Raw genomic sequence first — 72,089 nt, 5'->3', positions numbered from 1 at the left:
AATAATTTTATTTACACTTTTCATTATTGTTACTATGCCCCTATGGTTGTTATGACTAAGCATATGCATGCCTGGATTAAGCTGTTCGGACTTTTCATATGAAAATGTTAATTACTAAAGTACGAATGAACAAAGTTTGCTATTTTAGTGATATCACTCAAGAATGGAAGAAGGAATATTCAAATTTTTCTTTCGGTATCGCAACCTTTCCTTGTCTTTCATATTCCATTAAAAAGCAAATGAGTTTCATATTATAGTAAATTACTACTCAGGATAATACTCCAAGACATGAAGTTTTTGTCGCGAATGGAATACGCGCTCTTAAGGACTGTTTGGGACAGTTGGAGTTGGGGCAGTAAAGTCCTCGAATGGCGACCACGTAACGGAAGACGCAGTATTGGTAGGCCCCCCACAAGATTGACCAACTGGATCTGGTCAAGATATTTGAAAGAAATATTGATCTAGGATTAAAAACCAAACCATATTCCAATAAAAAGCAAATGAGTTTAGAATTATAGTAATTTAATCAATGATGAACTAGTGTTGATATATCAGCTAATTCTCATAACATATTAGTTTTTCTAAAATTGTGACAAAGAGCCCCTCGCACTTTTACTTCTATCAAACAAAAATTCTAAGATCTCCTCGAATTCCTAAGCGTCGAGATAACCTTCAGATATTAAATATCTAATAAAATAAGTTATATTTCAAGATTTATGGAAACGCAAATAAAAACTTAAGCTATAACAGTTCGCGACTGAAAAATATTTTAATGGCTCCACTAGTATAAACATTATATCTAATAGGATTAGCAATAAATGTAGATATGACTTGTTGATTCAAGAGCTAAAGGTTCATTTATAATATTATCTTAAGAAATGTGTTTCTCCTTTTATTATATTACTATTGAAAATAATTTATAATAGTAAAAGTTAAGCAATTTCAAGTTTTAATTTTACTAAATTTTATTAGTATATTTTGTGCAGGGTAGAAGCTCAGTATAGGGGTCGGTTAGGGGTTAAACGTGTCCTGCCTCTTAAATCTGTTACCGCTGAATTCTACTAAACGGCCGGGTTACGGGGGTGACACGGAAAGATTTTGGAACTGGTCACCTGTAAACAATTTAGTAAAAAAATTTGCTTATGTTTTAAAAATGGAAACCTTTGCCCATATTATACTGTACGTATATTAATCATCAGTCTTTAGTTAGGAAGATTTGGCTCCAAATTCAAAATTGTCTATGTCACTTCAGCCCTTAACGATGAAGCTCTCGCACCACTGTTATGGACTGGTTTATTTATTTTTATCCTATTATAACCTTTAACCTAAGTTTTTATCATTGGAATGACAATCTAACCTTGTCATAGTAAGCAATTTAATTTTAACTTAATAAACTAAGGGGAAGACAGATTCCCCAGGTGAGCATACCTATCAGCAGATTCGGACAAGCTTTGGCATCGGTATGATATATAAACCCTCCATGGACATTTAGCAGTCAGGATGCTTTGTGTGAATGTGATATCGCATAATTTTGACCGAGGCCCATAATCATCATAATCATGATCGTGTTGATTGACGCAATCAAATAGTTGAAAGATGTAACGTAGGAGACTCAAATCGAGTGCTGGAGATACGAGTAAAGAAAATTAGATTTTATTTTATGATCCCGAAACTAAGACAGCCAGTTCAGATGTTTTCTTGCGAAGAGTTGCCAACTAAAGTGAAAAGAGGTCAAAGCTATATAAAGCTCTGTGAACGGCTGGATCACTTGGCGTTGCGTAGAGACGTCGCTTCATTGTGTGTCTTCTACCGCATTTATCACGGGGAGTGTTCCGAAGAGCTGTTTAACCTGATTCCTGCCGCCGAATTTCACCTTCGCACGATACGCTGCAAGTTAGCATATCATCCCCACCATCTGGACGTGTGGCGGTCCTCCACAGTGCGGTTTTCAAGAAGCTTTCTCCCTCGTACTACAAAGCTGTGGAATGAGCTTCCTTGTGCGGTGTTTCCGGGACGATACGACATGGGCACCTTCAAAAAAAGCGCGTACACCTTCCTTAAAGGCCGGCAACGCTCTTGTGATTCCTCTGGTGTTGCAAGAGAATGTGGGCGGCGGTGTTCACTTAACTCCAGGTGACCCGTACGCTCGTTTGTCCTCCTATTCCATAAAAAAAAAGCGCGGGGAAAAAAAAGTAGCCTCGTTCTTCGAAAGGACAAGTCATTGCGTGACAATCGTTTTAGAAGATTGTCAAACAGTTAGTGGTACCTGAACAGTTATTTGCCATTTGTATTGGAAAAATTTCGGGCGAAACGCAGTAGGACACATCTTTACCACGGCAATATCTCGTCACACACCGCCAGGACAACGATCGGCTATTTGGCGACGTCACACGTGGAACTACTGGGCTATCCGTCTTACAGCCCCGACCTCGAACGTTGCTATTGCTATGTATTTTCGAAAATAAAATAGAAACTTCGAGGAAAACGTTTTATGACGTCGAGGCACAGGTTTTATGACGACTGAGCAAAATGCTTTTCTTAGTGGATTCATCAGATGCAGCGATGTATTGACGTGAATTGACATTATTTTGAAATTATATAACAAAACTAATAACCGGCTAGTTTAATCAGTTCTTGATTTTCTATGAACTTTCAGTTTGACCCGCGTAGTTGTTTACGTGAAACCTTGCTGAAGCCTCGCCTCTACACGAGGCAAAGCATTCTCAGGAATTGTTGAATCACCCAACGCTGGAACAAAAGTCAAAAAACTTAACAGTAAAGGTTACTATTTCGTCATCTATATATATGTAAAATATTTCCACGTATATATTCACTCATCACGATATCTCTTTAACCATTAGAGCTAAAGACTTGAAATTTGGTAAGAATTTTTTTTCACCGAGTAGAGGTCAGCTAAAAAAGGAAGGATTTTCCAAAATTCCATCCGCAAGTTTTTTTTATTATGAACAGAACAACGTCTGTCGGTCAGCTAGTTTTAAATAATTTCAATTAACTAAGAGATGGATTAGTGATCAAAACAGACTTTAATGAGTATGATTTAAAAATATTTATACTGCTACAAACAGCTCATGAAATCATTTGGAAGTTCCGAATCTATTTATACATTAAAGCGGCAGTAAAATTTTATTTGGCTATAAAATACGTAGCAGAATTAAACAGGGGCAACAATTCAACTAATTTCAATGTTATTTATTCATTGGTTTAATGAATTAATAATTTTGAAATTGATGTCTCGATAATTTATTTTGTACTATAAATATAATGGACTTTGTACTATAAATACAAATGATAGACTGCTTGAACAGGAGTTTTAAAGAGAGAGGTTTGAAAGTAAATTCAAGAAAGACGAAAGTGATGGTATTTGAGAAGGATGAAAGGTTGACTGAGTGTACTATCACGATTGAAGATGAAAGGATAGAACAAGTTACAGAATTCGTATATTTGGGTAGCATGTTCACAAGAGACGGAAGATATGAAGGTGATATTGAAAGGAGAGTGACTGCGGGAAATTGCGTGAATGGAGCGCTGCATGCTTTTGTGTGCCAGACTGTGCCAATAGAAGCGCGAATGGCTGTAAATAATGGAGTACTTGTCGCCACGTTAATGTATGGAAGTGAGAGTTGGGTATGGCAGAAGAAGCATAAAAGCAGAATTAACGCAGTTGAGATGCGATCACTGCGTAGTATGTGTGGGGAAAGACTGGCTGATAGAGTTCCGAATGCGGTAATACGAGCGCGCTGTGGTTTGCAAGAGGATGTTGTGACAAGGACTGAAAAAGGAATGCTGAAATGGTTTGGACACGTGGAGCAAATAAGTGAAGAAAGAATGACGCATCAAATATGTAAGGCAAGTGTGTATGGGCAAGTCGGTCGCGGGAGACCTCGTAGGACATTCGTCGACCAAATTGGGGACGTTTTGAGAAAGGAGAGGTTCGAAGCACCCGCAACCGGCGAGCATGTATGAAAAGAGTAATGAATGTAGAGGAAACGCCTAAGGTTTGTAAGGATAGAAGCAAATGGCATTCTTTTGTCTCTGCCTACCCCGACGGGAACAAGGCGTGAGTGTGTGTGTGTGTATATGTATGTATAAATATAATATCTTAATACATATATAAATTACGTGTCACATTGTTTGTCCGCGATGGACTCCTAAACTAATGATCGGATTTTAATGGGGATTACTTCATGGCGTGCAGTTGAGTCCAACTTGAGAGATAGGATAGTATTTATTTCGATTTGGGACCCATATTTTTTTTTATTTTCAATATTTGTTTTGTATGGACAAATTTTCTATGAGAGAATTTAGTGACGCACGGTTTGACAATCCCACTGTGAAACAATTTCATTATAACAACAGGGAGCAAAATTGAGAAGATATTTTTTACGAAATATCTCTTGATGTATTGAAATATTATCGGCAAATTCCTATAAAACAGTATTTTTTTATTCTCTACAGAACAACGTCTGTTGGGTCAGCTACTAATATATAATAAATTGACACACATTTACACAAATTATCTTTTTTTATTGAAGTAGGCGTTATTTTTTTATTTTGCGGAAATCCATAATTATATATTAGCGGGATTAACACTCAAGAAAACTCAAAACATTTGGACTAATTATCTTGCCGCGAAGTAGGCATAGCCTGTACTATGGGTGTAAAACAACGATATACTTAATACAATATACGTACTTAAACATACATATAAACATACATGATACGGAAACAAAAATCCATATTCATCATATATATTTGCACCTATCGTAATTCGAACCCAGGACTTCTAGCTCAGTAGGCAGGGTCACTAACCACTGGGCTACATGGGTCGTCGGATAAGAAGTCATAAGAATATACATTTAACAACTGAGATGTAGAATACGAACTCATAGGATAAATTATATATTTATGACTCCGGTTGTCGGGTGCAGTGTGATTTGTGTGGGGTTGTATCATGGTATGTTATAGGTAGGTCATAGGCCCTTATATGTTTGAAGCGTTTATGACGCGTTACAACTGGGATGAAGTTATTATTACGTATGTATGTATATAAACATTACTATTATGTGATACCGATAATGCCGTTTTATATCAAAACCCTTCTATTTAACTATATTTTATTTTTTTAATTCTGAAGTATATAAAGAAAAATTTATTAAAGATAAAAACAAATAATAACATGAGTTAGGAATTACATAAAACTGCTACAAGAATTGGAATACAGACAAAAAGAACCTTTGAAATGACATACATTTATTTACACAAAACAAATCTTATTACTATATTTACAATACTATGACTAATATATATAATCTCAACGACACCTACTAGGCTGTCGTTGCTATTATCGTTTCAAGTTGTATAGATATATTTGCCATACAATATACATACTTAATAAACATTATTAAAATAATAATATTCTACAGGATTTTTTTACTACCAAGTAATTTCAGTCATTTTGTTGATGAAGAAATTTGCTTTACTTTCTACGCATAAGCCATGCGTAGAAAGTAAAGCAAATGGCCGCCTGAGAAATAGGAAGTCGACGAGAAGGGTTGAGTTACTTTTTTTTACATTTTATTATCCGCAAGTCTTGTATTATTTATTCAATTTTAAATGGTCATATTATATTCATTACATATTTTGAATGAACATTTGTTAGAGTAGGGTATTGTCGTATCGTTCCGAATATATCGTTGTCGATTTTGCGAGTAGACCTCTTGATCCGTTGACCGAAATAGCTGACAATGCTTTGGTTTCCAGTAGCCTTATTGAGGCGCGAAGATAGTATTTTGAATATTCTCCGCGCCTCTGGGTCCCACGGGCCATGTGTCTCTCGACATTATAATAATGACATATCGAATAAACTTTATAATATCTTAAAAGGTATAATGTATTATCTATCTATATCTATCTCCGGATAAAACTAATATTGAACATTTTATAGGTACCAACTAACTTAATGAGTTTGAGTTATAAGAAAGTTTTTAATTATAATGAACCGTTAAGTCGCTTTTCTTTTTTGTTACCTTGAAAATATTATCTTATAACAACCTTATTTTGTTTGTAATTTTTTACCGTATTTATTACATAACAATATTAAAACTTAGTTATAAAATTATAATTTTTGCGTTATTTTAGATTATTGATACATGTGTAAGTTATCAAATTAATATAACGTCTTCGAGTTCCTGGCAAAGTAACATTGAAACATTTAAAATCAAATTCAACCAAACTTGATTTAATTAGGCGTACACTAAGTCCTTTTGATCGTCACTATAAATAACCGAAACTAGCATAATATATTCGGAAAAAGTAGAGCTAGCGAGAAGAACATATATGAAACTCAACGGCCTCTCTTTTATATCATTTAGGTACACAATGGCTGTTTTATGTATAAAATTAATTAGTTTATAAAAGAATGAATTAAATTTAAAATAATGTTCTTATTCAAAGTATTAAAAGCTGCAATAAAAAAAAAGTTTTAAAAATTTAAAATAATATTTTTACCAAGAAACCTTCTTTGCGCAGGATGTGGTGGTGGGTACTACAACAGTGACATTTACCGCCGTGAAGCAGTAATGTGCAAGCATTATTGTAATTTGGTCTAAAGCGCACATGTAACTAGTGGACTAATGAGAAGTAACATATTTAACTGAATATTATGACGAGTGCAATTGCTTTGTCGGTCAGAATTTTGGGGTCAATCATGAATCCACTTAGTATTAGGAGAATTTCTTGTTCATCACGTCACTTTTTATCATGTACTTAAATATTAGATGTCGACGATATAGTAGACAACTTTTGTTCAATATGCATAAAGTAAGTTGAAGTGTTTATTCGTAAATGCTATTAAATACAACTCATACATAACATAACATACTATTTGAAAGGACGATCCACTTTTTCAAATCTTATTATTTGTAGCGACTATCTGGCTGTCCATATGTCAGAACCTTCACAAGTTGATTTCATATATACAGACTACAGTAAATGTTTCGATAGAATTGACCACTTACTATTATTACGTAAGTTGCAGTCTGTAGGTATACGTGGTAACCTGTGCCGATGGTTTACATCATATGTACAGAACAGGTGCCAGACCGTCGTATTACAAGGCTACGCATCGTCAACAATGCTGATCTCATCAAGAGTTCCCCAAGGATCACTTCGAGATCCCCTTCTCTTTAATATATTTATAAAAGATATTTCTTCATGCTTTCTTAATTCAAAAATATTATTATATGCTGACGATATGAAGATAATCTCTCCTATCAGATCACTTAAATGTGCACAACACCTTTAGGACGTTCTCGATACATTTTAACATTAATGCTTAGAAAACAAATTTAAATGTTATATAACTTCATGAACTAGAAAATCTATTCCCATTTCATTCAATTCGCGACCTAGGAATTGTATTTGTTACTAAATTAATATTTGACGATCAAATTAACTCTATCATAAATAAGGCATCGAAATCCTTAAGTTTCATCTTGCGTATGTCTTAAGAATTTAATTCCATTAAAGCCATAAAAAATACTATAGGTACTATGCATATGTTAGAAGTCACTTAGAGTACGCCTCATAAATGTGTATACGTAAACATACCGTCTACAATATATAAATAAGACGTATTGAATTGTTACAAAAACGGTATCCGTGTCATCTTCAATTTAAAATAAAAGCATATCTTCCGAACTACAATAAGCGCTTTCAATAATTCCATATTCTGCCATTGGAAGAGAGGAGACGTATAGCCGATCTCGTTAATGAATATAGCGAGGGGTTCGGTCGACTGTCCTGACTGGCTGGCGCACATTGGTCTTCATGTTCCGTTTGCCTCACTCCGGAGACGATGCTGCCTGCATGTTCCATAGCTAGAACTAATTATAGACAAAATAGTTATCTACTGCTGGCTGGTCGGTATTTCAACGACGTGTCTAGCTGAGACTTTTTCAATCAGGGGTAATTGTAAATTTTTGGTCTTTTGTTATTTTTTTTTCTTTATCATTTTATAATTTTCGTTTTTTAACCGAATTCATAAAGGAGGTTCTCAATTCGATCGGTATTTTTTTATGTATTTAAAAGGATTACGCTGACATTTAACATCCAATTAACGTAACTCTTCTTTAAATCGATGTGGAATGGATGCCATTTTGTCCTATTAAAATTTTTCATAGTTTGGCCCTGTAGTTTATGTATTTAGTAATTTTATGAAAATTTTTATTTACATGGATGAAATTTGTTTTTTGTGTACAATTTTTCTATTTGAGTTTTCGTTCGGGTTGATTTTATATTATTATTAAAACTGACACCAAAAGTAAAAAATAATAAAAAACTACGTTTACAAGAACTGACTTCAAAAACTGAAAAGTAACTTATTAAAATTTAATTTAATACAAACCTTTACCTTTAATATTAATCATTTAAATTGAACTCGGTCGTCCAAACCTATCTGTAGTATTAGAATTTTTGGTATTCTTAAATTAAATACAATATAAAATTATTATTCTGTGTAAATAACTATTGATGAAACGCACTCTCTTAGTCTATCCAAGCCGTCTTTCATGGCCAAGTGTGATAGATTAATCTCAATCAAATCCCACAAAATGTAGTGCTCAGCGGACCTAAATAAGTTTTCATTTCAACAATTCAAACTTCTAAATTATCCTTATCAAAGAATAATATTAGCATACAACCATATTATGCCCATTTGGGCAAGGAAAGGAAAATATCGAGTATCGTTATATTTTGTTGTTCGTTACAAGTTTGTTGGAGTGCGAATGGAACTTTTAACGCCTACAATAATATTGATGGCAAAGTTCCGTAATACATCAATTAATTTCACGTCTTTTTCGTATTTCATCATAAAATACAATATTATAGTCTACAAATAAATTTCTTCTACCGCATTTATGACGGGAAGGGCCCTGTGGAGCTTTTTCACATGATTCCTGCCGGCGAATTCCACCTTCACACGACAATCACATATAAGGATACCAACCCCATCATCTGGATGTGGCGGTCCTCCACAGTGCGGTTATCAAAGGAGCTTTCTTCCACGTACTACAAAGCTGTGGAATGAGCTTCCTTGTGCGGTGTTTCCAGGAGGATACGACATGGGTACCTTCAAAAAAAGCGCCAACGCTCCTGTGATTCCTATGGTGTTGCAAGAGAATGTGGGCGGCGATATTCACTAAACGTTTGTCTTTCATTTTCTTAAAAAAAATAGGTTTTATAGAAAAATGACCATGGTCTTAACTTTAGTTTGTGTTAACCCTAGCAGTGTCAGGGGAACTCCACAGTGCTTCTCCATTCCGATAGGTTCTGTTCTTCCTTAGATTCAATTCAAGAGAGATACTCAGAAAGATCGAAGAAGAAAGACGGCTTTCTTTTGTCTCTATGCGAGTCTGCCACCAGGATTACTTACTTGCATTTTCTTCGGAGCAATTTGTGTTTGTTAGCTAGCAGTTACTTATATCAAAACACACAGTTTAACTAATATAATAGGTCTTTACCTATAAAATTGCCGTTCTGCAGTACTGACCATTCCAAATCAAAATAATTTTTGTTTGGCCACGAATTCTAATTTCAAATTTATTTTATTTTATAAACATGGAGTTCTTTTTCCAAAAGTAGTCATTTGTTTATTGATTAGTGTTACATTTTCATCGCATTTCAATCTTTTTCCTCATCATGGAAGCGTTAAAAATTCGAGTAATTATCGAATATGAGTTACGTCGTGTCAGCAACGCGGCACAAGCGGCACGCAATATCAACGACGTTTACGGAGCTAACACTACAAACCAACGCACCACCTGTTATTGGTTTGCTCGCTTCCGTTCTGGAAATTTCGACCTGTAAAATTAACCTCGCGGTTGCCCGAAGACTTTGGTCGACAATGACGAATTAAAGGCGATTGTGGAAGCTGATGATACACAATCTACGGCTGAATTTGCAGCACCTTTTGACGTTAGCGTCAAACAATATTGGTCCATTTACGTCAAATTGGCAAGGTAAAAAAGCTTAACAAATGTGTGTCCCACGAACTCAATGATCGCCAGCGCGAAGTACGCGTCAAGAGGTGCCTTGCACTGCTCAACAGACACACAAATGAAGAAATTTGGAACCGCATCGTTACCTGCGATGAAAAATGGATTCTGTTTGATAACCGCAAGCACTCAGAAAGTTGGTTGGATCCTGATTCAGCACGTAAACAATGCCGTTAGCGAAAAATTCCCCTAGAAAAGTGATGGTCACTGTTTGGTGGTCTAGCGCCGGTGTGATTCATCACAGCTTCTTACTAAACGGGGCGAGCATTACTGCAGATGAAGAACTAAACACAATGATGGAGAAGCTGGCACATCTCCAACCAACATTAGTCAATCGCTCGTCTCCGCTGCTCCTGCACCACAACGCGCGACCTCAATCTGCACAGCAGACAATCTCCATGATGCAAGAACTGGGGTTGGAAGCTCTCCGTCATCCGCCCTACTCACCAGACCTTGCGACTACAGACTACTACTTTTTCCAGAATTTGGATAACTTCTTGGCGGGAAAAAAATTCAATACCCGAAAGGCAGTACAAAATGCCTTTGAAGAATTTGTTGCCTCCCGTCCAGCTGATTTCTTTAAGAAGCCCTTCTTCAATAAACTGCCACTGTGTTGGCAAAGATGCATTGATGGCATGGGTATTACTTCGATTAATATAAATGAAAAATACATAAAAAAATCGTTTAAATTTTTTCATACAAAACGGCAAATTCAGGTAAAAACCTAATATTATCAAGATTTAAATATTATGAAAGAATTTATTGACGCATGGATTGACAGTTCTGCTGTGAAACAATTTCAATACAACAACAGGGAGCATATTTTACGAAATAATTCTTGATGTTATGAAATATTATTGACAAATTCATAAAACACAGTATTCTATTTATTATGTACTGAACTACGTCTGTTGCGGTCAGTTAGTATATAATATATCTTGGGTATCATTAGTTATTGATGTTAGTAAAACTAATATGAAAATTTATTGAAGTAGGCGTTCCTTTGCGAAAATCCATAATTATCCAAATGATTTGAGTTTTCTTTAGTGTTAATTCCGCCAATATTTGTCTTTAAACAATTCGATACGTGTTTTGCCTTCTCACGAGATCTCGTGCCAGATTTTGGCGACTCAACATGTCCTGAGGATGCCTCGTGTAGAGGCGAAACACGTGTCGAATTGTTTTGGCGGTATTAACACTAAAGAAAACTCAAATAATTTGGAAAACTAATATGTACCAAATAATAACATAATGTAAATTTAAAATAAATAACAATTCCAATTTACGTTTAATAAATTTACAACATTAATTTATAAATATTTTAAGCCCAACTACACCAATGTCCAAGTTTGATATTTTATGAGTAATTATTAAATTTAAAATTTATTAGTTATCATTAATATTACGAACTCATTAAATTCTTTTGACATTCGCTCGATTGGAGAATTTTTACCCAGGTTTGTATTAACTTTCATTAGTGCAAAAGATGGACGTTGCCTTCGAGGCTAACATCAACAACAACATGAAAGTTTTGCCAGCAAGCCTGGGTTTTCAATTTTACGACATCAGTAACAGTGACGCAGTTATTAGTATTTTATGACAGTAAGGGACGAGAAGAGCAGGACGTTCAGTTGATGGTAACTGATACGCTCTGCCCATTACAATGCAGTGCTGCTCGGGAATTTTGAAAAAACCAAAAATTCTGAGCCGCACTACAATTGCGCTTATCACCTTGAGACATAGGTTGTTAAATGTCATTTGCCCAGTAATTTCACTTGCTACGGCGCCATGCAGACCGAAACACAGTAATGCTTACATACATGCTTCACGGCAGAAATAGGCACCGTTGTGATACCCATAATCTAGCCGGCATCCACTGCAAAGGAGCCTCCCACTGGCATTGCTCATCAGTTAAATCATGAGGTATTCATCAAGTGCAAAGCTACCAAGACTCCAGGTCTAGATCATAAAGGCCTGGCTCATACTGTCATAGCTCAAACCTAGCACAGTATAAATTTGCTGACACTTAATTTTTATCAGTTGCAGCCAGATGTCGTATGATATCTATATTAGTTTTTGCAACAGCTGTCGCTGGATGTTTTTCACAAAAATCGTCGCACATTTCATTACCAAATACCGGTCCAGATTTTTTTTAACGAAAATAAGGGACGAGAGGAGCATGACGTTCAGGTGATGGTAATTCATACGCTCAGCCCATTACAATAATAATAATAATAATATTATCATTTATTTAAGGCCATAGCCCATATAATGTTAGTAAAATCTTATTCTAGGGTTAGTAACACATTAAATACATTTATTTTAACACTTTAATTGTAACAGCCAAAGTCTGTTCATTCGAAAAATTCATTTTGAAATTATTCATTACATTTAGAACAATATTTCAACTTTTACTAATGCGGTCTCTGAGAGAAATAATATTTTTTATAATTACTGAATAAAAATCATTAGCCCTTTACAATGCATACATCAAGGAAGCGATACAATAACGCGGCAGACCCATAAACATTCTTAATGCGTTGCTTTATTGAACTCTTAAGATGTTCATGGCATTAAGCGTATAATTAACCCACAGATTGCTTGAATGCAGTGCCGCTCAGATTCATGAAAAACCTCAAAAATTCTGAGGGGCACTACAATTGCGTCACTCAAACTGTAAACTCACCTTGAGACATAAGATGTTTCAGTAAGGCCGAAGCATTTTTACCTTATCTCTCCATGATAATGTCCGTGATTACCATACGAGTCAAAACCGTACAAAAGTGGCTCGTGCTATGCAATTTTTTTGTAATGAAATAGGAGGAAAATGAAACGTGGTTATTATTGATTTTTAAAGAATAAGTGATTATCATCACCCACACTCTCCTGCAACACCTGGCAAGAACATGGCTTGCCTTTTAGGGAGTAGTGCGAGCTTTGAAAGAATCCAAATGTCGCATCGTCCTAATTAACTGTGAAAAAAAGATTTTCAACGGTACAGTTTTGTTGTAAGTAGCAGAAAGTTCCTTAAAAACCGCACTGCGGTGGAATGCCACAGATTCAGATGGTGAGCTCGATATTAAAGTTAATGGCGTGTGGTGTGAAGTTGCAATTCGGTCGCAGAAATCAGAAAAACTTAAATAATTGTATTTTTTTTAAGTGTCGCCGTTATTTTTTCATATAAATCTCCATAAATATCCAAATAAGTACAAGAGTAGTAATTGAGATCAAAAATAACTGTGAAGAAATTTAGAGAAAAAATAAATTTACGAGATTTTATGAGTGACTATGCATATTCCGTTTCATGAGTGAGACTCGGAGTTAATTTAAATGCAACTGAACGTTATTATAATATTGTTTTCCTTTAATATTAGTTACCACTGAACGAGGACAGATATGACATTTTTCATATAAGTTGTCGGAGATAAGCGAACAGCAGTGATTACTCGCTATTACAAACAGGCCATTAGAAGAGTGGTTGATAAAAATAATGTAATGGAAGATAAAAGTATTTCCTGGCAAAACTAACCTTGAATCGCATTTTGTTTGTAATATAGGTTTCGTTTTCGTTTTCGTTTTTCCATTAAGGCGAAGAGTAACCAGAAAACACGCTACCATGGTATTTTTAGACAAGTTTTGTGGTGAAAGTATAGCATTTCGAGCTATGCACACTACTTAATCCTGTTACACATATCCTTAAGTCTCATTTGTAGGTTGCTAATACTTGCTGGTGGTTATAGTTAACACTGCCCAGCCTTTTTGAACTACCACTTTTCTTTAAAGTTAAACAAGTTTGTTGGCATGGCGTGACGCATTTTTTTGGTACTTCTCTCATAAAAGTTATTCTTATAGCTTGTATTTTTTTGTGTAGGTTCATTTATTTAGATTAGTAGTGAATAACGAGGATTGTAAGCATATAAACTGTTTTCCACGCAAGAATTTTGAAAATATTGGCTTTGTTACATAGATGGCGGGCCGGCAGTCGTGAACTCAAATCGCTCATTAGTGTCGCCTTAAGATTTCAAGTGTCATGCCAGAATTTTGCGAGTCAATATCTTCTGATGATGCCTCATGTATAAGCGAAATATGTGTCGAGTTGGTTAAAGCCAACACTTTTCCGAATTAACATTCAATAATTATGAATTTATGCAAAAAAGAAATTTCTTATGTCTCATAAATTTATGCGTAAAACCATAAAATAATCTTTCTAGCTATCTGCCAGTGAAATCCCAAAATCAATCCAGCCGTTTTTGAAATAAGCAGAAACAGATTGATAATAGTTTAAAAAAAACGGGTTGCACTCCAGGTGTGCCCTGAAGTAAAAACATGAACATTAACGTTATGCATTTTGAATATTTCGGAATGGTTAGGCTATAATTTCGCACGAATTGATTTGTTTATCAGTAAAAAAGAACTAGTATTTATGTGGTTAAATACTTGTACAATATTCATTTATTGCGCTATCGCTATTGCGTACACAAAAATGACAATTTATGTAACATAAAAAATTTAACACTTCAGAACTATTATAATTATTTTACCAGCATCATTATCGACACAATAAAACTGATACAATAGGATTATGGTTGCTGAAGTAAGAAACAAAATAATAAAAAACAAAAAAAAATAATAAGTGACAAAGTATAACTATCGACTTCGCCGAATTTACAATGTTACTTTTTGAAGTAACATTCAAAGTCTTTTAAAAATTCACTTATCTTATATGCAGATTATACTTGAGTGTTTCAAAGTGGTGTTTGATTTTCAAAAAGTTTGGCCTTCGGATCTCATTTTGTATGGATTGCCTTTACGAAGATAGCTACTTCCAAATTATATAGCGCAGGTAGTGTAGCGGAGATCATGTATAATGTCGCACCTACTCCCGTATCAGTTAGGAACTTTACTCTTGACAACTAGGTACGATTACCTAGGAATAACAATCCAGTTTATTTATTTATTTTATTATTTAGAGCTGCATTTCCTTACATCTAAACAAATAGATATTTACTTATAAATTATTTTTATTAGTATGTGTTAATATTTCACTATTTTAAATAAAAGTATTTTGGTACTATGATTATTTATTATTTTCGATATAAGCTCGTATTGTAAAGGCCTCCTCCATTAATTTCCATTCGTTCCTCTCTTTCCAATTCTTTTCCCCATCTTTTCTGCTGTTTCTACTATGAGATCGCTCCATCTCTTATTAGGCCTGCCTTGGTTTTGTTTCATATTCATAGGGTACCAGTTCATTACTACTTTGGACCATCTTTCGTGTTTTGTTCTTTGTATATGTTGAGCCCATTTCTATTATAAGCGTAGAAAAGATAAAGCTACATCTTTTGCTTTTGTTTTCTTTCTAATAAGAAACGAATTTCTAATAAGAGACAAAATTAGTAATATCAATATTGTGATATTACTGTTTTTGTCTGTTAGTCTTAGCCATATAACTTCTCTAAATTTTTCTTTCTGACAAACTTTAATTTTCTCCTAGTTTCTTTAAGTTAGAGGCCATGTGTGGCAAGTTTAAGTGAGGTATGACATTAAACAAGTCTCCATAACGTTTGTTTTCAGATAACAAACCAGTTTGGCAGGTCCAATTTCGCGAAAGACGTCACTCGTTGAATTCAACTCGAATGGGCAGCGTTCGGGAAGCTCCGTAAAATCTTCTCGTCACAAATACCGCAGTGTCTGAAAACAAAAGTTTTCAACCAGTATGTGTTTCCAGTGATGACTTACGAAACCCCGACGTGTTCTCTAACTATGAGCCTGAAGAGAACGCTCGCCATGCTCGAAGTTTCCCTGTGAGATCGAATCAGAAATGGGGAAATCCGTATAAGAACCACAGACACATACATAGCTCAGATGTTTGCGAAATTGAAGTAGCAGTGGGCAAGGCACATAGTTCAACAGTCAGATAGCCGGTGGGGTAGTAAAGTCCTTGAATGATGACCACATACCGGAAGACGTAGTGTTCGAAGCCCCCCCCACAAGATGAACCGATGATCTGATCAAGATTGCCGGAATACATTCAGATATGATGTAGACGTCGAAAGACTGATCATAGAAACAGACAGACTACAAGCATAACAATTATGTAGACAAAGTTATTTCAATGAATAAAATACTGGCCACGCCTGCAGTTCTCAATTTATCTTTAGTGCAGCTCTAAAGAGGATTAATTTTCACTAAACCATACAACCTTTGTATACCAGCAATTGTGACTCGTTAGACTATGTAAATTGAAGCGCCACACCCTTTATTAGCAAATAGCAAGTAATATAGCAAGCGCTCTATTAATACGAGTTTAATTCATAGTAAGATTAAATTTAGTTTGAATTAAAAATAGCTTTATCATTGTATTATCTGAATAAAGTAATAAATTGTTTTATTAGGGCCGCTATCCCAAACAATCGCGTAAATAGCGCAAAATTTAAACTATTTCTTAACGGTTTATATATAAAGCTTTTATTTTTACAAATAATAATTATATGATTACAGAATATGAGAAGAAAATTCATTTTTTCTTTACTTTTGTATCTTTAATAGACATTGTGAAAAATCACCGAAATAATTTAACAGATGAAGAATTAGGGGTAATTTAACAATTTTCTTTACAAAAAATGTTATTTTTGTAATGTATTGTGTTTCTAATAAATTAAAAATGCTTCTAATTATGAATTAAAACAATGGCGATCTTGTGCGAGAGAGGTAACCTAGCTCCGCTCGATTCCTCAAGGCCGTTGGTTCGGTCCCCAGCCTTAAGTACATACTTCATGTGTCATATAAATTTATAAGAAATTCGTAAGAAAACTAAAAAATCAAAAAGTATAGACGAAAATGCTGTGTGAGGACAATATTCACGTGCTATGTCCATCCAGGCAGATTAAATAAAATATTTGAAGAGCAGCCACGTGCAGAAATGTATTATGTACATGGACTATTTTGTCCCACTACTACTATTACTATCTACTATTTTCTCACTTAAAATGTGGTTAAAGAACTTTATTCTCATTAAGAACAGAACATATTCACTTACATGAGAAAACAATATAAACAGTAGGTATCTTTTTCGTAGTACTGCGAGTCTATACAAAACAAAGTGGGTAGAAATGAAAAAACCGCGTAAACATTATGATCAACACATGCATTAAGAGCTACTAGATACGGCATGGCACGTCGGGGTAAGTATAGTTTGATTTTTTTTTTTTAAATCGTGCAATAGTTGGACATGCCAGTTTTTAAATATATAAATAGCTGAACACTATGACACTGCAGAGCAGACTCCCGCCACGAAGCCATTGGTAATTCTGCTACTTCTTCGTGTAGTAGGAGTTATCATCCGGCAGACTTAAACTAACTATAGGCTTACTCCCAAACTATCTTTATGCTGGATTCCTGCCTATTAACTTATTTTATAGTTTAAAGAAAAAAGTGACCTGTCATCAAAATGATGACAGATTCTAACCTACAAAATAACAATAGAATTATAGATATTTATAAAATTAAATTTAAGTCACGGACAAATACCTCCACGACGATGGGTCCCGCGCTGGAATACGTTGGATCTTTGAAGGAGGCCTTTGTCCAGTAGTAGATGTCTTCCGACTGATGATGAGTTGAGGAATATTTACTTCATATAAATGTTGTATAAGTGTATAATTAATATAAATTATCGTATATTGGATGCATCAACCTTCGTGAACATGATGGTCGCGATTACAGTCATAATTATTAATCGCATCCAACTAATACAATGATTTATTAACTATAACAGGTCGACCTGGCACTACAAATAGCCATTCACGAATTGAGGCCAAGCCATTGTTCCCTTCCCATAATATTTGAGGGTAGGAGACGACACGGCACATGACGCCGCCACAAGCAATGCCATTTTAGTGAGCATGACGTATCGTGTTATTGCATACACATGATAACTACAAAATTACAAAAAAAAACAAAGCAAGCCTATAAGTACCGCAAGTCACGAACTTATCGTCTGCCTGTTATTTGCAAAACTTATAATTAATTACCTATAATGATTGATTCAGCTGTATAATTTCATTTCTCATAAAAATGAACATAATAATATTATTAAACTTATTATAGTAGCATTACTACTATATTTTATGAAAATACGGGTTATGACGAGCAGGACGTTCAGTTGATGGTGATACGTCCTGCTCATTAAAATGCAGTGCCGCTCAGGATTCTTGAAAAACCCCAAAATTCTGTGCGGCACTACAATTGCGCTCGTCACCTTTAGACATAAGATGTGTCTCATTTGTCCAGTAACTTCACTAGCTACGGCGCCCTTCAGACCGAAACACAATAATGCTTACCCATTACTGCTACACGGCGGAAATAGGCGCCGTTGTGGTACCCATAATCTAACCGGCATCCTGTGCAAAGGAGACTTGTACTAGTAAACTATATACTGGCGTATATAAAAATAAAGGGTGTTTTAGAGAAGAACATCTGTAACAGGGATATGGCAAGATAGAAAAGTAAAGCGAATCTATTATGACTGTAACCGTAAATAGTCAGCAACGCTTGGAATTAGCTCTTTAGTATTTAAATGTAAAACTACTAGCTAACGCCCACATTCATCATCATTATCAGCCGGAAGACATCCACTGCTGGTCAAAGGCCACCCCCAAAGATACAAATAATACAGCTAAAGTGATTTCGTGAAAAGTTTACACATATATGCGAAGATACATTTTCCCCGACCTATCATAAGGACATCTACAAATAGTACACTCTTTCTTCTTTTCTTTCACAAATCTTCATCAAATGTTATACAATGGTACGAAGTCTTGTTAACGTAATTATTAGAACAGTCATCATCATCTGCTGGAAGACATCTACTGCTGGACAAAGGCCTCTCCAAAAGATCTCCATGACGATCGGTCCTGCGCTGCCCTCATCCAACGTATTCCGGCGAGCATTACCAGATCGTCGGTCCATCTTGTGGGGGGCTTACCAACACTGCGTCTTCTGATACGTGGTCACCATTCGAGTACCTTTCTGCCCACCGGCTGGTCATCTGTAAGTCGAGCTATGTGCCCTGCCCACTACCACTTCAGTTTTGGACATTAGCCCAAAGTTTAAATGTTGAATAGACCTAGCATTTTTCTTGGATACGTGTTGATACGATTGAAAAAAAATAAAACGTAGGGAAATAGCTTTACCATACCTAGATTGTGTGACCAAAAATCTCTGCACTAGAAGTATTATTCATCAAAATCGCTGCTAGCGTACCCTCTTAAAGGTGGGAAAAATAACGGTAAAATAAATATTCCGTTACATAGATAAATAGGGGTTAAGCTAATATTACGTGTAGAAAAAGTGTACACCAACCCCTACATCTACAAAATACGAATCGTACATCAAATATGAGTTCATAATATTAGCAATTTCATTCAAATTCTTCCCAAATTGAACATAACAAGGCAATATTGCTTTAAAGGAAGTCATGTAAGTAATTTACTGTCTCTTCCGCATCCGTTTTAAGACAAGATGGAGTAAAACTCGTGTTCAAAAATGCAATCGTGAGTCCCGCATCGCGAATTATAATATGATAAAAAAGAAGACAGAAAATTTATTTACCAGGCTGCTTTGCACCGGATGCCGGCTAGATTATGGGTACCACAACGGCGCCTATTTCTGCCGTGAAGCAGTAATGTGTAAGCAGTAAATATGTGTAAACATTACTGTGTTTCTATCTGAAGGGCGCCGTACCTAGTGAAATTACTGGGCAAATGAGACTTAACATCTTATGTCTCAAAGTGACGAGCGCAGTTGTAGTGCCGCTCAGAATTTTTGAGTTTTTCAATAATTCATCCAGATGTGCGGTACCCTCATTTATTTCAAAAGGTCTCTACACTGTGTACCTCCGGCTCTCACTAACATAGAGGCCTCTGCCATCCGTGTCAGTATGGAGAATCACCAGACGATCACTGTTATTTCAGCTTATCTTTCGCCTAATAAACAAATATTAGATGCGGATATAAATTCATTACTCGGCCACGGGGCTGCAGTTATAGTGTTGGCGATCTTAACGCCAAACACGCCAGTTGGAACAGTAGAGTCACAAATAGAAACGCTTAGCTTTGACAAGGCGTCTAACCATTCCAACATCTTGGTTGGGAAGGCATGTGAGTACACCCCACTTCACCATAGTCTTAACCCACTAAGAAGTCACCGGCACGTCACTGTAGACCCTGATGACGACGTCACCATCGCAAACGTGACACATCACAAACACCGACACAGACGCACACACATCGCCTTCGCAGGCGTAGGCGCGGTCAACCGCAGCAAACCGCTGGCACTCGTCACTCTGACGATGGCCAGGGGTCCGGCAAATTATATACAACCAAGCACACATATTGTTTTGATACCCGACGAGACGTTAGTCCTCGTCCTGTAATCGTTTCACTGCACTCACACTCGCACACGGACTGAATGATGGACTGCCATACACCCACATACACAACCACAAACAATCACAAACACAAACATACATGCACATAAACATTTACACTACTTACTTACATACAAACATACGTTCATAAACACAATATTACACAATACATTACCGCACTCGCCGGTGAGTGTGTTCTTCTTATTTTTCATCTTTCATCATCATTTCTTTCGTCCTATGTCGCTGTAAAAGCCTTCAGGGCTGACAACATAGAGGAGGGTTTTAGTCGGTAGTCCGACATATGGGCCCCGTTTCGGGGTCTCCAATACGAAAATCTATTTACCTCCTCTCCAAATAAAAATAAAAATTGTTAATTAGGCTAGAGACTAGTAATAATAATAAGCGTAAAACGTTTAACGCAACAGTGCTTTCATATCCCCGCCATGGTAGCGTTAACAGTTTAACGCAACCTTGTTGGAAGTTGCATTAGCTTCACTTCAATAGCTTTGCCAAAAATATTACCACTAAAGGGGGATATTTTTCAAAGTCTGTTTTTATGTAATTCAGTCGTCTTTAACGAATATCAAAGGACCTTGCTGCAGAAAAACATAAACAACACGATATCTACTCGACATTAATTCTGTTTACAGTGTCGCTGTAGAGTTTAAACTAATTAAGGGACGATCTCTCAAAGTTGCCACCTTTCGTGACGCCGCTGCTAACAATTAACCGTTGTTTGTGCAGCTGTTAACAAGCTTAGATCGGTAACTAGGAGTTATCGCTATCCTCGCCGTATGAAAAATAAATAAATAAAATTTTTGCTTTAATAGTAATCTTTATTTGGCTTCTTCGCCCTACACTAAGAGTAAATATTGGATTTTGAAAAATACACGTCATAATTTTATCGGTAGGAGGTTTCTTTGCACAGAATGCGAGCTAGGTAGAAAAAACGCAGCCAAGCGCAAGGGGGACTCGCCCATAAGGGTTTCGTAGCAGGAAGTAACATAATATAAAAGTTCTTGTTGTAACTTTCTTGTTTCTCGTTCAAACCAATTTTTTTAAAACCAAGTTTGCATTGAAATGTATTCATTTTAAAAATAATATTAGAAACCTCTTTATAGATACATATGGGTTTGATGAAAAAAAAAATTGAATTTCAGTTGTAAGTATGGAGAACCCCCAAAATTTATTGTTTTGTTTGTGTGAAAATCTTAATGCGGTTCACAGAATACATCTACTTACCAAGTTTCAACTTTATAGTTCTTATAGTTTCGGAAAAAAGTGGCTGTGACATACGGACGGACAGACATATCACGAATCTAAAAGAGTTCCGTGCGTTACCCTAAAAAGGCAACGTGGTGGTACCGTGTGGTAACGCGTGTGGTGGTGTGGTTGTGGTATAGTTTGAAGAGCGCTGTGAAACTACTGGGCTAATGAGATCTAACATCTTAAATCTCAAAGTGACGGGCGCAGTTGCAATGCCATCAACACGCGTGTAATTGTAACTTTATTGTAAAAAATTTCATTATTAGTATTATCTTTTTGAAGGACTGTACTAATAAAAATGTAACTGTTACGCAAAAAATCTAAATTAAAAATATGGATAATTACACGCGTTTCAATCATCTAAAAAGTTTTTTTTTTAATCAAAATAACTGCCCATTACAATGCAGTGCCGCTCAGGATTCTTGAAAAACACCAACAATTCTGAGCGGCACTACAACTGCGCTGGTCACCTAGAGACATAAGATGTTAAGTCTCATTTGCCCAGTAATTTCAACACGGCGCCCTTCAGACCGAAACACATTAATGCTTACACATAACTGCTTCACGGCAGAAATAGGCGCCATTGTGGTACCCACAATCTAGCCAGCAGCCTGTGCAAAGGAGTCTCCCACTTATAAAACTTATTTAGATGTGTAACACTCGCGTTAATCAAAAAGTTGCAATTTATTTTATTAAAAAAAGCAAAAAAAAAGAATTCTGGGAGAGTTTCTTGCGCCTCTTTTTCTCTCTCAGAGTGCCATTTGTTTCCGAAGCGGTAGTAATATTAGAAATGACATCAAAAAGAATTCTAAAGGTAACAATTTTGAGAAAATAAATGCCTTTTATGCCTTTTACTATGTCCAACAGTACTACATTATTTATTTGAGCAGCAACAATACTGATAAACATAATATATGCAATTGAATCAAAATATAATCTTCAAATAAAATATAATACAATATCGTTTGTACCTGTAATATATTTAGTAACCATCCGTAAATACATTTTTATTCAAAATAGAAAGTGACATCACTTATTGAAAGTCAAAAAACTAGCACCCATTTCAAAATGAATGCCTCAGACCTGAGAAGAATGGGCGCAACGAACTCAGCGGGGTTATTTTTATTCATCGAATAAATATGTTTACAAAGTAATATTGTACAATTAAACTTATTATTTAATAGCCTGAGGGCGATCACTCCATTCCCAATCTGTGGTATCATTAAGAAAGTCATTTATGTTAAAGTAACCTTTAAAACACTAACGTTTTTTAACAATTCTTTTGAATAACGTAATACTTTTGTTTTGAACATTTTGTGGGATCTTGTTGTAAAAGCATATACATCGCCCCACAAAAGACTTACTAACTCGACTTAGCCGAGTAGTAGGCATCATAAGTTTATGTCTGTTCCTGGTGTTAACAATTCACTAAACTATACGCGACTTGAATATGATAATATACTACTCTTCGATTTCTTAAAGCATATTCTAAAATGATAGTAAAAATTCGATTGCCTATTCCTCAAAATAAATCCACTTTAAGCAAAGATAAATTCTCTTAAACTTAAACAATAAAGTAAAACTTTTTTTCACATTATAGACATTTAACTAAAAATTTTTGGAATAATATTCCATTAGGGATATAAAAATCGCTTTATCAATCTTAATTTTATACTTAGAAAATTGGAATGATAACGGGAAATAATAAAAGTAGACTAAGTCTCCAACTAATATTTTTATTGAACCCTGTGTCTTAGCCCTAGTTTAAAATGATGAAATTTAAATACTGTTGCGTAGCAACCCTTCGAAGTATATGACAAGTTGTCAAACTTCAAGACATTGTTAATTTCAACAGCTCCTTCAGCAATACTCGTAGCTCAGCGGAATAGTGTTTACTTTAGACGCTGTAGACCCGGGTTCGATACACCTACCAGTGTATGGATTTTTTTGGGTTTTGTAAAGTTAAATGAAATTTCTAGTAAGTTCAGGATCAAATCGAACAGAAAAAAAGGGATGGAAAATGTGTAAGCAGGATAAAAATAGTTAAAAGAATTTTCTAGTACAATTTAAATTTAAAGATGGAATGGGAGAATTTTTTTGAAAATAGAACGGATCCGGGGGTATATAAGCCGTACTAAGCGTGGCCTACAGCAGTTCTAGTTCTGACTCGAAAGTGTAAAGAAGAAGAAGAAGAAGAAAAGAAGAAGCAGTGAAAAGTGGAAGTGTTCCAAGAAGAAGAAGATAGAAGAGACTTAGTGTTCGGTGCGGTGTGACGCGTTGAAGGTACCGCCGCCCACAAGAGGAAGAGCGGCAGACCGGCGAAGCGCAAGTTTAGAAAAAGTCAACGCAAATAAAGACTCGTTCCTATAAGCGGAGTATTATTTCCAATCCCTGACCCACTCCCGTGTCAATACTTTTGAATACATATAATTCTTTTTCATGTATATATAGATATACAGTTTACGTGAGGTGACTGATTCCCAATACTTTTCAATCAATATTTTTAATCAGGGAGAGTACGACATACATACTATTTAATCCATAAACAACAACATGCACCAGCAAAAAGCTCTAACAATTCTAATAAATTCGATAAAAAAACTACGTTAACTCATCAAGATATTTTTCCTTTTTCTATAAGCACGTGCTCTGTCGGCGTTCTGTTTTTTACAGCGTAAAATTAATTTATCGTCATTCATTTTTGCACTATTCTTTGCTATTTCCTCGTTGATCAGTTTTTTGGACTCACAAGCTGTGTCGTTGTTTACCAAAAGCAAATAAAAGTTTCATTTTAATAAATAATAACATTTACATTAAACACTGACAAAAACGAGTGAAAATGAGTAATAGCCTATACACTACACGGTCAGCTGCTGCAAACTATAGGCGCCGCCTAACCGTCACGCGACATGCAACACACAGACGAAAAAGTTTGAGACGATGTAATAAGATTTCACTTTAAAAATCGCGCCAAAATGGGAGTGAGAAAACAATGAAACGTCAAAATATGTGTTCACAATTCGTATTTATTCTGGTTATAACTCTTTAAATAATAAACTTTCTTTATTTAATTTCGATAAATGAAAGTTACCTATAATAAAATCCATAATTATATTATTCTTTGTGTGCAAACAGAATAATCAATTATGTATCACAGCCACGTGATAAATTAATGAAGTAATCGAATCCATTCGGTTGTAATTATAAGTAACATGCATTTATTCAATTGATTCACCTTCATATAACAATTTAAAAATGCATTCGTTACCTGTTTTGTTTACTTTCTTATGCTAAAAAGGCACATTCAATGGGAAATAAATTTAAATAATTATTATAAGATTTAAATATATGTGCACCTATGGCAAAATAAACCCATTCGAAGTGATATGCCTTAGCACAGAAGTACGGATATTAGAAACTCAGAAAGCTTCTTTTTAATATCTCTTTAAAAAAAATTACTGATTAAATATATTGGAGGCGGTCGCAAAAAATATATAATTAGTCGACCCTTAAGCCCAATTTATATTCAAATTCAAATATTTTTATTCAAATAGGATGTGACATCACTTATTGAAAGTTAAAAACTACCACCCATTCCAAAATGAATGCTTCTGACCTAAGAAGAATGGGCGCAACAAACTCAGCGGGCTTTCTTTTTCATCGAAAAAATATGTTTATAAAGTAATATTGTACAATTAAGCTTATTATTTAAAAGCCTGAGGGCGGTCCATTCCCAATCTGTGGTATCATTAAGAAAGTCATTTATGTTATAGTAACCTTTACCACACAAACGTTTTTTAAAAATTCTTTTGAATGACGCAATACTTTTGTTTTGAACATTTTCTGGGATCTTGTTATGATTAATGGTTAGTAACCGTGTCTACTAAGCTAGAGGTCCCGGGTTTGAATCGCGGTAGGTGTAAACATTTACATGATGAATATGGATGTTTGTTTCCAAGTCATGGATATTTATATTTTGTATTTATGTATGTATAAGTACGTATATTGCATAAAATATATCGTTGTCTAATACCCATAGTACAGACTTTGCCTAGTTTGGGGCGAAATAATTTGTGTATAGGTGTGGCAATATTATTATTATTTATTTATTATATTATAAAATTCCATTTTGTACTTTTCTGGGATAATGTAAAAGCATATTCTTGCCGCCGTATTCCACCTTCGCACGACACGCCACAAGTTGGGATATCATCCCCACCATCTGGATGAGTGGCGGTCCTCCACAGTGCGGTTTTCAACGTACTACAAAGCTGTGGAATGAAGTTCCTTGTGCGGTATTTCCGGGACGATACGACATGGGTACCTTCAAAAATAGCGCGTACACCTTCCTTAAAGGCCGGCAACTCTCCTGTGATTCCTCTTTCTTCCGGTGTTGCAAGAGAATATGGGCGGCGGTGATCCCTTAACACCATGTGACCCGTACGCTCGTTTGTCCTCCTTTTTTCATCCAAAAACAAAAAAATATACATTGCCCATAATAATATAATACCTTAGGGTGCGTACTAACTTTACGTGACTATAAAGTAATTTACCACAAGATTTAACGTTCTACAAAACTTTGTAACTACTAACTGTTTGCTCAATCCAAACATTTTGCAGCTTCCATGCTTAATAATTTACAAGGAAAGTATTGTTTTTTTGAAAGATTACAAATTAACACAGGTAAAATTAGAAGAACATCTTAGTGTGAATACTATTTTGATTTATAAGTTACTTATAAATCAAAATAGTATTCACACTAAGATGTTCTTCTAATTTTACCTATGTTAATTTGTAATCCTTCCTATTTATTAGTGCATACAAAGAAAATAATATAATTTAACCGTAAAGGGTCAGTAAGACGTACAATAGCCCAAACCAAATAGCTGTTAGTAAAATAAACTTTTCAAAGAAGATACTTGAAATTACTATAAATAAGAACTACAAAGACCAAAAAAGTCTAAAACATGCATGATATTACAAATTTACCATTTATATTAATTAATTTCTAAGTCTTTATACACTCAAAGTGCATAGGTATGTAAACTTTTTTGTTATTGATGACATACTGGCTGGTTGTAAAAAAAAATCGATTATGTATTGTTTTTTTCATAAAATTAAATGAAAGGGAATTTGTTTGAATTTAAGTGCGTTTTTATTGCTACGTTTAGTCTTTATTTTATAATTTTATCAACCATTTAAATAAAGTTAGCGATAAAATTGAATTGTTAGATATTCTTTACGTCATGGAGCGACGTCATTTGACAGCTGTAGGGATGTTGCAAGCGGGAAGTAATCAATCTCAGGTATCTCGGCATTTTAGCATTCATAGAAGTGTTATTTTTCGTCTTTGGCAGCGCTACAATAATACAAGGGAACCCGCTGAACAGCATTCGGGCCGTAAAAGGAGTCCAACCACTCGGCAAGACCGGTACATACAACTAACTGCAAGACGCCAGCCGATGTTAACCGCTCGAGAGATAAGTTTGAGGCTAAACTGTGCGAAATCGACTGCATGAGTACGGCCTACGCGCTCGACGCTTAATTAGGTGCCCACCGATACGTAACGGAAATCGCGCTCGTCGAAATGAATGGTATAGAGAATGCAGAACATGGACCCAAGAACAATGGGATAAGATTATGTTTTCCGATGAGGCGCTATTCGGGTTTAGGTCCGATACAAGAAGTGTACCGTCGGCCCGGAACTACTGAAAGGCTCAGCCTGGCTGAGGTGCATTCAGGAAGTTCATCCATACAGCGGCTCAACAGTTATGGTATGGGCGGGTATTATGAAGAACAGGCGAACTGAGCTCGTTTTTGTAAATGGAAACATGAACGCTGAAAATAATGTTGAGGATATTCTCAGACCTCATGTCCATCCATTTGCACAAACCTTTGGCTCCGATTTTACGTTAATGCATGACATGCGCGTTCACATACAGCTCAGCGAACCAGTCAATACTTGGCAACGGAGAACGTCCGGGTATTGCCCTGGCCTGCACAATCGCAATACCTCAACCCCATCTAGCACGCATGGGACATACTCTAGAAACGTGTTTTGAAGGACCTGGACGGGGTGACAACAACCCAACAGCTGAAGGATTTGCTACAATTCCATTGGGAGCGAATACCGCAAGATGACATAATCAGTCTCATTAATTTAATGAATAATCGTTGCCGACAAGTTCTGAATAGCAGAGGAGGCCATACTATGTATTAAATTATCCTATTCTTTCACAATAAATTTATTTTCATTAGAAATTTCATTTTGTTAAAAAAATGTTTAGTTGCTTATGCACAGTTAGTTAGTTTCTGCTGTATATTCTAATATTGTTAATTTCTGTTATTAAAAGAAATTATAAGCTGGTAAGCAGGTTAACAGCTGGTAATTTAACATCATAGCACCCTAAAAATATTATTTTAAAAAAAAACTACAACGTTATAATATGACAAAACATCCTAAAATCTTAATTAGTACATGTTGCTTAGATGTTATAGACATTTTGTTGAAAAGCCTGTGCTTGATGTCTTATAAGTACATCCTCAGATATATAAGTTTGGTCCACTTCTTTTGCAACGAATTACTAATATTTAACAATTATTTCCGAATACAAGGATGGGTCTATAGCACTTTTAGGTACTTACTGAATTAAATAATTGTATAAACATAACGATATAAGAATTTTTATCAATCTTAGTACAAGTTAAAATGATTCCATTAAATCTACTACTTTTAAATACATTGATATTTTTTTATCATTCATAAGAAGAGCTGATGCACTTTGGAATAATTCATTAGTTTCTATAGCGTCCTATTTTCCTTCTACATTACGAAATTGATGATTCAGAGGGTATGAAATACAGTTTATAGCAATACAAAGTCCCGAGAGAGCTGTTAAATGGGTAATCTATTAGTGTCTTCAGAATGCCAACAGACGTTCAACTGAACATGAGAAATAGATACTTGCAATTTGAGAAAGTACTATTATAAATGTGATATTGTTGCTAAGTTTCCAAGAGACCGCAGGAACATTAAATTCATTTTTATTCTGTTGTATGGTTTTTCACGTTAAGTAAATTATGGAAACAACATATTGTTATTCACTTGCCACTTGCCTCCACCAGTGGGATTCTCCTTTGCACAGGAAGCCGGCTAGATTATGGGTGTGGTATACACAACGGCGCCTATTTCTGCCGTGAAGCAGTAATGTTTAAACATTATTGTGTTTGGGTCTGAAGAGCGCCGCAGCTAGTGAAATTACTGGGCAAATGAGACTTAACACCTTATGTCTCAAGGTAACGAGCGCAATTGTAGTGCCGCTTAGAATTTTTGGGTTTTTCAAGAATCCTGAGCGGCACTGCATTGTTATGGGCGGGGCGTATCAATTACCATCAGCTGAACGTCCTACTCGTCTCGTCCCTTATTTTCATTAAAAAAAAAAGTCTTGTCCTAAAACTATTCCAGTGGTCTATACCCGTATTCTGTAAATTCTGAATTAACTTAATATCATTATTGTGGCGGCATCGTGGTGCAGTTCATTCCTTTTCCGATATTTCAGTTAACCTTTAAATAAGTTTTTTCTTTGCAATGGATACAGCATAAAAATAAAAATTTTGCATTTATGATTTTCAGATTTAATAAGCACTATCTTGTACTTCTACATAAATTACCTACCATATATATTTATTTATTTATTTATTTACCACACACAGCAACTATCATTACAGGTATTATCTAATGCGACAGTTACAAACACAAGAATAACATAGGTATATACAAACAACAAACAAATCAATAAAAACTTATCATACAATAGCAAAAATTAATAAAACAAAACATTACATTATCAAAAATACATCACACCAGAAAATACAAAAAACTTGAACATACAACTATTTATCATAACATACTACATATAACAATACCCTTGCGAGTTCACTCCACGTACACTCAAAAATGTCCACTTTGTGGTGGAGTTCATTTATATGGCGAAGGGCTCCAGTTAAAGGCGACTTTGCCGACACATTTGTTCTCGCCATCGGAATGGATAGTAGTGGCGGATGGAAGCGCCTCCACACGTACCGGTCCGGCACACGGAGACTCAAGCAGCACAGAACTATATATTAGTGTATTAGAACTATACCGTCTTAAGTATAGGGCAAGATGTACACATGTAATTGGCTTGCATTCCAGTCAATAATTTTTGTATTATATAAGTAGAATTATTACACTGTACTTTTGTATTTTAAGCTGTTGGTGGGTCAATAAATAAGTTGTTAGTGAGACGAAGTATTGCCGACAAATGCAAAGCCAGTTAATAATTTAAAACCTAACGATGGAAAGGTGATCGATCAACGTTGCTCCTGGCATGAAACCTAAAAGAGCTTGCGGGTTATTCACTTTCAACTCAGATGCTACGAGGGCGGCACTGAAAATTTCGGGAATCAAGGAAGTGACACAACATTACTATTTAAAAATGTATTTATTGCTTTTCGAAGTATTCTTCGCGAAATTTGACACATTTTGCCATACGATGGAACCAATCATTGAAGCAACCATTCCATTCGGCAGTTGGGGTCTCCAAAATGGCCGTTTTGTAGGCGTCCACAGCTTCTTCATGTGATGAAAATCCCTGACCACGCAATTTATTCATTTATATTTATTGAAAATGGTATTCAATTTTCAAAACCAAGGAGTTTTCAATTAAAAAGATTTTAATATGACAAGAACAGTGGAAATATTCCATTCCCGATACTCTTAGTGCAGCCTATGTATACAGTAAGTATTTAGATACAAACATGCAATTTAAAAAAAAAACATCATAAAATAATCATCATTTAGAATTTAGTTGCAAATAAGTGCAAATGGGAGTCTACCAGTGGGAGGGTACCACAACGGTGACTTTTTCTGCCGTGAAGCAGTAATGCGTAAGCATTACTGTGCTTCGGTCTGAAGGGCGCCGTAGCTAGTGAAATTACTGGGAAAATGAGACTTAACATCTTATGTCTCAAGGTGATGAGCGCAATTGTAGTAACGCTCAGAATTTTTGGGTTTTGCATTGTTATGGGCAGGTCATATCAATCACCATCAGCTGAACGTCCTACACGTCTCTTCCTTAAATGTCATAAAAAAAGTGTGAATTTTCGGTTCGCGTTCAATAAAGGTAAAGGCCTAAAAGATTAAGTCGAGTCATTCAAATTCAATTTCGATCCATATAAAATTCAATTGATTATGGATGATTTTTATTTGCATATAAAGGGCCACTAAAAAATTGCATGAGTAGCTATCAGAAAAATTATGAATAGCATATTTTCAAAATTGAATTCAGCAACCAATGAATGAGTTTATAGAAAGTAATACACTATACATTATCAATAAATTAATAAAGGGGCATTGAATCTTACGAGATTTCAAGATATTATGACATTTATTAGGGTGTTTTGTTAGGCTAAGAATAAAAAGGCATATAGGTACACACATACATTTGCTGTATAAGAACTGTATTCAGTCGACTTTTTAGGGAGAATTTAATATTACAAATACATACAGATGTGGAATACAAATTGTCCCACATAAACTGCATTAATTCGGTGCTTGAATAATACTAAAAATGTTTGTAGAAAATAATTCCACATAATTGATTACGTGGAAATTATAAATTCTCTTGTATCCACGGCCATGCCTTTTAAATCAATGACGAATGAATAGCCTTATAGGACAATAACCTATGCTTCTCATTGCTATGTTTTAGCATCCACGGCTACTAATAAACATTGCGCTTCTCGTAGGTAAAATTGGACGTAGTTCCTGAAAAGCGTTCGAAGCCACAAACATCACATTTTAAGGAATTCGTGTTTAACGTTTAATACGTATTAGTGTATTCCATACATGTGGGTTGGGCTACTAAGTCATGATGTTTAAATGGCATCATGACTAGAGTGATAGTAGGGCTGCCAATTTTTGCCAGTCCGTTAATATGAATCGCGTGATAAGTTTTGTGTTGTTAACTCAATTTCGACATGATTGTGGTTTGGAGCGTTTTTCTGGAATTACCTCAAATTTATTTGCAAATATAAGGTATGCTATGGGCCATTGCACTCTAAAACTCAATCTATGATTTATTATATATTATTCAAAGTTAAAGATCTAAATTTACTATAAGAAGTAAAAAAACATCAGGTACTTCGATTGATATTAAGCCACACTACACAGGAATTAGCGGCATGGTTTAACGTTACCTTACCAACAATATTGACTCATTTGCGTCAAATAAATAAAATAAAATATGGGTTGCACTCCAGGAGTGCCGGCAGAATTGAAAACTTGAACATTAACGTTGTGCATTTTAGAATATTTTGAAATTATGAGGGCATAATTTAGGACAAATTGTTGTATATATCAGAATAAAATGTACATACTAGCATTAAAGTGGTTAAATAAAATATTCATTTATTGCAGTATCGTACACAAAAATGACAATTTATATTAGATAAAAAAATTTATGATTCAGAACTATGACAATTATTTTACATTGAAGAGTTTATCTATCATCCGTAGATAGAAGATGGACACTAGATTCGTTGTCGTGTTGTTACTTGTGTTATAACTTAAGATGTCGCACTTTCAAATTTAAACAACTTGTTATTTTTTCCAAAGTACCCTCACTTCTGTGACTATTAAATACTAACACAAATTAAACTTGAAAGCAAAATTTATGAACGATACGGGACTCGATTACTATCGACGATATGATTTACTAATCATATGATAATCCCTAAAGTATTCTAAAGTATAACCCTTCAGTCAAGAATAACAATTCACGACTACAGGCAAAACAGGAAAATGCCATATCATTATCGTAAATGAATAATTATGGTATTCTTGTCTTAAACAGTGCAATTATTTTGTAATAATTGATGGTATTATGGATTTGTTATCAGCTTAAAAGGTATATAATATAAAGCATTCCTCGGTGTGGACAGAATTGTATCGAATTGTAAGAGAGAAAGAAAGAGAGCAAGATGAAGGTTTTCATTGCTGTTTTGTTGCTAGCTGCCGTGTTTGTGTCGGTAGAATCTGGTAAGTGTATACAAAACATTAACAGTTTATCGTCCATTCTTGATTGCTACAATACGTCTTCCGATATCAGCTATTATGTTCTTTGATTTTTAAGGTTCAGTACCTCAAAAGGAAAAACGAAACCCTTATAATCACTTTGCTAAATAATATCTTTTATCTCCTGACTATTATAAATGTTTACCATTTCTGTAATTGAAATATTGTCTAGTTTTTTTAAGGTGTTTTGAGATGTTTGTTGTAAAATTTTACCAGTAGAAATATTTTCAACTTTTAAACTACATGCATCAACCAACTATCGTTCACAAATTTAAGCGTCATAAGCATTTCAAATTATGATTATGACGTCAGTTAAAAAAATTATTGTTGAAAGTTAAAATATCTATTTTAAAGCTAATAAAATAAATAATATCAAGTTTCAGTCTTATCTATTAGTATCAGTCCTATCTAGAAAAAAGATTTACTTTTTAGTTGTAGTTTTGCGCAACTTGCGTTGACACTGTTTCTCTTTCTCATATCCAAATAACGTCAGCTGGTGCTGGGGCTGCTGCTTTGACTGCCGAAGACAGCAATATCGCAAATATGTCAATCTCAGTGAGTTTTTATGCCGTTTGGTGTCGAGATGCATGGCCCATGGAGCCTACAGGCGAGGAGAATGTACAAAGTACTACTTCGTGCCTCAATAAGGGCTGCTGGAAACCCAAGCGCTGGCAGCTATTTCGGTCAACGGATCAGCCTAGTTATCCAACGTGGAAATGCTGTCACAATTTTCAGTAATCTTCTCCGCAACCATAGCTTTAATTTAATGTATTCATAATATTGTAAATATAGTTATAAGTTTTAGGGACTGTTTCACAATGTCCAAGTAGAGCAGCAGATTGTCATAGGCTTAGAGCCATTGAGACATAAATAAGAAGAATCAGGGTCAGCCAGTCTTAAAAAAAAAATTCATTACAAATTAAAAAATAACAGACACTGCAGATTTGTTTACTACCTACTTAGTAAGTTTGAATATAAACAGTAAGATATAAACTTATTGCCATATAATTTAAAGAATAAACCTTTATATAAAACTTTTTTTGATTACAGGCCATCCGAATTGTTATACCTCTCATGACTTGGATAACCAAGAAGATGGATCGTGGCCACACCCAGGCTCTATAAGCAACTTCAACATACCCGATTCCTTCGTTCATCCAACTGAGAGTCAATCACCAGATTTTGATTTTTCTAATGATAGACAGGTAAATATTAAAAAATAATAGTTTAAAAAAACAAAAACATACGCTTTTATTGAAATTACCACTAAATTAATAAATTTGATTTAAAAATAGTGTAAGAAAACATGATTTTATTTGAACTATTATTTATTTTTCATTTTTTGAGTTTTTTTTTCTTATATTGAATTGTCATCGGTCCTTAATAAATATGCCAAATTTCGAGTTACCCCGACGTTATGAAGGGGTCAAAATCATTTTCAAAGATTCCGTAACATACTAAAATAAAGCAACTCTCAAACTCGCTGTGGCTATTTGAGCAATCCTTACTTACAAGTCCTATATTAGACATGGTGAGTGACGCCATGCTGCCGAAATTTGACTTCATCAGCAACTTTAGTATTGAATTCCCCACAAGAGAGGACTACCCCACAAGAGAGGACTAGTTAAACAATCAAATTACTTGGAGAAAAGGGAGCCTTAAATGGTATACCGATGAATCCAAGTCGGGTTCTGACGTTGGCTGTGGAATCTTCGGAGAGTGCCCCAAATTTGGCCAATCTGTCAACTTGGGATATCTTGCCTCCGTTTTCCAGTCGGAGGTATACGCCATAATAGAATGTGTGGAAACCATCCTAAATAAAGGCTACGTCGGCAAGCATATTTATATAGACACAGATAGTCAGGCGGCTCTGTCCGCTATAGACTCCAACAGAACAGTCTCAAAGCTTGTAGACAACTGCCGGACTATACTGAATACTCCGGGAGGAATAAACAGAGTTACACTTCGATGGGTTCCAGGACATGCAGGGATCGAAGGCAATGAATACGCCGACGAACTTGCAAGAATTGGTGCTAAAAGTACTCAATTTGGCCCTGAACCCTTCTGTGGTGTCCCAAGGAGTCTTCAAAGTCAAACAAAGGAATCAGATATTGCATTGCTATTGCCACTGATTATATAATCGTTCACCTCAATGCTGCATTTACCTTTCAGTTTTAAGCATAACATGAGCTATAAATATGTTAAGCTCAAAACCGTTGTTGTATGTACTGTTATAGAAGTATATTAAAGATAGTTAATTTAAATAGGAGTAAGCAACTGTGTCAATCTGTTTCTTTAAACGAAACGGTTGCTTGGAACACCAACGCAACTTGTGTTGGTGACTTATTTCTTTTTATAGATTTCACTTCGGCGAAACTTATTGTTGAATCATCTCTCTCTCTCATCTCTTCTTATTCATCTATCGGACGAGTAGACGTAATTAAAGAACGTTCACTTCACGTTGAAATACACTTTACATACGTACTAAGTGTTTTACATCGCATTTGCATTATAATTTTATATTTATTTCGAGCTGAGAAAAAATCTTCCGGAGTCTGATTGACGTTAACAATTAAATCATTCTTCTGAACCTTGACTTAAAAGGCATCTTTAAGTTCCACGAGCTTCATCTTCGTCCCATCGTAAATTTAATTTGGACTAAAGTGCTAAAAATTATAGTTTATAGTACTAGCAACACGGTTAGCAGATCATATTTTCTAAATATGTACAGAGAGTAAGTTTATAAGGATTATAATCAAGTGATTTTTTATCGTAATTAACCATTTGGAATTTATTCCGCTATACACGTAGGCCTTTGTCCAGATTGGACGACTTCCGCCTGAAATGATGAATGATGATACTCGTATAATTAAATCTCGTAATTAAAATTAATCGTATTAATGCGTGTTAACTAGTTTAAAACCAATTCATTCTCTCTTTTTTTGTTACCCTCATAACAGCTCCAAAAGCACCTATTATTAAAATTCTGGATATCTTCTTGTATCGCATGTCTATTAAATCTATTTATTTTACTACTCTGGTAATAAATGATATAAGTCTTTATGTGCAAAGTTTTAATTTAGTCGGAAATAAATCATGTATTTTGTAAATTCCTTTTGTTTATATTTCAGGGTCATCAAGGAGAACATCAACATTCTAAGTCGCATAAAAAACATGCACACTAATTATGACAAGATAATACGAGAAGTCCTTTATCCTGTTATATAAATAAGTTATTTTTATTATTATGCACGCTTGTATACAGTAAACAGTGTTCGTCTTGAATATTTGTTTCTTTAATACTGTAGTTACATAATTTTTAATATAAGCAATCTAATTTCATACTCGCTATAATAGCTCCTCAAAGATGCCGTGATAAGGCAAAGCAGCAAGATTGATCAATATTTTTTTAAGACTGAAAAATCATGCAGAAGTTCAATGAACTATTACTTCGCATTTTGATTGATCTCTGAAATAAATAGAAATTAATAACCAAACGACTGGAACGGAGAAAGTTGTAATAAAACAGAATTTAATAATTATTAAGGTATACTCGCGTCATACATAATACAATCTATTCTACAACTTTGATCGCCTGGTACCAAAACACTGAATAATGCTTCCTATCTCATTTTCTCCCGTTAAATCTTGTGTCTGTCTCATTTGTCTCGCTTTTTCGTTTCATCAACTTTCAAATCACAACGACGCTAAAGGAGCTTTCACTTCAAAAACAAGCTGCCTATGGATGGTTGTCTGCGAGATGGGAGTATACTCGAGACTAAAGGTCCCTATGTCAGCCGCCGAAGCCCATGGCTGTGCGAGTCAATAATTCCTAGAGAAATCCACGAGTTTTATTTAAATTTTGTTAAATTTCACGAATAAGTTTCGATTGTAATTTGTAACAATGTAGATTTTGGTAGGTATTACTTCTGTATTCGTGACAACTAAATTCATTTGCCTGCAGTCTCATGGCTAACTTTGGGGGTAATAAATATAATTTGCATTTGTGAGTTAAGTGTAATCCTGGGGATTGGCTAGTGTCTAAGTTATGATTACATAACATTGGTTTAGTTGGTATAACTTAATTGTTTGTATTCGTAATAACAATTAGTTTGGCATATTATAAGGAATTAAATTATGCGAGTGGTTTTGACGAAGCACATGTACAGTTACGTGAAATAAACACCAAAAAGTTAATCCATAATAAGATGAGTTTCGATTGATATTAAATTCTTCTTCTCCTTCAATCTTGATCTACCCAATACTGAGTAAAAGTCTCTTCCATTTTAGACCATTTTGTGCGGTCCTGAGTTTTCCGCATCCAGTCCTCCCCAGCCTCAAATCGACCGTCCATCTTGCTGGCTGTCTCCCAGCATTCCAGAACCCCTTTCGTGGTCTCCAGTCCAACAACTTTTTGCCCCATCTGGTGCAACCAGACCTACGACAAATATGGCCCGCCCACTCCCACTTCCTAAAGGATATGGTTTTTGCTATATCAGTTAGTACCGTTCTCTTGCGGATTTCGATTTGTACCGAACGTGATCACGTAGAGAAATCCCCAAAACAGCTCTTTCCACAGCCCTTAGGGAGGGTTGTAGTGGGTGGACGAGTTGCCGAGTCAGCGTCGAAGTCTCGACTCCATAAACCATTACGGTTAGGACGCACTGTTCGAATGTGCGGCGCTTCAGGTTTAAATATTGATATTAAATATAAGTGTTTAATTATTATTCTTATAGTAATGTGTTCTTTATTTTCATTTAAATCCCGAAGGTAGATAATAATATAGGGATTAAAATTGGAATTTGAATTTGGAATTTTTATCGAACTGGTATTACAACAGATATAATTTCTACGAAGATGTCATAAAGCGATGATGATTTGACTTCGGAGTTTATTAAATAATATGCTTTAGGTGTTTTTAAGAAACTAACGGAGAAGTCAAAATCCAATGATTCAATTTTTTTCGATTTTGATTGATTTCAAAAATATGGGGTTGATTTTGCATAAAATTAGTAACGGGCAGTTAGTATCAAATAGTTGCATGGCAGGGGCAAGTTAGTATCAAATTATAAAAAGAATTCTTAGTGATACTCATTGCTCTCTAATACTTCTATTATTGTTATGATTGGGAGAAGAGGGAATTTAAATAAAAAGGTTCGACATAAATTATACAATGAATTAAATAGCTTACAAATAGCAAATCTTATAATATTCACAATGCCATACATACAGGATTTGCCACAGGACAACAAAGCAAGAAACAATTTGAATAACATGTTAACCCTATAGTCTCATTCAAATTATGTGACATATAATGGTAATTTACTATGTAGTGACATATATATAATTGATGTTAATAATATAATTTATCCTAAATGTAAAATGTTGACATTTGATAGGTTACACCTATCTAATTTTTATAAAAGACATATATATGACACAGCCAACTATTTGGCAACCCGTTCCCATGTTTCTATTGAGCAGGTTAGTAAGTTGATTAGCACTGCTTCTATTGAGCAGTGTAATAGCTTGATGGACTCGGCTCCTATTGAGCAATGTAATAATTTGATTAACACTGCTTTTATTGAGCAGTGTTATAGTTTAGTTTCTGATTTGGAATATGTTCCAAATTATTATATTAGTCAATAAGACAATAGGGGACTCCTCTAGCAATATAAATAGACACTGTACAAGTACTAGTGAACATAATAATTGTAAAGTCATAAACATGCAAGGATTGTTAGGTAAAGAACTAGGAAGGAAGGAGGAGAGTTAGGAACTGGAGTTACTAATGAACCTTGAAAATATTGATATCTTATATCTTACAGAACACTTGCTAAGAAAATATGGGCTCATTTTTAATTCCAGTGGTCATCGGGTGGCAAGTGTGTTTAGCAGAGAAAAGGTTACACGTGGCGGCTCTCTTATACTTATAAGTAAATCATTTAAATTCAAAGACCGTAAAGATATTGTGGGCCTCTCTGTTGAACGTACCATTGAAATAGACTGTGCAGAGCTTGAGCGTGCCATTGTTGTAAGTATATACAGACCCCCCGATGCATTATATGAGTTATTTGAGAGTGTATTGGAGGAGGTTTATCAAAATTAACAGAATCTACGAAGTATATTATGATTTGTGGTGACTTTAATATTAACTTATTAGAAAAATCCACCACTATTATTAGATTCAAATCTTTGTTTAAATCATATAATTTATCAAATATTTTTTTAGAACCTACTAGAGTAACCAGCACCCCTAAAAGCTATATTGATAATATTTTTACTAATTAAACACCTATTTCTCAGTCAAAAAATAGTAAAGTGAGCTCAGACCACTTCGGTCAATTAGCCTCTATAAATATTTAAGTAAACAAATGTACTTCTATTAAAAAGTTTATGTTTGTTTCGGTAAATAATAGGCGAATGGAGAAATATAGAGGCAATGTTTCGGAAAAACTCTCAAATTTGTATTTGAATTATAACAGTAGTCCAAATGTGATGTATGGTATGTTATTTAAAATAATTAAAACAGAGTTTGCTTCTATATTTTTTTTTATGACATAGGAGGACAAACGAGCGTACGGGTCACCTGGTGTTAAGTGATCAGTATCAGTAAGTATATTTACTTCAAAGACAATCAAATCAGGTAGTCACTTAATGATTAAGTAATTTAACGACTGGGCAACAGCTGGTATTCATAGGAGCAGACAACGTCTATATGAACTATATATTGAGAGATCATCATGTAATCATGATATATCTTTTCTTATATATGTGAAAAAATATTCAAATTATTTAAGAAAGTATGTACCATTGCTAAGTCAATGCTTAATAGAGAAATAATTAAAAATGTTTCAAATAAAATAAAAATGACTTGGAAAGTTATTAACTGGAAATCTGAAAGGGCGAAAGACTGAAAGTTTGATTATAATCTAATAATAAACAATACTAAAATCCACACTGAACAGGAAGTAGCTTCTGTTTTTATGAAAATTTTTTCTAGCATTCCAGTATTTATCTCAAGCACTCTTGTCTCCTCCACCAGTGTTGCTAAGTCACTTCTTTTGGAAAATGTTTAAGAATGTAAACAAAATTTCAAATTCAGTGTTGTAAGCCCAGCAGAAATAATTAAAACATTCAGATCTTTAGAAATGAAAAAAACTGCTCATATATATATCTGTAAAAATAATAAGTTCAGTTATTGACGTCATAGCACCATATCTAGCACTAGTTTTTAATAGCTGTATTGAACATGGCGTGTTTGCTGACCTTCTGAAGTATAGTAAAATTACACCAATATTTAAATCGGGACTCACTTCTGACCCGAATAACTATCGCCCTGTTTCGGTGTTGCCGACCCTTAGTAAAATTTTTGAAAAAAATATTTTAAGCCAAATGCTTACTCACCTTAACACTTATAATTTACTTCATATAAAACAATTTGGCTTTACTAGGGGACGCTCGACTTCGGATGCGGGTGTTAAACTCATCAGGAATATTTGTGAGGCCTGGGAGGAATCACAGAATGCACTTGGTATCTTCTGTGATTTATCTAAGGCTTTTGATTGTGTTTAACATTCAACGCTGATCAGGAAGCTATGACACTATGGTATAAAAGGATCTACGCTCGATCTTCTGATCTCATATTTAAATAATAGGATTCAGAGGGTCGATGTGAATGGCAGGAGATCTCCTAGGACTCTTCTCGGTACGGGGGTACCACAAGGGTCTATTCTTGGACTCTTCCTCTTCCTTATTTATATAAATGATCTACCTATCCTTGTAGAAAAAAAACACAAGGTGGTATTGTTTGCGGATGACACTTCACTTATATTCAAAGTGAAACGAAGCCAAGTTTTATATGACGAAGTAAACAATGCTCTATCTGACATTGTGGGTACTGGTTTAGCGCCAATAACTCATTGTTAAATAGTCATAAAACTAAGTATATTAAATTTACCGCGCCAAATGTCAAAAATGTAGATGCGAATATTTTATTAAACGGAGAGGTGGTAAAACCAGTGGAATCTGCTGTATTTCTTGGCATTACTCTTGATCCCAAATTGCAATGGGGCCCCCATATTGAAGGATTGGCGAATAGGCTTAGTTCTGCAGCATATGCGGTTAAGAAAATTAGACGATTAACTGACATAGATACGGCGCGACTAGTATACTTTAGTTATTTTCAAAGTATTAGGTCCTATCATTAAGAGAGAAATTTAAAGAAATAAACATTTTGACTGTTGCTTCTCAATACATTTTTTATAATGTTCTGTATGTTCACAAGCACATTGAGGAATTTTCTAGAAACTGTGACATTCATAATGTTAACACGGGGAACAAACATAAACTTGTTATGCCTACTACTCGATTGGGTCGAGTTAGTAAGTCTTTTGTTGGGCGATGTATATGCTTCTATAATATGATCCCAGAAAATGTACAAAACAAATGTGTTACGAAATTTAAAAGAATAGTTGAAAAACGTTTGTGTTGGACAGGTTACATTACCATAAACGATTTTCTAAATGACACCACAGACTGGGAATGAAGCGTACACCCTCAGGCTCTTTAAATATAAATGTTTATTGTACGATATCACACTGTAATTAATATTTTTATATACAGAAAAAGGTCCACTAAGTTTCTTGCGCCCATTCTTCTCAGGTCTGAGGCAGTCTTTTTTGAATGGGTGGTAGTTTTTGACGTTCAATAAGCGATTTTAAATAAAAATATTTGAATTTGAATTATATGGAATTTAATCTCTCTGCTTTATAACATACCTATATCCTAACTACTATATTTCACAAAAGTTTATTCTTTATTAGAACTATGAGTTCTCCAAGAATCCTTCTTTAAAATCACCATGATACGTATTTTAACTAGTACACTGGTTTACTCGTATAATTTCATGTCTCCCGCAAGGAGGTCTGAAAAAATGGCGACGTAAAATTAGCGAAATTGAAAAAAAAAAACACCGAAATTTGTTGCTTTTTTGTTGCTTATTAGTTGCTAAAAAAATAATTTTTTTCTTCGAACCGATTGCAAAAAATCGGCAATAATGCTAACTTTACATTACAACGTAATGTAAAGTTAGCGTTATTGCCTCTCCCGTCCCTAATTTGGTAATGGGGGCATGGGGGGTTCTGGCACTCGCCGGCCGCTGCCGCAGCACGCTACGCTCGGCTCGTGCGTTGTTTTAAGTGTTCTAACATAACCTAACCTAACCAATTTTAATGAATTGTAGTTGATAGAGTTTTGGTCCACGATTATAGTGCTATCACTCTTATTACAACGTAATACACAGTTTTCAAGAAAAACCAAAATAAATGTAGACCCTCCCCGCCTCTACCAGTTTTTATTTTGTTGCTGACTCTTTCTGGTAAAGCAAGCTGCAGTATGAACAGCAACAAATTTTCATCATAGTTTGTCCACGGAAAAATCGTTAGTTAAGCTAGCGTGGCCGATTATTATGTTTTTGGCATAATTAAAAAAAAAATTTTTTTTTTCTTAGCATCTTTCAGCAACAAATTAGCAACAAATTGACCCCTATTTGCTTGATTGATCAGTCTACATTCAGTGATTCCCACGCTATCTTAATGTAAAATTAGCGTTATTGCTGATTTTTTGCGATCAGTTAGAGCAAAAAAATTATTTTTTTAGCAACTAATTAGCAACAAAAATAGCAACAAATTTAGGTGTTTTTTTTTCAATTTCGCTAAATTTAAGTCGCCATTTTTTTTGACCTCCCGCTAGGCTCCTTTGCACAGGAAGAAGGCTACATTATGGGTACCACAACGACGCCCATTTCTGACGTAAGTCAGTAATGTGTAAACATTGGTTCGGTCGCCGTACCTAATGAAATACTGGGCAAATGAGACTTAACAACTTATGTCTCGAGGTGACGAGCGCAATTGTAGTGCCCCTCAGAATTTTTGGGTTTTTCAATAATACTGAGAGGCACTGCATTGTAATGGAAAGGGCGTATCAATTACCATCAGCTGAACGTCCTGCTGGTCTCGTCCCTTATTTTCATAAAAAAAGTGCCATTAGAGGACCCGCGTGTTATATATTCTCGTATTATATATTTATTTTTGATAAAGTGCATACATTTATTAACAATATAACAATGTTTATATTTACAATACTAAAGTAAACTTTTACAATAGGGAAGTGTATCAAGAGTACTGGCAGCATTTCCGAGTTGGATAGCTAGGCTGATCTATTGACCGAAATAGCTGCCAACGCTTGGATTGCCTGTAGCCCTATTCAGAGAAGTAGATAACTCTCTTTACCATATCCGCGTCTCTGGGCCCCATGGCGGCATTATTTAAAAATAGTGTGTGTGTGTATGTATTTATGTATGCACGCAAGAAGTTATTCTTTTTTGGCCTAACGAAGCAAAAATCATTAAAATGATTTATTCCTCGTGCTAGTCTGCGTTTTTAGAAAGAACAATTTTGTAAAAATCTTGCAAAGATGGCTTTGACAATTAATTATAAAATAAAGAATTCGGCTGTATGGGCTTGAACCCTTTGCCTGTCCTAATAATAGACGAAGAGACCAAAAAAAAAATAAGGAATGACACACACGTCAGAAAATTTTAGGAACCAACTTCACCCTTTACTTTTGGGTTACAGTGATGCACGCGCATCTTTCAATTTCACTCTCATAATTTTTTCATAACGCGCCTAAAGAAGAAGTCGCGTGCGAAGTCGTTTACTTTCAATATTTGGGTGCTGCATTCATTATTTATTCATTCTTTTCGTTATAAGGCTTAATTTCAACTAGATTTCCCAAGGTGTTCCTGAGAAGAATAGACGGTCAGCAGACAACAAAGTGATAGTATTTTTCTTTTAGAGTTAAATAATTTCAAAAAGTAGTAAAGGGCATAATCTAGTGTAATTACTTTTTTAGTTAAAATAAATGAAAAAACACGCTTTTTATAGAAAACCGAACTAAAAATAGACAAGAAATATAAAATTAACATCAATTCCTGCTTTGTAGATAGACGATAGATGAAAATTATATAAAATTACAAAAACCTCATTTTTTCAAATTAAAAAATTTAATAAATTTAGCAAATTTATGTATTGTCATCGGTCCTTGATAAATCTATGAAGTTTGAACGAAATCTGTCTGGTTAAAGTGGGCCAAAATCGCGCCCATATGAATCGGTCATAAACAAATATAGATTCAGGTGAAGCTAATAAAATGCGTGTTAAAACGTAAGGTATGGTTCCTCTTTACAATTTTGAATTAATCTGAGTGGTAGATTCAGGAAATAGTTTAGTTGATTTACCAACTTTTACAAATTGTAAAAGTAGTTCGTCTAAATTGTCATAGACAACCCCAGTTATAAAGCACAACAAATTTCATTTCACAAACACCAATGACATAAATATCAAAGATCGTGTTATATAATATAGTATGGACTTTTTACGTCTGTAAATAAACAAAAGTAACCAAAAATGTTGAAAAAGGCATTCGAATGGGTTAGTGGTAGATGTAAGGGTCGTAAAGGGACAAATTACACCCTGACCTGAGGGTAAATGGAACGGCGAATTGAACTTCGCACGTATAAAGGTAATTCAATGAAATTGGGATGCCACATAAGTAGAAATATACAAAAAATTACATGTACATTAAATGAATAATATTTACAAAAACATAATATCTCAGAAAGTCAAGAGTAATACTTTAATTACTTAGAGATATGCAAATATTATTATTTATTTTGTAAGAAAAAGGTTATTTTAAAAATAAATAACAGTGAATAGTCCTGAAGGTGGAGCTTCAGGACGACCGGTTTAATTGGAAATTCGTAAGCATATCAAGTATCAAAAATAAAGTCAAATACTGGACCTAAAGAATGATTCAACTGCTGGCATTGATAACAGTGCGTGCAACGCAGAGCAGCTCGAATTGTCAGGGACCCAGTGCTCTGTGAACGGCTGGATCGCTTGGCGTTGCGTAGAGACGTCGCTTCATTGTGTGTCTCCTACCGCATTTGTCACGGGGAGTGTTCCGAAGAGCTGTTTAATCTGATTCCTGCCGCCGAATTCCACCTTCGCACGACACGCCACAGGTTAGGTTATCATCCTCACCATCTGGATGTGTGGCGGTCCTCCACAGTGCGGTATTCAAAGAGCTTTCTTCCACGTACTACAAAGCTGTGGAATGAACTTCCTTGTGCGGTGTTTCCGGGACGATACGACATGGGTACCTTCAAAAAAAGCGCGTACACCTTCCTTAAGGGCCGGCAACGCTCCTGTGATTCCTCTGGTGTTGCAGGAGATTGTGGGCGGCGGTGATCACTTTACAACAGGTGACCCGTACGCTCGTTTGTCCTACTATTCCACAAAAAAAAAAGATAACAATCCGGGCGCTAATCTTTATAATATGCATGCACGTTCTAGTACCTCCATTTAAAAAAGCACTAGTAAGTCCTGAATACAGTAATGGTGACTGAAATAGTTTCAAAAACTACAGACCGATATCGGTACTACCACCCTTATCTAAGAATTTAGAAAAAAAATTCAATGTTAGACTTACATTTTTTTTTGCATAAGATTGAGGTACTCTCTGAAAATATAATATATATATATCTATATCTTAATATATATAAATCTCGTGTCACAATGTTTGTCCTCAATGGACTCCTAAACTAATGAACGGATTTTAATGGTGATTACTTCATGGAGTGCAGTTTGGTCCAACTTGAGAGATAGGGTAGTTTTTATTTCGATTTGGGACCCATAAATATTTTTATATTCAATATTTGTTTTGTATGGACATATTTTCTATGAGAGAATTTAGTGACGCAAGGTTTGACAGTTCCGCTGTGAAACAATTTCATTCTAACAACAGGGAGCATATTTACGAAATAATTTTTGATGTTTTGAAATATAAAACAATTGTTTTTTTACTATCTACAGAACAACGTCTGTCGGGGCAGCTAGTATATATATATATATATATATATATATTGTTTTTTTTATGTTATATATATATATATAACATAAAAAAACACACCGACGAATTGAAAAACTCCTCCTTTTTTGAAGTCGGCTAAAAAGTGTTGGTGTTTTTCTGACGAAGGTACTGTATCCAAATTATTTGAGTAACTATTATGTTTATATACGCTAAAAGTCCTTAACAAATATAGATTACGGGTGAACCATATAATATGAAAGACCACAAGCACTAGTGAGATTAATTATTAAGCTTTGTCATAATTACCACAAAATGGGATAGTGTGTTTTTATTTGTCTCGGAACAACGTGTGGGCGTGATTCTTAGCAAAATGATAAAGTGTAGTGGGTTGAAGATGAATGAAACGGCCATTTTGAGTAAATATTCTTATTTCTCGTTCTTTTGTGAATGACTTCCACAGACAAGTATGTACCTACGGCTGTATGAAATTATCAAAAATAAATTTCAAATTTCTGTATTTGATATTAAAATATATATACAAAATTACTTATAATCTACTTATTCTAGCAATTTACAATTAAGCCTTATATATGTAGGTATCAGAAAACTTATTTCTACAACCCTATCTACTTTATTATGCTTAAAACTAATACATAAGGTTTGTGGGGGAAATACCAGAAAACTGGGAAAACCTGGCTATTTTGTATGGAATTATTGTGGGATTTATATATTAAATACGTTTACCTCACCACTCCCCACCATGTTATATTCTCGCGCGTTTGCGATCCTCTTATATAAAAAAAATATAAATGTTGAAATAATCTTTATAGAATCACTTTGTCATCAAAAGATTGTTAAATTTGCTGTAATAAGCTACGAGATAATTCTTAGGGCAATGCAATATTAGTAAGCGAAGATTTTACACAAGTAAGCTCGTGAGTTCTACTGTCGATTATTTAAGGTTTTTTTTTTTTTAATATTTTTATTTATAATAAGGGACGAGACGAGCAGGACGTTCATCTGATGCTAATTGATACGCCCTGCCCATTACAATGCAGTGTCGCTCAGGATTCTTGAAAAACTCAAAAATTCTGAGCGGCACTACAATTGCGCTCGTCACCTTGAGACATAAGATGTTCAGTCTCATTTGCCCAGTAATTTCACTAGCTACGGCGCCCTTCAGACCGAAACACAGTAATGCTTACACATTACTGCTTCACGACAGAAATAGGCGCCGTTGTGGTACCCATAATCTAACCGGCATCCTGTGCAAAGGAACCTCCCACTGGTCCCACTGATTCAAGGTATTGAAGAGTAACTACTACCAATTCCCGAATAAAGTTGCGGGATGAATTCTCGTGACAAAACCGTAAGTATATTTTGAGATACAGATATTCTAATATCGCTCGCTGAATGTATTGCACGTGATGCAAATTGACAAGGCAGTGCATCATCAGTGAATCGTTCACAAAATTATAATTACTTTGCAATGCTGTTCTCTCCGTGTGTTGTGTAATGAAAATGACAGTGTCAAGCCAAGCTCAAGAATGCTTTACTTTTAGCTCCATCTAATTATGCTTATCAATTTATAGTAGATACACTGCAAGGAGAAGTTAGGAATAAATTTGACACATTATTTTGTAACTGCTGCCTTTAATTAGTTCCACAAAGTGGCTGTGCGAGGCAAGTAATTTATTGCAAAACGCGCAGTAGTAGAAGACTACTAATTTTAATTTTGAACGGAATTTCACATTTTGACGACAAATTTTATAGTTGAGTTATCAAAAAAAAAACTCGACTTGATAACAAGTTATTTGTATTTTTTTCTATAAAGCGAGAGTCACAAATAATATAAATAAATTACTTTATAAAAGATACGATCGCGTGTGTGTTTTTTGACTTAGCTTCGTAAAAAATTGCATGTTTGAAGTGATAACTTATGGCATTTAAATGAAACACTTTTAATAGATTAAAACGCGTGTAATTGTAACGGTTTTACATTAGATGTTTGCGTAAAAGTTACATTTTTATTTTAACTAACCCGACGTTTCAAGACCTTTCCAGATCTCGTTTTTAGGGGGAAGTGAGTCAATGATAGTATTTGTCATAGTTGTCATTATGAAGTTTAGCGCCATTTATTTCCTCTGAAGTGGTATTTGCTGTACACAGATGGTTTTTGGCAAAATTTACTGGCAGTGTCCTCTTCTTTTTTGGTATGTGTAGAAGAAAGTGTCAAAGAAAATACTATTCTTATGGCATACTGAGATCTATATTTCTATATCTATATATATAAAAGAAAGTCGTGTTTGTTACAACATTCAAGGTATTTATTTATTTACATACTTACACACAATACAGTAAAAGAATAACATACGTACTATACTTATTCCTATGTATTGTGTATGCTAATTCTAAAAAAAGTGTTTTTAAATCAGTAATACGAGTTTTGCTTTTGATATTGTAGATATAAGGACAGATTCACCGTCGTATTGGATCACTGCAACCTCTCGAAGATGCACAGCTTAAATTTTTACAATTATACTTCATGGGCAACATGGACAAATAACTCGATCGATGTCAAGAGATCAATGCAGCAATGATAATAGTAATTCTTCAGATCTGCAGCAACTACTTAATGAACATTTTGCATGACGAGTTAGCCCGCAAATCTTTAATTTCCGATCCGTCTCGCATTCGCCCTGACCATTCAAATCTTAAGGCCAATCCTTGAAAGTTTGTGGTATGAATCAAGACAATCCGTTTCCGAAGTTCAATCTATATATATATAAGAGATTTCCATGTATATAGTCACTCATCACGATATCTCTGGAACCAGTAGAGCTAAAGACTTGAAATTTGGTAGGAATATTCTTTTCACCGAGTAGAGGTCAGCTAAGAACAGATTTTCCAAAATTCCATCCGCAAGAGTTTTTTTTTATTACGAACAGAACAACGTCTGTCGGGTCAGCTAGTTAACTAATAAATAAGACTGAGTTGTCACGTTTGTTCGAGTAATATGTTGGCTATAATTAACTGAGCGAACGCGATCAGATGTGCTAAATTTAAATTTAACTTAGTAAGATCCAAATTTATCTTTACACATTTATGTCTATTGTGCTATGAATATTAAAATAAAATTACTATATTTCGTTTTATTAGCTTCACATTAATGATGTTTTGTTTTTTTAATAAAACCCAACGTTTCATTGCCTATTTTGTTTTATTATTATCCAGTTCCTGGCACACGCTTTTCAATCCCCTTACCTTTTCCCTTACATTACCAGTGGAGTGAGGCTGCTTCTTTGCACAGGAAGCCGGCTAGATTATGGGTACTATGGCGCCTATATCCGCCGTAAAGTAATGTGTAAGCATAACTGTGTTTCGATCTGAAGGGCGCCGTAGCTAATGAAATTACTGGGCAAATGAGACTTAACATCTTATGTCTCAAGGTGACGAGCTCCATTGTAGAACCACTCAGAATTTTTTTGTTTTTCAAGAATCCTGATCTGGTTCTTCTAAGTAATACCGCTAGAGACCTACAAGACATGCTGACAGCACTACATCAGCACAGCGAGAAGGTCGGTCTCGAAATAAATTTTGACAAAACAAAAATCATTACAAACCATACTAAACCTACTCTCAGCGTCGAAGGCGAAGTAATAGAGTACGTTGAAGAGTACATATATTTAGGCAAACTGGTTTCGTTCAGAGAGATTGACTCGGAGGAAATAGATAGACGAATGGCGCTGGCATGGAAACGATACTGGTCCCTGAAAAATCTTCTAAAATCTAAGCTACCTATTGTTCACAAACGGAGACTCATGGACTCTATCATTCTACCTACACTAACCTATGGTAGTCAGACCTGGTCTTTAACAGAAGCTAACGCAAATAGACTGTCGGTATGCCAAAGAGCGATGGAGAGAAGTCTCCTAGGGATAAAACTTAAAGACAGGATCAGAAATGAAGAAATTCGGAAACGTACCAAAGTTAGAGATGCTATACAACATATCAGAAGACTAAAATGGAAGTGGGCCGGTCATGTAGCGAGACTTGAGGATGGGCGTTGGACGAAAGTGGTCACAGAGTGGAAAGGACCAGGAAGTGGAAAAAGCAAACTAGGTCGTCCGCTCAAACGCTGGTCAGATGACATACGCGAGACCGCAGGCAAACACTGGCTCGGATTGGCACAAGATAGGGATAAATGGCACAACCTGGAGGAGGCCTACACCCGCACGGGGGTTCCTATGAATGAAATCAAATAACTAATAAACACTAACAAAAATTACTTTATTTCATTATAATTACTAATCCACTAAACAAAATGTTACTTAGTTCATAGGAGCAAATAAAAAGGCTTTTTTATTTTTTATTTAAGAATCCTAAGCAGCACTGCATTGAAATGGGTAGGGCGTATCAATTACCATCAGTTGAACGGCCCTTATTTTCATAAAGTTGCTCAATTATCATTTGTTTACTTAATGTATCATTTTAGAGTTTTCAACTTCGGTGGAGATCTTACGAAGTTGCCATCTTTCATTACCTTGCGATTAATAATTAAGAAATAAACTTTGTGCAGTTGTTAACAAGCTTAAGTCGGGAACTAATAGGTATTATTTTCCTTGCGACAGTAACTTTATAACAATATTTGTTTAACTTATGTTTCGTTAGTATAAGAATTTCTGTTGTATTTCTAAAGTATTGCGCATTAAATATTTTTGGTCTATTGATGTGTTTTAATAAATTTATGCATTTAATGCTATTAAGTCTTCAGTTTAGTAAAATGATTGGTTTAGTAAAATTCTAATTGTAATCGGAACAGGAAATTTAAATAGGATGGTAAGCGTTACATGACTGCATAATATGAGATTCATGTAAGAAAGAGGGATCTTTCTATAACAGGAAAGTAACATGTTCTCTCTCTGTATTTGAGCTGCCATATCCACAAGTCTGGATGGTGTCTCTTATTTTAGATTCGTGTAACTCAAAAAAGCAATAAGCATCTCGGCAGTCAAAGATTCTTCTTTGGGAACATGGGAGCGGCAATTGACGGCATTTTAACATTTTTTATAGAAAAGTATCTTAGTAGAATGTAGTGCCGCTCAGGATCCATGAAAAACTTTAAAAAATATGAGCGGCACCAAAATAATTGCGCTCGTCACCTTGAGACACCAGATGTCAAGTATCATTTGCCCAGTAATTCCAATACGGCGCTCTTCAGACCGAAACACAACATTGCTTACAAATTACTGACAGACGGCAGAAAAAGGCATCGTTGTGGTACACATAATCTAGTTGACATCCTGTGCACCATAGGAGCCTCCCACTGGTGGTTTTATTATAACAAGCCTCAGTGAAGTTATTTACTATAAATGAAATTTAATATGAAAACGTAACAGCTGACTGAAAAAAGTTCTTTCATTAATTGCCAGCGGGCCTTTATTTTATTTTATTTGAATTCTTATTAAATTAAGTAACAAATTATTTACGTGACAAACTTAAGCGGTTCGATAGCTTTTTTTTAATTTAGTCTTCAGGAGGGTTCTCAGCTAAATTTAGATTTCACCTGTGCAACTTTCTTCAAGATTAATTAATGATAATTTTCAATTAAATTTCTTTATTTTACTTATTTATAGAGTAGATAATTCTTCTTTGACGACGTTTACTATGTTTTGAAATATCTTATTTGATTTTTATTGAAAAGTTTTATTTCTAAACGAATTTTGATTTAGGTCTAGTTTTAAATTCTTCAATAATCATGTGGTAATTTAACCAAACTGTAACTATATATATAATCTTTCATTATAATATTATTCTATACCTACCAAATAGATAATCGTTCATTAAAATATTATCCTTTATTCGGTTTCGGTTTAAAGACATTTATTCTCATAAGATTTAACATAAAATCACTTACATGAGAATTTTACATAAATATACAATATAATATTACCTTAGCTTTCTATGACTAAGCATGCAAAACAAACAAAGTGAACAATTACAAAAAATGAAGGTACATAAAAAATTCTCAACAAAAGAACATCAACATATTTTATATTTATCCGGAATAAGAAGGACTGGATGTGGCTAACGACTTATAAAGATAACAGTTGAAGTAAACTAAAATAATACCTACGGTTTGAACAATAATACAAATAAGAAATATTCTGAAATAATACAAATATTCTGACTTCAATAAATAAAAGATATAACGTTTTTTTCGCTATTAAGAAATTTTTCAATTTATAAAGTAAGTATAGTATGTAACATACATACAGTATTATTACTTTAGAATCTCAATTTCAATAAAATACAGTCCAGAGTTCCGAGAGTTCCGATGCAGTTCAGTTTAGGTACCTAAACTGAATCGCTAAAATTCGTACCATGAAGTGCCTTTTACTGAATGGCGTTAACTGATTCACTTTCCTCTAAGGAAGTAGCAACTTTTTTCGAATCGCTCACTTTGACACATAGCTATCCAGTTTAGGTTGAAATTTTACCTCATAGTACGAATGAATGAACGAACTAAATCAGTTTGCGATTAAATTTACATTATTTTTGACATTCAACTGACATCATTGCGATTTAATGAATTGATTTGACGTCAACCTAAATTAGATTGCTCTTATCTTATCACGTCGTGGTACGAAATAGCAAAGCAGTTCATTTTAGATTGTCAATTGAATCGCAATAAGAGTTCATGGTAGGCCCCCAGGTAGGTTTCTCATTGATTGTAACCTTTTTGTTGGTCAAATAAATTTTATTAATTCCACGTGTAAAAAAACTTATACACACAAGAATTGAAATCCATCCATTTTATAAAATTAGTATCTAGATTAGTAGGTATAGATAAAGACAGAACATCTACGAATATCTAGATTTTGATTAATTGTCAAGAAGAGATAAGGAATGTGTTGGAGACGGTTGATAGATGAACTGTGCAGCGAGCGGTGATAGATAGCGACAATTAGATACTGTTTAATCTCATTCCATTAGAAGTGTGCTCCGTCCTATCAATACTGTCGAGCTGTACTTTAAATCCATCGGTTTAATACTGTGATAAAAAGATAGAATTGGGAATCCATAATATTACTTCTGATTGGTGATTTTTAAAGTGTATTGACCTGGAATTGACGTTACAATATGGCGCCACGTAATCGACTAACGGCCGTTCCCAATATTCAGTCTATCTCTTACTTGAGATTAAAATCGTAACTATCGTTGACTTTTCTGTCCCAATGAACTTATCGACTGTAACTCACCTTATCCGTACACGCCGTCTGTCAATGGGACGACGTATAGGTTACCAGCGATAGAATTTTGTATGGAAATTGCAATTCACGCGTCCTAAAATAAGGCGATAAGAATGACTTATCGGGTATATTGGGACAGCTTCAGATTATTGACAGCTAATTACTGACAGTAGAAGGTAGTGATTTATCTCTATCTGTAGATAGTATATTGGGAACGGCCGTAAGCATGCAGGGAATATAGTAATCGACACATCGTACTATGGCTCGCATCAACTCACCTATACCTAGGTTTCTCTCTGCTCTCAACGCTCTTCTCGAAGCCAACTCTGCTTGTGATATATTTGCGGATGGATGGCAGACGATTTTAATAGAGTGCTTGCGTTTTTGTGAGTGGAATGAATGAACGGTATTTGGATTTTTATTAATTGTTAGTTAATTACAATAAACTTTGTATTAATTAACTATTATTTGTATAATATTATGTGTAGCTTTTTATTTGTAATTAATTACTTACTTTAATATTGTAATTGCCTCAGGCCGTTTTATTAAAGTATAAATAAATAAGATAAAAAATTTAATATAATACTTTATATAATATCAAATAAAAATTTAGTTACAATCTGAATTTTAACATTAATTAGTAGGTTAAATTTAACATTGCTTACGCTGTTTTTGAAATCATAACTCCTTATGAGAGGTTAAGCTGCTACGTAACGTAACGCGTTACGGATCCAGTCTGTCTGGCTTCCTTTTCTCTCACGCATATGGCAGCGGTAGGCAGGCACCTCCTCTCTCACTCTAACTAATTGTTACTTTTATAGGATTAAACAATGATAAAAACAAATTTCTAATGTACATACTCAAGAACTGTTACTAAGAATAAAATATATATTTAAATAATTGTTGTAAAATATATAAACGACCTTTCCTTATATACCATGTTAATATAAACAAAATTTATGTTGTAACCTAAGCTTTCCTCGAGTTAAACAATTTTAATATGAAATAGCTGCACTAAGATTAGTTTAAGCTATCACTACTCCCGGAGTATCGAGACGCATTTTTTTATTAGTTTTACAATAATCATCGATGACATTATCTTATAACTAAAGTTAAATTCAGCTATTGGTTATTATGAGTTATAATTAATTTAATAGTAGAATTACAGTATTTTCAATATTATACAATAAATTTGATACGACTTTACGGATCTTTGAGGTTAGGTTTGGCAACTATCTTAAGGCGAAGAGTAGGCAGAAAACACGCAAACATGGTGTTTTTAGACAAGTTTTGTGGTGAAAGTATAGCATTTCGAGCTATGAACACTATTTAATCCTGTTACACACATCCTTAAGTCTTATTTGTAGGTTGCTAATGCTTGCTGTTGGTTATAGTTAACACTGCCGAGCCTTTTTGAACTACCACTTTTCTTTGAAGTTAAACAAGTTTTTTGGCATGGCGTGACGCATTTTTTTGGTACTTCTCTCAGAAAAGTTATTCTTATAGCTTGTACTTTTTTGTGTAGGTCAATTTATTCAGATCAGTAGTGAATAACGAGGATTGTAAACATATAAACTGTTTTCCACGCAAGAATTTTGAAAATATTGGCTTTGTTACATAGATGGCGGGCCGGCAGCCGATAACTCATATCGCTCAAGATCGCTGGCATTTAGTGTCGCCTTAAAGGCTGGCAACGCAACTCTTGACCACTGGTGTTGAGAATGTTCACCAGGTCAACACCAGATAGAACGTTGCTTCACCAGTTCCCATTACGTGAGCTTCTTATATATAAAACAAGCTTCATTGTTCAAATGATTTGAGTTTTCTTTAGTGTTAATTCCACAAATATTTGTCTTTAAACAATTCGACACGTGTTTCGCCTCTACACGAGGAATCCTCAGGACATGTTGAGTCGACAAAATCTGGCACGAGACTAAAACAAATGATTTTTTTTTCCAAAGCAACAAAATAAAATACTTATTTACGCCCCGTAACGGGGCGTAATATGTCGAGTGTCCTCCTCATACTGACTAAAAACCTCCTCTATGCTGTTGGCCCCGAAGGCTTTTACGGGGCGTCTGCTGTGTGCGTGTGGGAAGAAACAAATGAGCCAGAAACCGCTCTTTTATACCCTCTCCCCACGAAATGACGCGCTGTGATTGGTTGGCTGTTGTGACGTATTACTCCTGGAAGAGATACGTAACAATGGTGAAGAGACCAAATTTGTTTGTTAATTAAACAAAGTAAACAAGTCAGTTATAATAAAACACAAAACTGAAAAAAAAAATTCATTGTGTTAAATATCACCTTTCTATAAACCAGTGCAAACATGACCCGTTTAACCCCTCTCTATCATCGTATCAACTTTAAGTACTCAATGTCCTCCAAAAATTGATGTTATGCTAACATACTTAGCCTTTGTCGAAATGGCGTTTGTTCATTATTATACTGTTTGTAAAGATATGCAAACTTGGTTGTCAGGAGTCAAGAGCCCTCAATGGTCAAATCATATCGACCCAAAAGTCGGTTACAAACATACAAAAAAACAGGTGAAGCTAATAATTATTTACGACACTGATTAACTCAGTTAGGTGTGGTGTGTGGAATATGAGATTTTTCATATTCCCAGTCCCATGGTATGGATTGTTATTGGATAGATTGTACAATGTGTGTGTAATAATTTTTTTTAGTTTAAAGATTTTTGTAATTAGCTTAAATAGACAAAATATAATATAATAGTATAATGATACTGAGTATGTTGTATATGTATGATACAGTATGGGTTGTTATTAGATAAAATGTACAGTGTGTGTTATAATTATTTCTTAGTTTAAATATATGTGTAGTTAAGGCCTGTATTCACTTTGATTAGTGCGAGTGCAAGTGATTAGTTATTGAGGATGATTAGTGCAGGTGTATAGTGCAAGTAGTGTCCAATTATTGTTTATTGGTTCTGTTTAGTAAATTCAGTTGTTAGGTGTCGATCAGCAAGTATGGACGAACATAGATAAGCAATTGCAAGTAGTACTTAAAGAAGTATTAAACGCGGTGGTATCTGAAACCGAAAAACTTTTGGAAGCTGGACATGCAAGACGAAAAATATGGGTTCGAAAATGGATTAATAGAAGACCCATTCATGGCGCAAGCTAACAACTTTTTAATGAATTGGCTGCTGAAGATACGACGGAATATTACTTTGCTCTCGTGTTTAGTGGCAGGCACGCTTCGAGTGAGGGGGAAGGGAGGGCGCGCGGGACGTGGCTACTCGCACTTCACTCGCAAAAAATAGAACACGCTTCTATTCACGTTACTACGCAGCCAACTAATCACCTGCACTAATCAGTCGCTGTCTATACTTGTTTTCTCCTAATCCTAATCCTAATAAAGTGAATCCAGTTCTTTAGCATGAGTAGACAATATATTAATTATACTTACAATTGTAATCCTCCTCCTCGCGTCGTTTTCCTCATTACTGAGGGTCGTGACTCCCCCGCTGCATCAGTTTCTCCCGTACGATTCCCCTCCATCTGCTGCGATCCTTAGCCTTATGAAGGGCATCATGGAAGTTGATGTTTAGAGTAGATCGTATTTGGTCCGACCATCTCGTGGGACTGCGTCCTCTGGGACGCCTGCCATCTACCTTGCCTGTCACCATAAGCTGTTTCCATCACAATTGTAATAGAATTGGCTAATTAGAAGTAATGCTAACGTGTTTAAATTAATCTAATAGGGCTTCTGGAAACTCAAGCGCTGGCAGCTATTTCGTATTTCGATCAAAGGATCTAATCCTAGCTATCCAACGCCAAAATGCTGCCAGTATTCCTGGTACACTTCCCCGTAACGATAGTTTTAATTTAATGTAATCATAGTGTAAATGTAAAAAGAAATTATTTACGTAAACTTACAAAAAGCATCTGCAAATAGTCATAAAATGTTCAAAAGTGCGCAAGAGCGTCAAAAAGAAATTACGTAAGTAATTAAAAATACGTCAGTGGATGCTACAGGGTCGCAGAGATAAAGTTATAAGAATATTCGTTTAAATAAATATCTAAGCTAATATTTAAAAAGAGAAATGATTTGATTATCTTTGTATGTTTGTATGTAAACAACAAATTAAAAAATATGTTACCGATTGTGAAATGTATTCAAATATATCATCAGCGAGTAATATGACAGTATTTGAAAAAATATATTTCTTTACGAAAATATAGTCCAATCCAATCCACCGTCAAAAATCATCGAAAATTTCCAATTACAAGGAAATATTGGGCGTGCATTTGATAATTCATAAAATAGACTATATTTTGTTTAGATAACCGAAGCATAGAAGGCTTGGGACAGTTTCATTTTCTAGAATTTTCTATTTTCTACAAAGTTACGAAAAACTTTAATCGCTTTTTCTTATATTTTCAACGCCCGCCGACTACAATGTTTAGAAATAATTGGAACTTCAATCCAATATTTCTCTTGGAAATTAAATAATATTTTACACTATTAAGTGATACTATCTCAGAATCAATCTTCACATAACATCACTTGCAAACAATTTACATGGCATATTGTTCAAAACATATTTTTGACTCAATTTTTCGAAAGATAATTGAAAAGTTATAAAAGAAATGAATGAAAAGAAATTCACTTTAAGTATTACGTCATTTTCAAGAGTTTTATTACATATTACTTTGTATGGAACAGGAGGAACGCTACATAGTAATGATGTGATTAATGCAGCAAATAGTTATTTATTTTAATTTAAATTTTCTTTTACTGCTCCACAAAAATCATAGATGTTGGGCACAAGTAATAATAAACATTAGTCGCATAAGAATTTCTAACCTTCAAATTTTGCATAGCATAGTTCATATCAACGCAATCACAAGTCTGCTGTCAAGTTCTGAGTGATGCTGTATTATTCCCGGAATATAATAAGCATTGTTTACTTTAGCAGAGTTAGGTGAGACAAAGCAAGAAGTATGTTGCTGCAAAGTTTGCATTCCTCTATCTTTACGTTCAGTAGATACAGCATTGATGTTTCTGAACTTGAAATATTCCGGCTGAGCAAAAAATGCCATTAAATTATTATTGTATTTTTCCAAAGCGTGTTTAATCAGACATTTATATGTTTATATATATCGAACCCTATATATATATATGTATATAGGGTTCGAATCCCGGTAGGTGCAAGCATTTATATGATCAATATGGATGTTTGTTTCCGAGTCATGGATGTTTAAATGTATTTATGTATGTTTATAAGTATGTTTATATGAATTTATGTATGTTTAACTATATATGCTTAACTTTGGGCCAGATAATTTCTATAAAAAAAGTGTGTCAATAATATATATTATTTATATTAATATTACGTTAATTTGATTTTGCAACGAGTTAATTGTTGAGTTTTTTGTAGATTCTCCTTAACGTAAAAAGCTTTACGAAACGTTAATAGTGTAAAGGTACTTAAATAAAGATTAAATGTATTTTTTTTCATAACCATTTTGATTGCATTAACATCGAGATATCCCTTAATAAGAGAGGGTAGAATAAAAACACTTATGTTTCACCCTTAGGTGAATAAAGTGAACAAAAAGCTTTGGACATAAAGAAAACATTTGAAGAAGAATGGACAAGAGGATTAAGTATTGGAGATCTGCTATTATTTTATTTATGTATGTTTACGATTTTGGGGTGTTCAGTTGCAGAACGTCACATATTGTGTATTGAGAAAAAGAAAGAAAGAATGAAAAACACTTATTTACATCCACACACACATAAATAACAAAAATGAAGCAAGTTAGAAATATAAAAACATGCGGTGTTTAAAAAGAAGCCACTCAGCATGTTTTTATTTAACAAAAATGTGTTGAAACGCTGATCTTCTATTTTTTTCTGAAAATAAGGAACGAGACGAGCAGGACGTCCAGCTGATAGTAATTGATACTGCTGTGCCACTCAGGATTCTTGAAAAACCCCAAAATTCTGAGCGGCACTACAACTGCGCTCGTCACCTTGAGACATAAGATGTTAAGTCTCATTAGCCCAGTAATTTCACTAGCTACGGCGCCCTTCAGACCAAAATACAGTAATGCTTACACAATACTGCTTCACCGCAGGAATAGGCGCCGTTGTGGTCCCCATAATCTAGTCGGCATTCTGTGCAAAGGAGCCTCCCACTGGTAATCTATGTAACTGGTAATGGTGGTCTGTGAACCCAGAGTGACACATGACCTCAAAGGGCGACACCTCGCCTGAATTAAATTATATTACAATACTAACTCAAAACAATTACTACTATTGCCACTCCATCTATTGAGCTGCTGTAATATAGATATATTAAGTATTACAGAACATTGGCGTAAGAGTCATCAGCTCCAGTTTAGTTTTAGAGAACATAAAGTAGTCAGTTCGTTTTGTAGAAGTAGGGCAATACATGGAGGTTCCCTAATTATTATTAATAATAGATTAAAATGTAAAAATAGAAGAGATATTGTTAATCTCTCTATAGAACAACTAATTGAGATAGCTTGTATAGAACTAGAGCAATTCATTATTGTAAGTATATACTGCCCCCCCACTGCATCATATGAACAATTCCAACATAGAATGAAGGAGGTACTATAAAAATTTAGCAAAACTAGCAAGTCAATTATAGTGTGTGGAGATTTTAATATAAACTTGCTTGAACCTTCGGCCAATTAGTACAATAGCTTACTAGCCTTAAAAATTTATTTCAAAGTTTTAATTTGTTCAATGTATTTTGGGAACCTACTAGAATCACTTCTACAACAGCAACCTGCTTAGATAATATTTTTACAGATGTTACTATTACTAGTAAACTCATAATTAATAATCTTCAGTCCGACCATAGTGGGTAACTTATAAAAGTAAATACAAGATTGGACAATGTCAGACCAAAAAAGGTGACGATTATACCAGTTACGGGTAGCCGTCTTGAGAGGTTTAGAAATAATTTGGTAAATACAATACCATTTTTACACTGTGGCGAAACTGCTAATTTTCACTACAACTTAGTCTTCAATTCCTTCTGTGAGGAATTTGACAGGATTTTTACTCCAGTAACGGTGACAGTAAACAACAAACATAGTTTTAATGATTGGGCAACAATGGGTATCCACAAAAGTCGTAAACGCTTATATAACCTTTATTATGAGAAACATTACAATAATAGTGAATAATTTAAAATATATGTAAAAAAATACTCCAAGCTCTTTAAAATAGTTTGTCATGAAGCGAAAACACGTTTCATTGCAGATAAAATTAAAAACAGTAATAATAAAGTAAAAGCGACTTGGAGTGTAATTAACAATGAAACTGGTAGATCGAATTGCCGTAACACCTCTATCTGTTTAAATATTAATAATCGCGTTATAAATTCGGAAATAGAAATTTCAAATGAATTTGATAAATACTTCTCCGAAATCCCGACTGTCACGACCAAATACCTTAACTCTTCGCCAAAAGCAGCATATGATATGCTTAAATTACACGTACCAGTATCTTCTACTGACTTGAAATTTAAGTATGTTACAGGTAGCGATATAATAAAAATCTTCAAATTAATTAACCTAAAAAATACAAAAGCCCTATGGGGCCATTCGACTAATATTGTTAAATACATATTTGACATTATAGCACCTGAATTAGCAATAATATTTAATGAATGCATAGATGAGGGTGTGTTCCCTGACCTCATGAAATACAGCAAAGTTATACCTTTGTTTAAATCGGGCAGTTCTTTTGACCCTGCTAATTTCAGACCTATTTCAGTGCTGCCTGTTTTTAGTAAAATTTTTGAAAAACTTTTGCTTCAACAGCTACAAATGCATTTTTGTAAATTAATGAACAAAAATCAGTTTGGTTTCACTAGGGGCTTATCAACAATTAATGCGGGTACTAGACTCATTGAGCACATCTTTGACGCCTGGGAAGAGTCACAGGATGCATTGGGCATTTTTTGTGTTTGTCAAAAGCATTTGACTGCGTCCACCATGAAACTTTACCCCTAAAACTAAAGCATTATGGAGTGAAAAATAGAGCCCTAAATCTGTTAAAATCATATTTAAGCGAAAGAGTTCAGATAGTCGATGTAAATGGCAAACGGTCTTCGGGTAAACCTGTGGGAATAGGTGTTCCACAGGGTTCTATTCTCGGTCCTTTCTTGTTTCTTATATATATTAACGATCTACCGTTTGTGGTAGATGATAGCCATGAGATTGTATTGTTTGCTGATGATACTTCACTTATTTTTAAAGTGAAGCGACGTGCGGATATTGATGACGAGGTAAGCAATGCACTCTCAAAGATAGTGCGTTGGTTTGAGACGAATAATCTGCACTTAAACAGTAAAAAAACAAAGTGTTTACGGTCCATTACACCAAACACAGCGGAGGTACAAACCAACGTACTTATAAATGACCAGAGATTGGAACTTGTGGACACTACGGTCTTTTTGGGTATCACGTTAGATAAAAAGCTTCAGTGGGGTCCACATATTATCCATCTAGCAGATAGACTCAGCTCTGCGGCATATGCAGTTAGAAAGATTAGAGAGTACACGAATGTTGCGATCGTTAGATTAGTGTACTTTAGTTATTTTCACAGCATCATGACGTACGGTATATTACTATGGGGTCATGCTGCTGACATTGATATAGTGTTTGCACTGCAAAAGAGAGCTGTTCGTGCTATATATCAGCTTGGTTATAGACAGTCTCTCAAAGAAAAATTTAAAGAAATAAATATTATGACTGTTTGTTGTCAGTACATTTATGAAAATTTAATATATGTTCACAAAAATCGTCACCTTTTTGCTCTTAATAGTGATTTTCATTATTATAACACTAGAAATAAGGGATTGCTTGTAACTAAATCTAGTAGGCTTCATAAGATACATAATAGCTTTAAGGGTAAATGTATACACTTCTACAATAAAGTCCCAGCCACTGTTCAGGCATTATCTATAAATAAATTTAAATGTTTTATAAAAAAATGGCTCTGTCGTAAATCCAATTACTCCACTGCTGAATATCTAAATGATCGGACAGCCTGGGACTAAATTGTGATTATTTTATAGCGACTGTACAATATTGTATATTTTTATTGAAAAGAGCGCAAAAAAAAGAATGCTGGGAGAGTTTCTTGCGCCGCTTCTTCTCTCTCAGAGTGCCATTTGTTTCCGAAGCGGTAGTAGTATCTAGTAGTATAAGAAATGATATCTAAAGGAATCAATTTTGAGAAATAAATGCCATCTTTTTGCAGATAGAAACCCCTCGCCATAGGAAATTGCCACAAGGCAGAACTCTACTAATACGGTCCAAAGTTCGTCGCTATCAACACCGATGTATCGCGAGTAAGGCCGATATAAATAAATAAAGTTCATAATGTCTTACGAAAGTTCTTAATCTAAGAGACATAAGATGTTAAGACACATTAGCACAGTAATTTCACTAGCTACGGCACCCTTTCAATCAATATACAGTTCTTCTACACTTCTACAGTGCTGTTGTCAAGGAACTTCATTCTATGTACAACGAAACTACGGAATCAGCTTCTTTACGCAGTATTTCGATGACGATATGGGATGGGTTTTCCAGTGGGAGGCTGCTTTGCACAGGATGTCGGCTAGATTATGGGTACCACAACGGCGCCTATTTCTGCCGTGAAGCAGTAATTTGTAAGCTTACTCTGTCGAAGGGCACCGTAGTTAGTAAAATTACTGTGCAAATGAGACTTAACAAGATATGTCTCAAGGTGACGAGCGCAGTTGTAGTGTCGCTCAGAGTTTTTGGACTTTTCAAGAATCCTGAGCGGCACTGCATTGTAATAGGGTCTAACATTCACCATCAGCTGAACTTTCTACTCGTCTCGTCAAAACGAAAAAATCGCGTTCCCTTTTCTAGAAGGCCGGCAACGCTCCTGTGATTTTTCTAGTGTTGCAAGGCGGGAAATATTTTTACTTACTATCCTAGCATGAAAGTCTTACTACTTTGTGAGTTAACTATAGTAGAAATATACAGATCACAATTTGAAGAGTTTTTATGATATAGGAAGACTGTGGTATGTCATTATCATCCTCGATGCTGCCTTGAAACACCAGAGATATAACGGTTTCAAACGTTATTTATGGCCATTTTAAAATACTTCAGTAGGTTTCGAAATTCGGCCGTTCGGTTATCTGATTTACTACTAGTACATAAAATTGTCTTAAAGATAACAAAATACGGCAGTTGGAATTTTTTTAAAGTCCTGTTGTATTTTTTGCACCTTCGTTGTCTTAATATAGATGTGATATTAAATAAATATATTTAAGTATTTAGTTAAATTGTAAATTAAGGTTCAAGTTATTCTCGGAGTTTGGTTAGCAAAAAAGAAAATTGTAACAGTTAAATTTTAGACACACAGTAAGGTAACAGCACCTACGATTTCAAATTACCTTGACAATTTAGCATCAGTGGTAAAGAATATCTCAAAAAAGTAACTTTCAAGGTCAGAAATATTGTATATTAATATAATTTACAACACATTTAAAAAAATGTATGGTTTTATCAACCTACGATTCAATTGAAACTTTCACAAAATAAGATATTAATTAATATGAGCATAATAATGGAAAGAAAGAAATTAATATATTATGCTTTACTTATTCATAATACAAAATATAACTGACTGATAGAATTCCGAATGTGGTAATACGAGCGCGCTGTAGTTTGAAAGAGGATGTTCTGACAAGGACTGAAAAAGGAATGCTGAAATGGTTTGGACACGTGGAGCGAATGAGTGAAGAAAGAATGACGCATCAAATATATAAGGTGAGTGTGTGTAGGTCGCGGGAGACCTTGTAGAACATTCGTCGACCAAATTGGGGACGTTTTGAGAAAAGGAAAGGTCTGGAGCACCCACAACCGGCGAGTATGTGTGAAACGAGTAATTAATGTAGGGGAAGCGCGAGAGGTTTGTAACGATAGAAGCAAGTGGCATTCTATTGTCTCTGCCTACCCCGACGGGAACAAAGCGTGAGTGTATGGATGGATGGATGGACAAAATATAATGTAAGTAATAAAAAAAACTTTGTCAAGTGTGGGGTACCAAACCGCGGTCCCTGTCGGGAACCAGAACTTACATCGGTAGCCTTAGAATAATCGGCCACCCTGACTTGAAAGCAGTAGTTGAAATTAATGATTAAACTCAACCCGTACTCCACGGCTGGCTGTAATACGACGTGATAGATTGACGAAAAAAATTGAGGCTATGTAATAAAAGTTTCACTTTAATAATGACATTCATAAGTCGGCATTAACATGATATTATTCGAGATGAATCAGCGTTTAAAAAAAACGAAATTAAATACTCAGAAATATTTTTTTTTGTGAAATAAGGGCTAAGTAATATTACTCTGATATTTAATTTACTAAGTCATATCCACATTCGACTGTCCTCTAGTATACCTAGAGCAGTTTATAAGCGTTTGAAAACGGCGCTGTTCATAACAACCGTACAATATTTCGCAATGGCTGCGTTCTTCAATATAACCCTCTTGTGTATGTCTGCAATGCTGTTTTGGAACTGTCAATGCTTAGAAGGTAATTGTTATTTTAACATTTTCTAAAAAATAAATTGAATATCCCTAATATGAAATAACAAACAATAACTAATTTAACATGTTATGTCGTTAGTATTTTTTTTGACTAAAGCGAGTTGTACGCATTTGAATAAAATACTTTTATCCTTTGAAAGGTATTTTATTTAAATTTTCTTTTGTTGTTTTTATATTTAATTGATTTTTACGTTTTTTATTGTTAAATTTGAGTTCAGCAGGAAAATGTGTTAAGTTGTCACCTGGTGTTAAGTGCCCAAATTCTCTTGCAACACCAGAGAAATCACAGGAACATTGTCGGCCTTTAAGGAATGTGTACGCGCTTTTTTTGAAGATACCCATGTCGTATCTTCCCAGACAGTGTGCGGTAGAAGACACACAATGAAGCTATGTCTCTGCGTCAAGTGATCCAGCCGTTCACAGAGCACTGGGTCCCTGAAATTTCGAGCTGCTCTGCGTTGCACGCGGTCAACTAGATTGAGCTGATACTGGGGTGCGCCAGACCAGAGATGACAGCGATACTCCATATGTGGCCGGAGCTGCGCTTTGTAAGGCGCTAGAATGTAGGCCAGCTTGAAGTATTGCCGAAGTAGAGCCGTGCTCTATTAATGACGCCCAGTTTCTTCGAACTCAATTTGGCTTTGCCTTCCAGATGGCCGCGAAATTGGCAATCGCTCGAGATTTCGAGACCCAGTATTCCTATACTAGCCGAGGCTGTAAGGAAAGTGTTGTCGAAGAGCGGTGATACGACAAATGGGGTTTTTTTAGTGGTAAACGCGCAAACCTTAGACTTCTGGGGTTTAAACTGAACATGGTTCAATTAACCCCATTCCGCGACCTTCTCAAGGGTGAATTCGATGGAAGACACAAGTTTCTCCCGGCACTGGTCGACGATTTCCCTAGAGAGACCTGCAGGGCCCGTGTATACGGCAACGCCCATGTATAGGAATGTATGTTGGAGGTGTCCAACATATCATTCATATGCGGAAGAAACAGTGTGGGAGATAACACACAGCCTTGGGGCACTCCAGCGTTCACGGGCTTGGGAGTTTCGAGGAATGACCGTCGATAACGACCTATATGCTGCGCCCAGTGAGGAAGCTGGAGGTCCACTTGCATAAGCTCTCCGGAAGCCCAAATAATGGAAGTTTTGAGATAAACGCCTTGTGCCATACACGATCAAAGGCCTTCGCTATATCCAGGCTATCTGCCAGGCCTTCCCCCTTGCTTTCGATAGCCGCCACCCATCTATGTGTTAGGTATACCAGAAGATCGCCTGCCAACCGACCATAGAAAAAGCCGTACTGTCGGTCGTTGATCAACTAGTGACCTTCTAGGTATACCAAGAGTTGGCGGTTGATTATACTCTCCATGATTTTGGAGAGTAGGGAGGTAAGAGCAATAGGCCTGTAGTTTGCCGGATCCGAACAGTCTGCTTTTTTTGGATCGGATGGACAAGGGCTGACTTCGATGAGTATCCGGCTGATTTTCTGTGTCACATTTTTTTAATAAAATATTTTTAAAAGAATATGTAAACGCATTATAATCCTTAATTATTTTATTGAAATAAAACATTATTGATCAACAATTGTAATCGGTACACAGGAAAATGGTTAATAAATCTTTTTAATGGGTATCTTGTATAATAAATTTGAGCATCTGGTAATAAATTTGTGGCGGTAGAATTAAAAGTACGCACAGTGTTCGGTCGTGGCAGTACTGTGTCCTCACCACAATAATTCTGTCCAAAACCGCAGTGTAATTAAGTTATTTAACGGCCGGCCGGCCCATAGTCTATGGGTACCCAACGGCGCCTTGAATCAGTAATTTGCAAACAACATTGTGATTCGGTCTGAAGGGCGCCGAATCTTGTGAATTTACTGGGCAAATGAAACTTAACATCTTATGACCCTTATACTGCATCTTATATTATATTAACCCTGAGGATGCCTCGTGTAGAGGCGAAACACGTGTCAAATTGTTTTAAAGACAAATATTGGCGGAATTAACACTAAAGAAAACTTAAATAATTTGTATAATTATGGATTTCCGCAAAGTAACGCCTAATTCAATAAATTTTCTTAACATCTTATGTCTCAAGGTGACGAGCACAAATTGTAGTGCCGCACAGAATTTTTGGGTATTTCAACTTTCAAGAATCCCGAGCGGCAATGCATTGAAATGGGCAGGGCGCATCAATTACCACCAGCTGAACGTCCTGCTATGCTGCTGTCTCGTCTCTTATTTTCATGCAAAAAAAGTATACATAGATTTATGGATCATGCGGCATGCGCACGGTTGGCTTAGTTTGTACAGCAGTGGGACGTATTCCAGAGACGCAGGTTCATATCCCGCATCGTCCAAAAATTTTGGTACAAATTAAATTTGTATACATAACCCCAGAAGTATGGGATATTATTTAAAAAATCTAAGCTTGTGTATAGTTACTTGAACCGATTTTGACGTCGTTATTTTTGGAGTCGGTGTCAGCCAGGGTAGGTTTGTAACTATATATGTCGCAGGGAAATGATTTTAACAGAGATTTGGTCAATACCCTAAGTGATTTGATCAAATCACGGAGTATGTTTAACAACCAACACGATTTTATCATTTCTCTAAACAAATCTAGTGATTTGATCAAATGCCAGGGTTGGTTCCGTGAAATGACAATGAGTGACGCGACTAGAAGAACTTAGGATGTAAAAGCGAGCGAAGCGAGCATCAATTTTAAGTCATACCCCGACCCGGACAGGTTAGGTTGAATGCAACCCATTCGTGGTTTTTTTTTAACAATATGGGCCCTGGCGTAATAAGGGCGCTTCTACTTGGTCTTTAGAGAAACTTTTATCTGTTTTGAGGTTAGGTTACATTAATTTGAGTTTCAAGATACTGGTGCGTTAACTTTTCATGGGAGTGTTGGAATGAGTCAGGGGATACAGGACATCTCCCTCCCTCCCCTTCCCCTCTCACCTCCCTCAACCTGCGACACGATACTAAATTCTTACCAAATTATGTCTAAGTCTTACCAAAATATAAACCTTATAAATACCAAAGAAAATACTTTTTGTTATTTCACGGAACCAACTCTGGCATTTGGTCAAATCACTAGATTTGTTTCGAGAAATAATAAAACCGTGTTATTATTTTAACATCTTCCGAGATTTGACCAAATCACTGTTTTTATCATATACATAGTTGAAGGTGAGATGTGCTTGAGTCGCACGCGGAAAGTGACAAGGCGAGGGTGGGTCTGCGGCGGGAGGAAAGAGGAAACCGATTCCAAAAACAACTATAATCGTAACTAGAATTAGGTTAATTAATAAGATTAGTTGCGCAATTATATTTTTACCTTTAGTGCATATTATATCTATTGTTTTGGAATTCTTTGCTTTGGAGTCGGTTGTATTTTTTTTTTATTTTGATGTTCATTAAGGTCGTAAATAGTCAGCCATGCTTGTTATTAGCTCCTTAGTATTTTAAATATTTAACCACGAGCTAAGGTACACATTGGTAAATCAAAATAGGTCACGCATAATCAGCTGTCATATTTTCTCTAGTATATGGGCTAATTTATAGTATACGAGCTGACCCGGCAAACGATGTTTTGCCATATAAATTATTTTTAGTGTTCGACCGTTTTTTTTCAGATTATATTTAGGGGTGGGTGAGCCTTATCATTTAGCGGTATGAAATATAGATGTTGGCGGATTCTCAGACCTACCCAATTTACACACAAATTTTCAAAGAAATTGGTTTAGCTGTTTCGGAGGAGTTTGGTAACAAACACCGGGACGTGTTATTATACATATAAGCCTTCCTCTTCAATCACTATATCTATTAAAAAAACGCTTCAAAATCCGTTGCGTAGTTTTAAAGATTTAAGCATACATAGGGGATATAGGGACAGAGAAAGCGACTTTGTTTTATACTAAGTAGTGATATGCCTTACAAATAAAATTAGCATAAAGTTATGCCTGAGAATAAACCAAGAATATCCAAAATGTTTAACTTAGATATGGATTGGTCTCCGCTCCGCTCAAACTAGATACCGCAGGCGAAGTCGCAAAGTGCGCCAACTAATACTATAGCCCAAGTGGGCGAGCATTAGTTGGCGCACTTTGCGAGTCAGTCTCGAACAATGTGTCACGTTCACGTGCCTCATCTTCTGTTATACTTTGCTAATAATTGAAACTAAAATACCGGATGCGTAGTAAAACTTTGTAAAAATAATACTACAAGAAATAAGAAAGGCACTGGGATCACAAATCATCAATATGTAATTTGTATTTTATTTATTTCAATGTAAAATGACACGAGGCGTCAGTTAAAGGATTTGAAAGATGCCATTGAGTGTCAAGATGCCACGCACACAAGCATCTAATAGGTGCCGTAATAACAAAGTTATTGTTCTTAGGTAGTGCGGTATCTAGTTGAAGCACAGCGGATACAAATCCTTAATCTACTAATTATAAATACACATTTTGTTTACGATTGGTTTTTTTGGACATTTATGTTTCCCGCGTTTATTTGCAAGGCTGCCTGACATTTGGAAAACTTCAGAATGATCATTGTATTGACAGTGTTGTCAACGATATTATAGTCAACATTTTACATATTCTTGGTTTATTCTCGGATGACTAAATTCATTTCTAACTATTTCAGTAAATTTAATAAAAATATAAGCAAAATAAATAAATATTCTGTAACAAAACCTTTAAAATCATGTCTAGTAGTATTAAAATACGACGATAGGGAAAACGTTCTTAAAATTAAAACTTAAGCATCAATTACTAACACTTATTTAATCTTGTGCACATTTTGACTAACATAGACTTCATAAAAATAAAAAAATAAAAAAACACACACACCCACACACACACGCAAACACATACACACACACGCACACACACATACCTCTTTTTAGTGAGTTTGCTAATTATGTATAATAATGCCTTTCGGAAGGACCTAGCCCTTGCAACTTAGGGTATCCTACCGCAGAGGGTAGGGTACAAAACATTCTGTACCACATAATATTAGTCTTGAATAAATGATTATTATTAAATGATTATTTCATTGAACCTAAAATAATATTTTTTTGTGAGTCTGGTAGTCCATTTATAATCAATTTCGCTTGGTGGCTAGCGACAATGCGAATTAGGATGCAGCGCGTCCAGTCAATAAATACCAATTTACTGAAGCCACCCAGATTGATATTGTTCGGGAAAAACTGACATGGGAATATTATTTGACAACTTGGCTTTTCGCAACATGACGGTAAAACCGAAAATGCTTCTAGCGTATACAAAAAACACAAAATCTTCACCTCTTTGAAGTTATACTTCTTTAGGCGCGTTATGAAAAATAATGAAATTGAAATTTCAAAATGCGCGCGTATCACTGTAACACAAAACTTTTTTTCGTTTCTTCGTCCATTATTAGGACAGGCAAAGGGTTGAAGCCCATACAGACGTATTCATTATTTAATAATTAATTTTCAAAGCTATCTTTGCAAGATTTCTACACAATTGTCCTTTCTAAACACGTAGAATAGTACGAGGAATAAATCATTTTAATGATTTTTCCTTCTTCAGGCCAAAGAAGTGTAACTTCTCGCCTGTATACATAAGTACACACACACTTTTTATTTCCTTAATTAATAATTGTCATTGATCCACACTTACAAAACAGCGAAATTAATATGACTGCATCTTGGTTGACAATTTTAGCGTATATGTTTATTCGACCCCTTGTTAATATTGATGTTAAATAAGGAACAGAAGATAATTTAAGATAATTTATAAGTCTAGATTGAGCCTCTTGCTGTTAGACAACGCATGACAACAAGCCAGGTTTAATACTTTAGCGTGCGTGACTATACCGAAGATATCCCAGACAGATAAATTAGCATGGCCCTAAAACAGCTAAAAACTACAAGGAGCCGGGTGATGATGGAATTACAGCTGATCTTCGAAGAGTTGGTGGTACCCCTGTATTAAAGAAACTCCAGAAACTATTCAATTCCGTCATCCTCGAGGGCAAAACGCCGCAAGCATGGCACAGAAGTATAGTTATGCTGTTCTACAAAAAGGGCGATAAAATGCTTTTGCCCTGTGCTGCCCCGGGGTGTAAAAAGAATAGGGTAGCCCCAAGTCCAAGGGTGTCGTAAGAGGCGACTACGGGCTTTTTGAAAGTGGGAGAGTCACGCTGCTGTCTTATGACGTCAGCACAATCGGGCCAGACTCGTCCGGGTTACTTACCACACTCGCACAGAATACCGGCGTGAAGTAGCGGCCTAGTACCGCTATGTTTCGCATAGGTTAGTGTCGCCCCCCCCCCCCCCCCCCCCAACAAAATATGAGAGCGGTCCTAAAAAAGAAATTACCCCAAGAGGGTACCGGCTCTTTTAGAGCCGGAGAATCCCTCCCCGAGCATTCGCGCTCGGGCTGCCCCTCGTATTCTGGGGAGGGCACAGTACCGCGTATGTCACAGGACAAACAGGGCAGCAACACAACGGCACCCCGCTCCACGCTTAATGTGGACTTTTGCAATATCAGGGGAATTCACTCCAACTTAAACGCCGTCCACCACCACCTTGAGACGGCGCAGCTGGCCTTGTGTTTCCTTACGGAGACGCAGATATCTCGACCTAGCGATACGTCATATTTAACGTACCCCGGGTACAAAATTGAGCATAATTTCATGCCTCATGCCGGGGTATGTGTGTACGTTAGGGAGGATATCTGCTGTCGCCGTCTCGGCAATTTTGAGGGTAGGGGCCTGTCTACTCTCTGGCTCCGCGTAGATTTAGAGGACCGCGTCCGCATCTATGCGTGTGTCTACAGGTCCCATAGTGGTAACGCAGAAACGGATCACCTCATGGGCTGCGTTCAAGCGGCATTTGATGACGTGCTTGCTCCGCTGAAATCGTAGTCTTGGGTGATTTCAACGGGCACAATGCCGAATGGCTTGGATCACGTACCACAGACTACGCAGGGCGATCTGTGCATAATTTTGCATTGGCGTATGGTCTGTCCCAATTGGTTGAGACGCCGACGCGGCTCCCGGATGTGGATAGCCACATGCCGTCCTTATTAGATCTTCTGCTGACTACACATCCCGATGGTTACCAGTTCTCTGTCGACACCCCTCTCGGAACGTCCGACCATTGCCTGGTCAGGAGTGTAGTGCCTATCCGACGCCAACGTCGCAGACCACCAGCGACCCGCCGTGTTTGGCACTACAAGTCAGCAGATTAGGATAGGATGCGTTCCTTTTTTGCATCCTACCCTTGGGGCAGGGTTTGTTTCCCTTCGGATGATCCTAGTGCCTGCGCCGTTGCAGTAGCCGATGTGATACTGCAGGGTATGGATATTTTTATACCAAGCTCTGTAATACCGATCGGTGG

General features: G+C 35.4%; 1 long non-coding RNA gene across 1 annotated transcript; it reads left to right on the top strand.

Annotated features, from left to right (window-relative positions):
- The first annotated feature begins 32,693 nt into the window (after positions 1 to 32,693).
- Positions 32,694 to 36,169, top strand: LOC126966039 (uncharacterized). Its single transcript, XR_007729645.1, has 3 exons — positions 32,694 to 32,848; positions 33,935 to 34,089; positions 36,016 to 36,169. It is a non-coding gene; the product is annotated as an uncharacterized LOC126966039 (long non-coding RNA).
- Positions 36,170 to 72,089: the final 35,920 nt, after the last annotated feature.

This window comes from Leptidea sinapis, chromosome 9 (assembly GCF_905404315.1).
Source record: "Leptidea sinapis chromosome 9, ilLepSina1.1, whole genome shotgun sequence".
Classification (NCBI taxonomy): domain Eukaryota; kingdom Metazoa; phylum Arthropoda; class Insecta; order Lepidoptera; family Pieridae; genus Leptidea; species Leptidea sinapis.
Note: the sequence above shows the minus strand (reverse complement) of the source record. Positions and strands in the feature narration are given on the sequence as shown.